Source organism: Scyliorhinus torazame, chromosome 16 (assembly GCF_047496885.1).
Source record: "Scyliorhinus torazame isolate Kashiwa2021f chromosome 16, sScyTor2.1, whole genome shotgun sequence".
NCBI classification, from domain to species: domain Eukaryota; kingdom Metazoa; phylum Chordata; class Chondrichthyes; order Carcharhiniformes; family Scyliorhinidae; genus Scyliorhinus; species Scyliorhinus torazame.
In genome coordinates this window covers 125236448-125308536 of record NC_092722.1, presented here as the reverse complement: position 1 = coordinate 125308536, position 72089 = coordinate 125236448, and the positions used below count along the sequence as shown (strand labels likewise).

The 72089-nt window shown below is 50.8% G+C and overlaps 1 protein-coding gene across 1 annotated transcript; it reads right to left on the bottom strand.

Annotated features, from left to right (window-relative positions):
• Positions 1–17195: 17195 nt before the first annotated feature.
• On the bottom strand, positions 17196–44888 carry LOC140392417 (interferon-induced protein with tetratricopeptide repeats 5-like). The gene is made up of 2 exons (XM_072477692.1): positions 44735–44888; positions 17196–18704 (listed from the first exon to the last, which is right to left on the bottom strand). The coding sequence occupies exons 1-2, from the start codon at positions 44737–44739 to the stop codon at positions 17228–17230; spliced, it is 1482 nt and encodes a 493-aa protein (XP_072333793.1). The 5' UTR covers positions 44740–44888; the 3' UTR covers positions 17196–17227.
• Positions 44889–72089: the final 27201 nt, after the last annotated feature.

Below are 72089 nucleotides of genomic sequence, written 5' to 3'. Positions count from 1 at the left end.
ACATCTCTCCCTGTGGGTGAAGCCATACAATGGCCCACAGATAAAATTCACAGGGTTAATAACATAGAACATAACTGGTGAATTAACTGTATTTACAAACATAGAACGTAAGTGGTGAATTAACTGTATTTACATTCACCACATGCAGAATGCCAGCAGTTCATGTCGTTTAATGGAATAGAACATATTTGGATCATATCATATCATCCCTTATCAATTTGGTTGGCTGAGCGAGCAGTTCAGATGTTCAAGGCTAGTCTGAAGAACCAATCACCGACACAAATCCCCAGAACATCTCGACAACAAGGACTCCTACATCAGACTCCTATTTATTGACTACAGCCTCGCCTTCAATATCATAATCCCAGCCAAGCTCATATCAAAACTCCAAAACCTAGGACTTGGCTCCTCACTCTGAAACTGGATCCTCGCCTTTCACTAAGGATAGACCATAATCACGAAGGATAAACAACAACACCTCCTCCACAATAGTCCTCAATACCGGGGCCCCACAAGGCTATCTACATAGCCCCCTTCTAAACTCCCTGTACACACATGACTGCGTGGCAAAATTTGGTTCCAACTCCATCTACAAATTTGCTGACAATTCGACCATAGTGGGCCGAATCTCGAATAACAACGAGTCAGAATACAGGACGGAGATTGAAAACCTGGTGGAGTGGTGCAGCAATAACAATCTATCTCTCAATGCCAGCAAAACAAAAGAGCTGGTCATTGACTTCAGGAAGCAAAGTACTGTACACACCCCTGTCAGCATCAACGGGGCCGAGGTGGAGATGGTTAGAAGCTTCAAATTCCTCGGGGTGCACATCTCCAAAAATCTGTCCTGGTCCACCCACGTCGACGCTACCACCAAGAAAGCACAACAGTGCCTATACTTCCTCAGGAAAGTAAGGAAATTCGGCATGTACACATTGATTCTTACCAACCTTTACACGTGCACCATAAAAATCATCCTATCTGGCTGCATCACAGCCTGGTATGGCGTCTACTCGGCCCAGGACCAGAAGAAACTTCAAAGAGTCAGGAACACAGCCCAGTCCATCACACGAACCTGCCTGCCATCCATTGACTCCACCTACATCTCCCGCTGCCTGGGGAAAGCGGGCAGTATAATCAAAGACCCCTCCTACCTGGCTTACTCACTCTTCCAACTTCTTCCATCGGGCAGGAGATACAAAAGTCTAAGAACACGCACGAACAGACTCAAAAACAGCTTCTGCCCCGCTGTTACTAGACTGCTAAACCACCCTCTTATGGACTGACCTCATTAACACTACACCCTGTATGCTTCACCCAATGCCGGTGTCTATGTATTTACATTGTGTACCTTGTGTTGCCCTATTGTGCATTGTCTTTTATTTTATTTTATTTTCATGCACTTAATGATCTGTTGAGCTGCTCTCAGAAAAATACTTTTTACTGTACCGATCCAGGTTTTGTAAAGAACTTTGGAAGTTGCCCAAGTTGGGTGCTGGAAGTCATGGTGGCCAAAATGGGGCCACTGCCCTATGAAGTGAGGATTCAGGACTAGTTTTTGAAGAAACACATAGATCATTTGCGAAGACAGGAGCCCTCCAAAGGGCCAGTGCTACTCCTTGATCCCATTGTGCCAGCAAGTAGTTTTGTTGTTTGTCCAAGGAGTGACGAGGCTAATCTGGCAGTGGCAGGCCAAAGCGTTCCTCCCAGTGGAAACGGTGGAAAGTGCGGTACAACTATCGTGAGAGAGTTCCACTGAAGCAGATCCAAACAAACCTGCCTCTACAGTGCAGTTGAGCTACATTGTTCCCAGAGAAAGAGAAGGCCCCCCGACAGACTGAGTTTCTGATAAACTGTTAACAATTGTTCAATATTGTTAATGTTTTGAAAGTTTCCATAGTCCTGGAACATATTTTTCAAAGATTCCTTGGCTTGGTCAATCAAGTCGGCAAGTTCCTACCAATCTTGGTGCAATCTTGGCAGCACGGTAGCATTGTGGATAGCACAATTCCTTCACAGCTCCAGGGTCCCAGGTTCGATTCCCGACTTGGGTCACTGTCTGTGAGGAGTCTGCACGTTCTCCCCGTTGTGTGCGTGGGTTTCCTCCGGGTGCTCCGGTTTCCTCTCACAGTCCAAAAGATGTGCAGGTTAGGTGGATTGGCCATGCTAAATTGCCCTTAGTGCCCAAAATTGCCCTTAGTGTTGGGTGGGGTTACAGGGTTATGGAGATAGGGTGGAGGTGTGGGCTTGGGTAGGGTGCTCTTTGCAAGAGCTGGTGCAGACTTGATGGGCCGAATGGCCTCCTTCTGCACTGTAAATTCTATGATCTATGATCTGTGAATTCACTGAGTGTTGAGATGGCTGTTGTGATTAGGTCAACAGTGGTATTGGAATCTGGACCAGTAAAATGCTTTTGACAGGATCAATGGTTGTCTTATTTCACCAGAAAGTCTAGCACACTATGATCCAGAATTGCCAACAATTGTAACCACGGACACATCCTATACAGGTTTGGACGCAGTTTTGATTCAAGTTCATAAAGATGGAAAAAGAAGACAAGTTTATTATGCTCATTATAAGATCATTCACAGACACAGAGAAAAGGTAGATGATCATTGAGAATGAGGAATGGCAGCCACACTAGCATGTGAGAAATTTTCCGATGATGTGATGGGGTTAAGGTTTAAAATTGAAATTGGCCACAGCCTTTAGTTGCACTTAACCTAAGGAGATTGCAAAAATGTCGCCTAGAATTGAACGCTTCAGGCAGAATCAAATGAGAAATGGTTCAGTGACGTAGTATGTTCAAGGGAAATATCCAGACGACAGCGGAATCACTATCACTACAAAGGCATCATTATAGATGTTCTCCACGTTGCTCTGAGACCTCCGGATAGGCATCACAGCCACGACCACAGCGGATAACCCTTGTCGCCCAAGAGCCAACACCTCAACCGGGGGAGTGCCTCGAAGTATCAGGCACTTTCGAGTGTGCAAAAACCAGGGCATCATACATGCATGCCTGGATAGCGGACACAGAGAAGCACACGGTGACCCCCCCCCCCAGAACTAGATGGCACTCTGTTGGCGGGGTAGCTTGTGGCCTACCTAAGGAGGGCACACACGGTAGACCCCACAGGAGGGCCCGGAACAGGAGCTGCAGACCGTAATTCTGTCAGGGACGGGTTGCGGAGCAGGTGGCCCCCAGGTGACAGGCAGCGGCACAAGGCAGAGGGAAGAGTACGGGGGAACTGCTGGGCGGGGGGGGGGGGGGGGAGGGGGGGGGGCAAAGATCGGGAGAGGGTAGGGGGACATGTGGGTGCAGGGGCTGCAGTGCAGGACATGGCCACCAATTATCCCGTTGGACCTGGTTGAGCATGTGGGTACTCAAAATGCTGAAATGTCTGCCCTCTACCCCCTGTAGAAAATGGAGTTCAAAGAAAAGCCGGGCGTGGTTGGCATCTGTCCGGCCGCCGCAGCCCTGGCAGATGCACTCAGCCTGCATTAGCAGGAGGATCCTGCTGGACAGGAGCTTGCTCCAGAGGAGCTAGCTGTTAACGATGGACAACCAGCCGCCCAGCAGGCTACGGAGGAGGTTTGAAAGAAGTATTGCATCAGTCCTCATGTAAACTGGACTGGGCGTGCTTCTGACGACTGCAGCTGAGCAGGGAAACCATGCAACATCTATGCCGGATCATCTGGAACCGTGGGGGAATGGGGAAGGACACCCGCTCCTGGTGGTCATCAAGGTGATGATCATCCTGATGTCTATGCCATGAGGTCCTTCCAGGTGCCAAGTGGGGGACCTGTCTGAATTCTCCCAGGCCTCACTGTACAGGTGCATCCGTACTGTAATGGATGCCCTGCATGCCCGGGTGTCTCAATGCATTGCCTTCAGTGTGGACCAAGCCCACCAGGTTGCCTGAGAAGTGGGATTCGCCACCATTGTTGGCATGCCCAGGTCCAGGGGATGATCAACAGGACACTGTCATGATATGTATATAGTCAGGTTAGTGAAGGGTTATTAATTACATCTCTGTGTAAATCAAACACTAGAGCACGTTACTACTTCTCTGTATTTAAGACAGACTCTCAGGAAATTCTGGGAGAAGTATGAAGAGAAGAATGGTGAGAAGTTAGAGCAGATTGAATGTTAATTAGAGATAGATAGCACGAGGTTAGATCACAGTATAGTTAGTGACTAGATAGAATATTGATTACTGTAAGACAGATTCAATATAATTTATTATCTATAGCTCAGTGGAGTGTGCAAACTCCATTTAATTAGTAGTGTAATAATAAATTAGTTTTGTTTCAATCTTTTGATTGGTATATTCTTTGTCAACACTACATCGGGTCATTCTGGAAGAAAAGACAAAGAATACAACATATTACCAATCATGGTAATATAACATGGTACCAGGTTTACTACTGAAGCTACTTCAATAGATTAGTGAGAATCTATCTATCAGAAATAAACAAACTTTGAAGAACAGACTGATTCCAGACCTGTTACTGAGAGACTCACTCTCCATGACAACTCAGGATAACTGGGAAACTAGATGTTAACTGGTGAGTGTTCAAACAACAGTCTCAGCTCTATCTGTCGGCATCTAATTTACATAATGCAAGTAATGATCGGAAATTAGCATTATTTCTAACGGTGGCTGGTCCACAAGCCATAGAACTGTATAACTCATTTCAATTTGCAACTGATGAAGATGAGAGTAAATATGATGTGGTCATAGCAAAATTTGATCTGCACTGCAAGGTATAGATTAATGAGACATATGAGCGTTTTGTCTTTAAAAAAAAGGATGCAAAATAATGGGGAGTCAATTGATTGCTTCGTGAGTGACCTTAAGCTCAAAGCTCAAACCAAGCAGAATGAAATGTTCATCAAAGTGTTCACAAGTGGCCGTAAACATTGAGGACTCTCAGGAATTAACTTGCAGATTTTATCCCCATCTTATCCTGCACCACACAAAGCGTTCTCATTCATTGAGATCAGAAATACAGATAATAGGCGAGATTGAACTACTGTGTCGTGCTTGAGTGGGAGCCTGACCCGGCGGTTAGTTCGCAGGAGAGGCCAAAATCGGGAAAGGCGGAGGGCTGCGATCGATTTGCGATTTAACCGGCCCGTCCCCATTGGTGAGAACTGAATCCCGCTGTGTCGAGAAACCAATGATCACCAATTACAACCAACCCCCATACAATTAACGGGAATGAGCCCCTATCTAAAGGCCTCCAGTGATCTATCCACCTCTCCAGAAAGTGGTCATTCGGGCGCCGATTAATACAACTTTTTGAAAACTGGTGGAATGGCAGATCCGAGGAGTTGAGTAGTCATATTCACTCCCAGGCAGTTAACCCGGGGGGCACTGGGGTTGCTGCCCCCAGGGCGATGGCAGGTGGTGTGATTGAGGTTGGGGGGGATGGGGGAGGGGAGCAATGGGGGACTGGAAGGTGCCGGGGTGGAAGACAGCGCTGATTTTCTGTCTCTCACCCTCTCCGATTCCTTACAAATATTACACAAGGTGGATGATATCCTGGACTCCACGGAAGTTGCCCTTGTGGTGCTGCTGGCAGCTCAGGCGGCCAGACGCCAGAGAAGGCAGCGGCAGCGGCCCATGTGCAGGGCCCCACACCACATTCTGAGGACAGGGCCACCCATCAGGCCAGGGAGGGACCCAGAGGGGAGGCTGGCGACTGCCCAAAGTGTACAGGCATCGCCGATTCTTCGAATAGATGACAGGCAGCATGTGCTGCAGGAGGCTCCACCTCAACAGGGGCACAGTGGGGCACCTGCGCCATGTCCTCGTGGAGAAGGAGGATACCTGCTCCCGGTGGCCGTCAAGATCACCACAGCCCTGAACTTTTATGCCTCAGGATAATTCCAAGGTTGCTTCCCATGGAGTGGCCTGCTTTGTGGTGATCTGCTGTGCCCCCCACAACCTGGCACAGCAGTGGAGCAACGTGCTGGAGGAGGAGGGGTAGGAACATGCGGCTGCTTCTGAGGAGGAGGTCGAGAAGGCACCAGATCAGGAGGCACTGGAGGACGAGAGCAGGGTGGACCAACAGGACCAGCCGGAGGATGGAGGACAGGCAGCAGTGGTGAGGGTCCGGCAAGCCCAGAGAGCCACGGAGGCCACCAACCTCGCCAGCTTCTCATAGGATGCGGCTTTGTCTGTAATCTCCCCACCCATTCTGCCCCTCCCCTTCCGCAACCACCCTGTTCCACCCTCTCAAGGTCTGAGCAACAACACTCCAGGGTGATGGGACTGTGTCACCGCTGTCAGCAGGTCACTGTCGAAGGTAGGGTGGGATGATGTTGACCTGCTGAAAGCTGAGAGCGCTTGTTCCTCAATCTATGCCATAGTCTGACTCCTGCATGTCTGCTGAGTGCTCGCTCACACCCATCATCTGCATGTGGTGTGCCTGGGGTTGGGGGGAGACATCCAGGATGACCATGTTCAGGGTTGGGGCAGGGGATTGGAGTTCGGCCCGCATTGCAAAATAACTTGCCAGTGGCATAATACTTCTCGGGTGCAAGTGTTTTAATGCTGTACATATATGTCCCCGACAGCCCCAAGCCCCGAATCCCCCTGTTTGTTCAACTGGGACCAGACTTTATTCCTTTTGGTTTTTGGCCCCACGATATCCTGTTACCATTTTGAGGGCAATGCTCGTGCTGGTAGTTCAATGATCTGTTTTGTTCTTGGCTCTGGGGCTGAGGGCTGGGCTTATGGAAGCTCAGTTTCTTGTTCTTGGCTCTTGCTCTTGTTCTCATTTTCTTCTTCTATGGGAGACCTTCTGCTGATAACATGGATTTGGTTGTGCCCAGTCTTCTCTATGGCTTTGTCCTTGTCTTTTTGCCATCTCTAAGGTATAGGATGGCTGCCTGTTCTGGTCTGGACCTGGAGAAGAGTTTAAATTGCATTGTAAGAGTTAGTCAATTTTCACTTAGCACTGGGGTTCTCAGGGTATTATTTTCTTTTACTGTCATTTTGTTTTGTCACTTTGGCAGTGATGTTGGGCTGTAATGTTGTCTGTGTCCTGTTTGGAGGGAACACGTTGGGAACTTTGTCCCTGATTCATCCTAACTCTATATTGACTGTTGTTCAGTGCTGTACATTGACACTTGTAGCTATCTTTTTGCTTTTACGTTTCATGCGAATGTCTGTAAAAAACTGAGAATCCCAATAAATAGATATTTATATTAAAGGTTGAAAAGTACCTGATCTAAAGATGAGGTGATTGTTCCTTGAGCTCACGTTGAGCTTCATTGGAACCATGAAGGTAACCGAGGACAGAAAGGTCACAGTGTGAGTGGGATAAACAATTAAAATGACAGTGACCGGCAGCTAGTGAGCTGAATGAAATGTTTTGCAAAGCTATGTAGCGCACAAAGACTCCATGAGACGAATATAGTGAAGTCGATGAGGCTTTATTAAGCGTGTCTGTTCCCCAGCAGCTCGATAGTAAACTGGCCTGCGGGGGAAGACACCGGCTTCTTATACTCCGCCTTCAGTGCGGAGCTTGAGGTCAACGGCCAACCAGGACCCGGGATCTGTCAGCCAATGACATTAGGGCTTCCAGTCCCACATGACCCCCAATATATACTACCACAAGCTATCACTCAGTTTGCTTTTGGTTTGTGCAAGTTAGTGGAGGCCGAAAGATGAACAGTGAATAGAGTCAGCAAAATTGTAAAAGGTGCTGGTGAATCACTCTTTCACCTGGAAGAAATAGAATATACAGTGCAGAAGGAGACCATTCGGCTCATCGAGTCTGCACCGACCCACTTAAACCCTCACATCCACCTTATCCCCGTAACCCAATAACCCCTCCTAACCTTTTTGGTCACTAAGGGCAATTTAGCATGGCCACTGCACCGAACCTGCACGTCTTTGGACTGTGGGAGGAAACCGGAGCACCCGGGGGAAACCCACGCAGACACGGGGAGAACGTGCAGACTGCGCACAGACAGTGACCCAGCGGGGAATCGAACCTGGGACCCTGGCGCTGTGAAGCCACAGTGCTATCCACTTGTGTTACCGTGCTGCCCTGACAAATATTTGTAGCCCTGATTGATGCATCCTCTATCACTCAATACATCACTGCAGGAGTCCCTCAGCGTAGTGTCCTTGGCCCAACCATCTTCAGTTGCTTCATCGATGACTTTCCTTCTATCATAAAGTCAGATGTGGGGATGTTTGCTGATATCAGCACAATATTCAGCATTCAGCACCATTCATAACTCCTCAGAGACTGAAGCAGTCCTATCGAAAAGCAACAAGACCTGGACAATATTTAGGCTTGGGGCTGACAATTCACAAGTAAAATTCGTGCCACACAAGTGCCAAGCAATGAACATCTCCAACAAATGAGGATTTTATCCTTGTCCTTTGACATTCAATGGTAGTACCATTTCTGAATCTCCCACTATTAACATTCTGGGGGTTAACATTGAACAGGAACTGAACCGGACGAGCCTTATAAATACTATGGCTGCAATACCAGGGCAGAGGCTAGAAATACAGTAGTGATTAACTCACCTGATGGCTCCCCATAGCCCAGTGTTCTTCAAACTTTTTTTCCGGGGACCCATTTTTACCAACCGGCCAACCTTCGGGACCCAACCCGGCCGACCTTCGCGACCCACGCCGGCCTACCTTCGCGGCCCATGCCGGCTGACCTGCGCGACCCACCATTTTCTCTTATCTTGTTTGCTGCTGACAAAAATGGAGGAAATGGTTTTGGTTCCCTTTGGCCCTCGTACACGCTCCTCCAATGGAACCTGTTGGATGAAGGTGAACCCTTCCAGTGTCGGAAAGTATGGAGTCTCTATCTGTCCAAAGTTCTGCATTTTTTTCCAGTAAAAATTTATCAAATAAAACCCTCCCCAAACATTAAAAAAAATAAAAATTGAGTAAAATAAGTGAAAAAAATGAATAAAACCCCTCCGAACTTGTAAAAAAGAAAACGAATAAAATAAATGCAAACAATAAAAATTGAATGAATAAAATAAATGAATAAAAACCACTACAGAACTTGTAAAACAAAAAGCTGCAACCGTTTAAAAAAAATAGCGGCCCCACTGCGCATGCATGCCCGATCATCGTGCGCGCATGCGCAATGCGGCCGAATTTCTTTTTTATTATGTTCGCGGCCACATGCAGCCGGCGTTATGAAAAGCTGACTGCTGCGCAGCGATTGCCGCGCTGCGACCCTCCCGACACCCACCCACGACCCACCCGCGGGTCACGCCCTCGACTTTGAAGAACACTGCCATAGCCTGTCCACCATCCAAAAGTCATAAGTCAGCAGTGTGAAGGAATACTCTCCACTTGCCTGGATGAGTGCAGCTCCAGCAACACTTAAGAAGCTCAGGTCGGTGCTGGGTCCTCGCCAATTCTTTAATCATAGAACTAGACACTTCCTCTGGCCAAAGCCTCAAAATCGGAGAATCCGGCCCCAGATTTATGGTGCAACATGCTGTCAGGATTCTTGTTTTTCCGGATGGTCAATGGAGCTTTCCATTGTGGGCAGCCCCACGCTGTTGGGAAACCCCCTGGACTGCCGGCAAAATGGTGAATCCCAAAGGCGGAGAATTCAGCCGCATGTTTCTGGGTTTTTTTCAGAAATGCCACGTGTTGAAGGATGCATCATAGTCTATGCTACAGGATGTTTTTCTTGAGAATACAGCTAGGGATTAATTTTTAATCCCTACTTCAGAGTAGAATCACTCTTTTTAATCTTATAACTCATTATTTATAGTGGGATTTTCTTATAACTGTGTATTTATAATTGCATTCCTTCACAGCTATAACCACACTGAAGAGGATATTTTCCCACACAAGGCATTTTGGATACTGTCATCTCTGACAATGGAAATGTGTGTTTCCAATCCTTTGCAACATATTGATTTGTCCACATCACAAGTTCACCCTGTCTAATGGTGAAGCTGAGAGGGGGGTTCTTTGGTAGGTATCCTTTTGGCTTCTCTTTTGTAGGGTCTTGGAGCTGAGTCAGTTCCTGATTAGCTGCCCGAGTTATCACAATAACCGTGACAGGCCCGCCCAAAGAATTGGCACACTTGTCCCCTGGCTGTCTGTGAGACTGTTGTCCTTCGAGTGGACTGAAACAGTGGTATGCCCTGGTACATAAATTACCTGACAATTATCTTTCACTGCCGCAGACAGGGAATGTCTTCCCAAAGTGACTTACGTTCAATAGGTTTCACCTTGTGATTAATAAAACCGCTTTGTTCCCAGAACACCAAGTCCTGGTTGTAGTCTTGGTGCAATAGTCACTCACAATGCAAATTAACATGGAATTAATATGTTCTCCCTGACCTAAAGCATATCATACTGCTGCTGCTTCAGTGTACTGTACTGTCCCCTGACCAAGAGCTATGGCCAATAATCCCTCCAAAGGTCCTGCAGGGTACCTATGTAAGTTTTCTATGGATATGATCTCAGATTTATGGGCTTCACTTGTTTGCAATCGCCACTCAAATCATAATTCACATAAAGTTCGAGAGACTTAACCATACAGTAAGAAAAAACACTTTAAGTGATGAATTCAGAAGCTTTATTAATTGTTAAAATGGTAACACGCCAGAAAGTAAAAAAGTAATTAACTGCAACTACCATTGGAGAAAGCTTAACTTTCACGATTGAAGAGACTTCTCATCACCGTTCTCAGACCAAGACGTAAAGTGACAACGTCGAAACAGCTCTCAGCGCATCATTCTCTTCCCACCTCTCTCCTTCTCTGCCTCTGCCTCTTTCCCACCCTCCCCCTCGCTACCCACATCTTTCTGTTTACATCTGACTCTTTGCCTTTCTCTGTCTGTCTGTCTGTTTGTTTGTTTGCCTTTGCCTCTGTCCTCTCATTCTCTCTGTCTCTCCTGACCCAAAATGGCTTCTCGAGACCTCGATGATGTGCCTTACAAATTGAAAGCCCACCTTAGCCAATTGTTAGAAAGTAGCCAATTGGCCTTTAATTTGTCAATAATGAAATGAGAATTAGCTCACTGTTTTTTGCCTAATTACACCCATTATCTCAGCTTTAACAAAATGTTTCTTCTCAAACTACCTTGACATAGGCTTGAGTATTGACTAATAATTGGTCCACATAGCTGTGTCATTTGGAGTTAATATCCCTCAGACAAGCTCCTATTCAGTTCTCCTGGTCAACATTCATGTTATCTCTTTATTCTGTGGTCTGAGAAGCACACAATAATCTTATTCTCACAGCACTTTCAAAGTCTGTATTAACAATCAACTGTTAAGTGCTTATAATTACAAAAGTCATAAACATTTGTGTTCCAAATAACATTTCCTGTCTTTCGAACATATCAATTAATTACTTACTTATTCTTTAATTGTCTCACAAGAGTTGTCTGCTTAACGAATAAGGTTGGTTTCCAGTAACAATGGGTTTAGTTTTTAATAACATGGCTTCCATCAATTAGAACAGAAAATGCTTAAGAACATATTAATTCAAGCTACACAGTGCCAGTAAAACTAAAACTGATGATTTTCAAACTAACAACAGTCCCCGGTTTGAGCGTGAAATTTATATTGCCAATATATACTAATCCCTCACTATCTCATGGAATTATCTTGGGCATCAGAATTGACTTTCAGCCCAAACCAACTGTATGAATTTGTAGCCTCCTGGTGAGGACTTTCAAGGAAGAAAGGGTGAACAGAACAACAGCTGTGGCGATCATTTGTATGAACACAAAGATGGTGGAAATAATTCTGAACCAGGGATGTTTGTTTGCATTCACAATGGTTTTTACAATATACAGTCATGTCACATTAGATTTTCAAACTACCAACATGATGCACTATCAATTATGACGAGACGAGAGTAGAGAGTAATCGAGGCTTTATTAAGCAAAGATATGTTTTCTACTGCAGCTGCTGCCAAAATGGCTGCAGCTCGGTGAGCTCACGCATTTATACTCTGCCTACTGGGCGGAGCCAGCAGGCAGGGATCTACCCCCGTACCTGTAGTACAGGAGCCTTACCGTATTACCTCGCATATACGTATTATACAAACAGTGGTGACTACCACACAACACCAATCTCTATCCCCATCTTAGCTGAGACCTGTTGGGATATCCCTTGCTGCGTCATCATTGATGATCCAGTGCAGCAAATAATCTGTTGGTATTCTGTAAGTGGTCTCAAAGGCATTTGTTAAATTTCCTCCACCGTATCATCATCTTCCATAACAGGTAGATGTTCTGACTCCATGTCTGAGCATAAAAATGTAAAAAATGAATGTTGGGCCTTTCAGGAATGAGTCCCGCCCAACATGTCTGATATGAGTGGCTCTTTTTTCATCAGATGCAAAACTGGTCACAAATCTGCAATTTCAGTAGAAAGGGTATTGGACTGTTTTCCTTGAAGGGGACAGGCTTGACAAGGCACCGTAACATCACAGTCATGACTTTTACTGTATCGCCTTTCAAGATTCGAGAAATTATAAGAATAAAACTGAACTGGAACTATGTTCATTGTAAAAACGGCAACAGCTACCTGAGGTGAAGTCTGGACATGGATATTGAGTGGAACCTGAAAATCTCTCTGTTCCAAGTCGATGGATGTCTATTAATCACCACACAATTTCTGCAATCTGGAAAAATCATCTGGGGAAGAAATAAATGGGCTTTTTGTCGCCTTGCACACCCTAGCATATAGAGGAGCTGAGAGCTGGCCCACGGTTGGTGTAAAAGGCCTAGCAAAGTTTAGAAGTCCTAAGCTGGCTTGCAAATTCTTCACTGTCTGAGGATACTGAATCATATCTATCTTTTACCTATGGGCACGGCTTAACCTGTGGCCATTTCCATTAATATGAAAGCCTAAAAAAATCAACATCCTCTCTGACAAACTGATTCCTTTTACTGTTGATTAAATACCCAGCAGCAGTGTGCCGGGACAGAAACAACATCAACAGCAGTGAAATAATCATAGAGCCCTTACAGTGCAGAAGGAGGCCATTCGACCCATCGAGTCTGCACCGACCCTTCGAATGAGCACTCTACCCATTTACACTCCCCCGTCCACCCCGCCCTATACCTGTCACCCCACCTAACCTGCACATCCCGAGACACTAAGGGGCAATTTAGCATGGTCAATCCACCGAACCGTTTCATCTTTGGACTGTGGGAGGAAACCGGAGGAAACCCACACAGACACGGGGAGAATGTGCAGACTCCACACAGTCAGCAAGGCCGGAATTGAACCTGGATCCCTGCCGCTGTGGGGTAGCAGTGCTAACCGCTGTGCCCCACATGCCACCCCTGTAGATCACTGTGAGAAAGGTAGAAATCATCGATGTAAGAGTTCACATGAGGCAGATATTTTAAAAGGTTAACAACACGAGCAGCGAAAAGTACTGAGCTGCATGAAAACCTGCGGTGGAGAGTCCAGGCAGATAGCAATCCATCAGGGGCTGTCATAGCCGTTTTCGGCCAATCAGCTTCAACCAGTCAGTGGGAACAAAAGGCATTTGCAAGAGCAATACATGACTCATACTTCCTTCTGATACCAGAAAAAGGTGCAGCAGAATTCTGCTATTGAGTTATATGAGGCTCTATATTTACTTTCCACATTGATAAGATGTCCTCATAAATAAGGACAGTATTTGCTAACAAGTTGTTGAAGGAGACTTTGTCTCCCCTACGCAGCCCCCCCCCCCCCCCCCCCCCCCCCACCGCTCTACACAAGTGCGATCCAATTGTTCCTAAAGATACACCATCCTGGTCCATGGAAGCTTCCACAGGTCTGAGGAAATTCTTAGGAAATGTTTAAAATCAGGTTGGCCCATAATAAGAGGACAAACTAAAACCAAGTACCAGCCTCACCTCAAGGCTGGCTGTAATTCCAGTCAACAGGTTGTAGTTTAGACCCTGTAAATCCTCCCAAAGATAACTGATCAATTGGGCTCTTCAAATGTTGCCACCTAGGCTCTAAAAATGTCTGACCTAAAACAATGTAATCAGCTCTGCTATCAAACAGAACTGTAACATGTACAGCAGTGGGTAGAGTGGCCAAGGCATTGGGGATTGCAAAGAACCCTGGTTGGGTCTCAGGGGCGAGATTCTCCGACCCCCCGCCGGGCCGGAGAATCGCCAGGGGCTGGCGTGAATTCTGCCCCCGCCAGTTGCCGAATTCTCCGGCACCGGATATTCGGCGGGGGCAGGAATCGTGCCGCGCCGGTTGGCGGGCCCCCTCCCCCGCGATTCTCCGGCCCGGATGGGCCGAAGTCCCGCCGCTAAAATGCCTGTCCCGCCGGTGTAGATTAAACCACCTACCTTACCGGCGGGACAAGGCGGCGCGGGCGGGCTCCGGGGTCCTGGGGGGTGCGCGGGGCGATCTGGCCCCAGGGGGTGCCCCCACGATGGCCTGGCCCGCGATCGGGGCCCACCGATCCGCGGGCGGGCCTGTGCCGTGGGGGCACTCTTTCCCTTCTGCCTTGGCCACGGTCTCCACCGTGGCAGAGGCGGAAGCGACTCCCTCCACTGCGCATGCGCGGGAATGCCGTCAGCGGCCGCTAACGCTCCCGCGCATGCGCCACCTGGAGATGTCATTTCCACGCCAGTTGGCGGGGCACCAAAGGCCTTTTCCGACTGCTGGCGGGGTGGAAATTCGTCCGGCGCGGGCCTAGTCCCTTAAGGTTGGGGCTTGGCCCCCCAAGATGCGGAGCATTCCGCACCTTTGGGGCAGCGTGATGCCCGACTGATTTGGGCCATTTGGGCGCCTGTCGGCGGACATCGCGCCGATACCAGAGAATTTTGCCTCAGATCTTCAATCCTCTTTTCTCATAATTTTATTATTGTCACAAAGTAGGCTTACATTAACACTGCAATGAAGTTACTGTGCAAATCCCCAAGTTGCCACACTCCGGCGCCTTTTCAGGTGTACTGAGGGAGAATTCAGAATATCCAATTCACCTGACAAGCACATCTTTCGGGACTTGTGGGAGGAAACCGGAGCACCTGGAGGAAACTCACGCAGACACGGAGAGAACGTGCAGACTCCGTACAGATAGTGACCCAAGCCGGCAATCGAACCTGGGACCCTGGCGCTCTGAAGCAACAATGCTAACCACTGTGCTACAGTGCCGCCCCTGAGAGCTGTACGCATCAGAAAGCTGACTGTCAGTCTTTCCCTGAGCTGTAATCACTCTAACAGAGGGACTCGGTTCTTCCGTAGGGACATCTACTTTCCCTGAGCTTTTAACACTCACCATCTATATTCAGACATTAGTTTTCTGTGCATCCAGTAATTTATTTAACAAATACAAAGTCCCTAAGCCAAGCAGTTTTTTCCACTCCTGCAATGTTGAGGCCACTGTTGAATCTGTGAATTGGATATTCTTCTACGATGTGGTGCATAGTTTGCTCTCTCCCACAAGCACATAGGGGGCTGGCGCTAATGCACCATCTGTGGAGGGTTGCCAAGCATGCGCCGTGGTCGGTGCTGAACCTGCTGAGGGTTAACCACTCTTGGATTGGGTTTGAGACCAGGTACTTGTTTGCCATGTCCAATGATTCTCATTCATTTGTGCAGGTGGCATTTGAATTGAAGTCCCGTGTGGGATGGTTTTTCCAGATCGGCCTTCTTGATGGGAGTCAGACCTTGGGTGGGCTGAGTAGATCAGCATTAAGTTGCAGATAGGGAGCATTGCAAACTTTTTCTATCATTTTGTGGGTTGTTGCAAGTCAGCGGATATGTGGAGGAGTGATGTTTGTCAGAACAGGGAGCCAAGTGAGTGGTATTGAGCAGTCTTCCAGTAATGATATGCATTGTAGCTTTCAGCCGGGTGACAAATCTGTGTGTGAATGATGCTCTTGACCAAACAGGGGCATGGTATTCAGTTACTGAGTATGAGAGAGTGAGTGCTGAGGTTCGGAGGGTGGTGGTAACAGCACCCCATGTTGAGCCGGTTAGTTTGCCAATCGAGCTGTTTCTGGACTTGACCTTGGCTGTAGTTGTTTTTAGATGTTTCTGAAAGATCAATGCCCTATCCACTCCTAGATATGTTGGAATTGGGGAGTGCTTTAACTTGTAGCCATTCATTTGGATGTTGAGCTCTTTATTGGTTTTGGCATTGTAAAGATCAATATGCTGGATATGGTTTTTGCAGGGATTGGCTTGAGTCACCATTTGTTGCAGTACTGTTCAAGTCGGCTGCTTGAGTTGCAAGGCAGATGTCGTTGGCATATACAAATTTTTGGCAGGTAGCTTTTGGAACATCATTTGTGTACACAATAAAGAGGCTTGGAGCCAGGATTGAGCCTTGGGGGAGTCCATTGTTTTGTCTTTTCCAGGTACTTTTTGCCTCTCTGAGGTGAACTCTGAACCTTTGTTTGTTCAACAGTGTTCCGGTGCTTTCAACCGGGGGAGGACCCATGACAGCTTCAAGTGGAGGCCACTGTGTCAAATGGTGTCGTAGGCGGCATGAGGTCGAGCAACACAGCACCTGTCTTCAAAATGTTCTGAAAGCCGTTTACATCTATCCAGTTATTTAGGTTATATTAGAATTTGATGGAGGACCCGGGTTTGAATCCCGGCCCTGGGTCACTGTCTGTGTGGAGTTTGCACATTCTCCCCGTATCTGCGCGGGTTTCACCCCCACAACCCAAAGATGTGCTGGTTCGGTGGATTGGCCACGCTAAATTTCCTCTTAATTGGAAAAAAAATAATAATTGGGTACTCTAAATTTAAAAACAAAAATCATTGGGCAATGACTGTGCTGCCAACTCTGTCCTGAACACAGAGCCAGAATCTGCAGAAACCAGTGAGTTTCCAAATCCCCCCAGCACTCACACAAACCCCATCTGGAGTTACAATCAGACCCATGTTAAGTTTATAATTCTTTTAAACAAATTTGTATGATTCACAAATATTTATTGTGGCTCTGTCCAAATCTGTCGTAATTTTGTTCTTTTTCACACTCAGTAAACACTCTAAGGATATGGAAATAAATGCTATTTATTTAGTTTACCAGTATGGTTAATATACCTGAATGAAGCACGGGGATTTAGAATTACAATAAGATTATTATTTTAAAATTAAACACACATGAATAAAATACTCATTTGAAAAAAAGTGAAAATAGTCTAACTAAAATGTAGCCGACTAAGCCTATTTTTCGGCCAGGGAGCATCAATACACTTTTCAAAATGTGTTTAGCTTTAGTTGGGAATGTCATTGTCGGTCTTGATGGAAAGGCGTAATTCACAAAGAGCACTTAGATATTCTTCATTGCCAGGATCGAACTCCAAGGCCTTTTCAAAGTATTGAATAGCTTCACATCTCTCACCATCCAGCTGGTGCAGGAATCCAAAAACACCAAGGGCTTTGCTTTCTCTAGGATTCCTGCGAAGTCGTCGTGCTGCTATCATCTCCAAGTTTTCGCGACATCTTTTCTGTTCTATTGAATCATAATTGACTTTGATTCCTTCCAGGAAATGGTTGATGGCATTTGATTCTGAGTTCTTGTGATTCAGTTCAAATAGCCCAGCCTGTAAACAGATTGCCTGTTTATTTTCTGGGCGTATACCTTCCAATGTCAGGAGATGGTTGTAGATCTCCTTCGCTTTGCGGTATTCTTCATTTAACACGCAGATTCCTGCAAAATCCAGATGTGGCTTAATAGATGTCAGCGGTCGCTTTTCAAAAGCCTTTTGAAAATGATACTTGCAGAGTTTGAACAATTGAGCTTTTTGTTGGAGAGCAGCATTGCGAGGACCTTTGCTGTCTGGAAAATTAATCAGGTTATACAATTTGGTTCTGTAACACTGACCTATTTGATGGTGTAAGAAGGTAGAGTGTGGGGTAATTTCTAATCCTTTCTTCAACAGCTCCACAGCTTTTTCCACATCTCCTTCTGTTCTGTAAAATTTTGCTGCATAACGAAGCACATATGGAAGATCAGGGGACTTCTGCAACGCTTCCTTAATTAATTCAAGCGCTTCCTCACTTTGATTGAATTGCTGTAATTTAAGAGCCAACAGCACCATGGCTACAGTGTGATCTGGATCAAGCTCCAGCACACGTCTAAACTGCTTCATTGATTCACTGGGCCCTTGACTCTCGGGGGTCCCAGAAAACCATTCCAAACGAAACAGAACAGTTGCATATCCATTATTCCAGTCTGTGTTATCCGGATCTTCCTCCAGAGCTTTCTTAAAACATTCCATTGCATCTTCATAATATTGAGCAGTACAACTCAGCAATGACCAACCCTTCTCCCCGTATACTTCAGGTATCATTGCTGTGTACCGAGAGGCTTCAGGAAATTGTTTACAGATCCTCTCCAGCTTGTCGAGGTAGGACTGAGCCTCTGTCAGTTGTCCCATGTGATAATATACCCAGGCATAGTTTCCATAGGTGACGATGATTCTTTTATCAAATTCATCTTCATGATTCTCCCTCAGAATCTTTTCAGCTTCCTTTAAGTTTTGAATCGCCTCCTCACAGTTTCCTTGCAAACAGTTCACAAAAGCGAGTTGGTTGTAAGACCTGGCTTGATATTTCACACCAAGATCTATTGAATCTTGTAATCTTTGTTTCATATCATCCAGGTCAATGTTTTCTCTCTGTGGAGCCCACGTGAATTGACATTGAAGCCAATCAAGCTTCACTTTCAACAAATCATCCTGTGCGTTACTGTAAGAGAAAAAACATCATCAACATCCATCTCAGATCCACTAAAACACATTCCCCCCATTTGGTTTCTCAGGAGTGCTCCTGAGAGACTGTCTCAGTGAAAACTCTGATAACAAAGAGATGGGGCGGGATCCTCTGTCGGCCAACCGCAGAATCGGGAAAGGCGATTGGGTGGAGAATCGTTCGTTAGGCCATGCTCCGGTGCCTTGACTGCAGCGACAATGACTTCTATTCCGCATGTACAGGGCCTGACCCGTTATTATCTGGGGACTATGCAATGCCCCGCCTCCTCCGAGAGGAATTATAGATGGCGTGTTTCACCTATGGTCTGAAAAATCAGGAAACAGGAGCCGGAGCCGATAAAAGAAAGAGAGAATGTAGGACATGCAGAGGCACGACCACGGGCTGCCAGTCCTGCCACTGGCCGAGGAGGAGGTGGAAGGAGGCACTGCATCAGGCCACCTGTCTGCCGGCAGCACCTGTCATTGGAGGACCTGCCGGAACGGGATGCTGCCGAAGACTTCAGTGGAGCAGGGGGACAATGCGACATATCTACATATCTGCCAGATCATGACGCACCTGGAACCTCAGGGGTATGGGGGAGGAATCCACTCTCAGTGGCCCTCAAAGAGACGGTCACCCTGAACCCTTACACAATGGGTCCTTCCAGGCGCTGAGTGGGGAATATCAGAGCTCGGTGCACAGGTGCATCTGCGCCGTCACGGAGGTCCTATTTGTGCAGTCAGCACAATACATCAAATTCAGTGTGGGGTGGGACGGGGTGTTCATTACTCTGGCAAGGCCCTTCAGTCGGTGAGCCTGGAGGCAATTACAGAGTCTCTTGCGCGGCGGCCCAAGTGCACACATTGTGTGGCGTCCTGTGCCTGCCCGGGCCCCATGATGGCCAGGCAGTGGGGTTCGCTGCCATTGCCAAGATCTCCAGGTCTAGAGGGTGATTGACTGGATGCGTGTTGCCCTACAAACACCGGCCCATAACAAACCAAAAAGGGTTCCACTCGATGAACGTGCATCTGGTGTGTGACCATCAGCTGCATATTATGCACGTCTGCACGCGATACCCGGGCAGTTTGCACAATGCCTTCACCCTGCCACACTCAACGGTTCCTTTTCTTAAATAAATTTAGAGTACCCAATTCATTTATTCCAATTAAGGGGCAATTTAGTGTGACCAATCCACCTACCCTGCACACCTTTGGGTTGTGGGACGAAACCCATACAAACACGGGGAGAATGTGCAAACTCCACACGGACAGTGATCCAGAGCTGGGATTGAACCTGGGACATACATATCAAGGACACGTAGCACCTGTTCCTTGAACAAGTTCCACATTTCACTTGTGTCCTTCCCTGACAGCCTATGTTCCCAACGTATGCACTTCAATTCTTGTCTGACAACATGGTATTTACGCTTCCCCCAATTGTAAACATTGCCCTGTTGCACGTACCTATCCCTCTCCATTACTCTCCTATTTCCTATTTCCTATTTCCTATTGTGGGGCGAAACCCATACAAACATGGGGAGAATGTGCAAACTCCACACGGACAGTGATCCAGAGCTGGGATTGAACCTGGGACCTCAGTGCCATGAGGCAGCAGTGCTAACCACTGTGCCACCGTGCTGCCCTGACTCGATGGTTCCTGACCCCTTCGAGGTGCACCCCTGGCTGAGGGATTGGCTCCTGGGCGACAGGGGTCACCCGCTACGGTCATGGCTGATGACGCCTAACCCAAGGTTTCAGATCAATGCGGAGACCTGCTACAACAACGCCCATGCAGCGACCAGGAGCATAATCGAGCAGTGCTTCGGCATCTTGAAGATGCGGTTCAGGTGCCTGGACCATTTTGGAGGGGCCCTCCAGTATAGAGCTCGGAGGGTATCCCAAATCGTAGTGGCCTGCTGCTCCACAACATCGCGCAACAGAGTGAAAGCGTGCTGGAGGACGAGGATAAACATCAGGCCTTGCCTGATGTGGAGGATGCTGAGGAGGGCCAGGATGGGCAGAGCCTGGGGCCCAGGCAGGCACAGGAGGCCGCACAAAGTGTGCACCTGGGCCGCCGCGCAAGGGACGCTCTAATTGCCTCCAGGTTCACTGACTAGCGGGTCTGTCCAGGGGCATGGACACCCCATACCACCCACCACCCCCCTCCCCCCCCCCCAGCTTACCACCCTCTCCCATGAACCCTCTTCCTGCAACCCCGCTTCCCCCCTCCATTACCCTTGCTACGCCCTCCGTGGTTCCTATCTGCCTCACTGGGTGGCTGTAACAGCGGGTCTGGTCCATGGGATGGAAGATGATGACAACCCGCTCTGCGATGAGCTCTGGTACTCCGCACCATTTGCCAACGTCTGACTCCTGCCCAAGGTCGCACTTTCCACCGTCCACCAGGGTGGTCCCTGCATGTGAGCTGACCATTCCATTACACAGTCCCACCGAACCCTTATGGTGCTGGAGGTGGTGACGGTGGGGGGATGGTGTGGGCTGGAGAGGAATGGGAGTGGGGCACCAGAGCGGTGAACACTGGTTGAACTAGGATCCCTGGGCCAAGCCCACCCCCACCGTCTGCCCATCTCCTCACCGCCCACAGCATCCCCTCTGCAGCTAGAACAGCGTGTCCCTCACATTCTTATGACCGAGCAGCGAGGCAGGTTGACGCATCGTGAACAGATGTTTATTGTGAAACAGTGAACATATATGTCCAGGTTTGTGCCCGAGTCCCTAACGCTGTACTCCCATGCCAACCTAAGTGGTGTCCACCTTTCTGGCCTTACAAGCCCTAACGAGTGGATCACCTCCCTCTGGGACTGTGCCACATCAGCCAGTGACTGCCCCACCTCACTCTGGGTCAGTGCCACATCAGCCAGTGACTGCCCCACCTCCCTCTGGGTCAGTGCCACATCAGCCAGTGACTGCGCCACCTCCCTCTGGGTCAGTGCCACATCAGCCAGTGACTACGCCACCTCCCTCTGGGTCAGTGCCACATCAGCCAGTGACTATGCCACCTCCCTCTGTGCCTGGCGCAGGTGAGCCAGCGCCCGGGCAATGCCGCCAATGCCCTCAGCCATGACCTGCTGTGACTGGGCCACGCTCTGGTGCGGCACTGCAATGTCCAGGTGATCTGGTACATGGCAGCCCTGTCCTGGGCCTGGGCCAACGCCTGCATAGAGTGCCCCAGGCTTTGGACATCTTGACCCATGTCCGATGCCTTCGCCCCCAAAGCATTCATTGTGTATACCACCTGTGTTGTGTTGGCCTGGGTGCCATGCATGGTCAGCCCCACCTCCTGCCCCTGCGGGCGCTTGGACTCCTCCAGCTGCACCTGCAGACGGTGGATGTTTGCTGACACCCCCTCATGCTTTACTTGGCTCGGTGACTCCATTTCCATGATCAATGAGACCTGCCCTTTACGGAATGTTGAAACATGTTTGGACGGCTGCTGGACCTGGGGTCACGCCGTTCTCCAACCGTCCACCCTCTTGGGGCTCCTACCGCCACATGATGTACTGCAGCACGTGTTTAGTCCGCAACAGATAGTGCCCCAGGAGCCTCTTCACTAACATGCTCAAACAAGGTGAGTATCTCTGGGATAGTGGTGGGTGTTGAATATAGCTGTATTGAGAAGGCATGATTGGATCGCAGGTTGGGGTGCTGGTGGTGGTGGAGAGAGGGAGAGTGTGGGGGTGGTGTGTGGGTAGGGGTGTTGTATTCTTTGTTTTTGTTCTTTCAGGATGGTGAAGGTTGTAGTGTTAACAAAGAATGGCAAGCAGTGTTTAACAAACAAAGCTAATTTATTCTACTAAACTGAATTAGATACACACATATTACTAAGGAATTAGATAAGTGAAGATTACACTGCTCTTCCACAATACTAAATTGTTCCATCAGTTAAATGTTCTATCACATCTATTCTGTTTGGCTCCCTTCCACTCAATCCCAGAAATCAAGGAGGCACGTGGGCCAGGATTCTCCGAGCCCGCGCCGGCTCAGAGAATTCGAGTTGACACCGAGATGGCCTGCGATGCCGGTCCAACGGCGGGACGCGATTCTCCGGCGATCGGAAAATCGGCGGTAATCGCGCACGCTGGTCGAGGCCGTTGAAAGAGGCCCCCGCGGTGATTCTCCGTGGTCGACCGGCCGAGTTCCCACTGGGGTCGTTCACGTATGGTTCCACCCGAAAGGAGCTCGGCGTCGCGGCTGCGGTGGCCGTCCTGGTGGGGGACAGGGGGATCAGTCTCTGGGGCGGAGCCTCCACGACGGCCAGGCCTGAGATCGGAGGCCACCAATCGGCGGGCGCGTGCGATCTGGGGGGGGGGGGGGGGGCCTTCCTTCTTCCACGCCGACCCGCTGTGTGGCTCTGCCATGTTGTGCGGCGCCAGCGCGCAACTGCCGCCGATCCTCCGGTCGCCGGAGAATCGCGTCCCGGCATCGGAATGGCGTTGCAGGCCGTCTCTGCGTCAACTCCGATTCTCCAAGCCAGCGCGGGCTCGGAAAATCTCGGCCTACATGCTTCCTTGACTTCAGGGATTGAGTGGAAGGGAGCATGCGCGGACCCATGGCGAGCAGTGCTGGGCCGCCTACGACAGCTGGAGCAGCGCGGAGCACTCCAGCGCCATGCTAGTCCCCTGTGGGCAACAGAATCATTGGTCCAAGAGGCCTGTTGACGCCAATGTGAAACACTCCGGTGTTTGCGCCGGTGTCACCACTTAGCCGGGTTTTCAGAGAATCCCGACCGTGTTATTTATAAGGTTACTCTACAGCACGATCTAGTTACTAAAGTAGTAACATTATATTGACCCTTTGTGTGCTTTACAATGTCCACATATTGTGACATGTGGTTGTGGGGTGTGTGGTGGGGTTGGAGGGGTGGGGTTATTGGAGTATTGGGGTTATGGGGTGTGTGGGGGGGTTGGGGGTGTGTGGGTATCAGGGTTATGGGGTGTGGGGGCGGGGGTTGGGGGTGTGTGGGTATTGGGGTTATGGGGTGTGTAGTGGGTTGGGGGGGTATTAGGGTATCGGGGTTATGGGGTGTGTTGGAGGGTTGGGGGTTGGGGTTTGGGTATGGGGGTTATGGTGTGTGTGGGGGGTTGGAGGGGTGTGGGTATCGGGGTTATGGGGTGTGGGGGGGGTTGGGGGTGTGTGGGTATTGGGGTTATGGGGTGTGTAGGGGGTTGGGGGGTATTAGGGTATCGGGGTTATGGGGTGTGTTGGAGGGTTGGGGGTTGGGGGGTGGGTATGGGGGTTATGGTGTGTGTGGGGGGTTGGAGGGGTGTGGGTATCGGGGTATCGGGGTGGAGTGGATATGTGGGGGGTTTGGGGGGTATCGGGGTGGAGTGGGTGTGTGGGGGGGTTGGGGGGGTATAAGGGTATCGGGGTGGAGTGGGTGTGTGGGGGGGGTTGAGGGTGTGGGTATTGGGGAGGAGTTGGTGTGTGGGGTGTATCGGGGTGGAGTGGGTGTGTGGGGTGGTTGGGGGGTATCGGGGTGAAGTGGATGTGTGGGGGGATTGGGGGTTATCGGGGTATCGGGGTGGTGTGGCTGTGTGGGGGGGTTGGTGGCATATCGGGGTGGAGTGGGTGTGTGTGGGGTATAGGGGTGGAGTGGGTGTGTGGGGGGGTTGGGGGGTGGTGTGGGTATCGGGGTGGAGTGCATGTGTGGGGGGGTTGAGGGCGTGTGTGGGGGGGTTGAGGGCGTGTGTGGGTGGGTTGAGGGTGTGTGTGGGGGGGGTTGAGGGGGTGTGTGGGAGGTTGGGTGTGTGTGTAGGGGGTTGGGGAGTGTGTGGGGGGGTTGGGGGGTACCGGGGTGCAGTGGGTGGTTAGTTTTGGGGAGGGTGGTGGAGTTGGCTTAGTTTTGGGGAGGGTGGTGGAGGACTGCCATGGAGAACCACAACTCAATGTCGTCCCACTTGCCCGATGCCAATCTCCGCCTCAATTGCACAAAGACTAAAGTTGGGTACAACTGTGGCTTTATTACAGTCAGATGCGTGGCCTCCTGTTGCAGCTGGCGAAATGGTAGGGCACTGGAGGTCATGCATATTTATACAGTTCTCCGTGGGCGGAGCCAGCCGGCAGGAACTACCGGCGAACCTGTAGTGCAGGTCCTACCTTACATCCCCTAATACAGTGGTTCACCACATTCACCCCCTGTTAAAAATGAGTCCGGCGGGGGTGACGTGAAACTATATACAATTAGTGCAATTATGTACAGCGGTAGAGAAAGAAAAGTCCATGTTAACGGTGCGGAGACCGTCAGAGGTTCAGCCGGTCCGGTGCTTTGGTACTTCGTTGGGAGCGGCGTAATGGTGGCGGCGAAGTCGGTGGTGGAGGTGGCAGTAATGGCGGTGGTGGCGGTGCTGATGCTGGCCAGTCATCGGGGAACTCTGGGAGAATGACGAAGTCCTCTTCGTCCTCTTGTGCGGGAAAGGGGGGAGAGGTGTTCTGGTGGGGTCAATATTGGCGGCGTGATGGGAGGGGGGGGGCGCATGGGTGGGGGTGTGTGTTGGCGTGGAACCTGATGGTGCCAGGTCCCTGAGTGAGACAGTATTTTGGCGGCCGTCTGGGAACTCAACGTAGGCACATTGAGGGTTGGCATGGAGCAGGTGAACCCTGTCCACCAAGGGGTCCGTCTTGTGGAGTCGGACGTGCCTACGGAAAAGGACTGGTCCTGGAGCAGCGAGCCAAGTCGGGAACGACACCCCGGATGTGGACTTCCTGGGGAAGGTAAAATCATGTTCATGGGGTGTGTTATTAGTGGCGGTGCACAATAGTGACCGGATGGAGTGTAGAGCGTCAGGGAGGACCTCCTGCCAGCGAGAGGCTGGGAGGTTCCTGGACTGTAGGGCCGGCTGGACGGCCCTCCAAACCGTCCCATTCTCACGTTCTACTTGCCCGTTTCCCCAAGTTTGTAGCTGGTTGTCCTGCTGGAGGCTGTACCCCTGCTGAGCAGGAACTGACGCAGCTCATCGCTCATGAATGAGGATCCCCTGTCACTGTGGATGTAGGCGGGGAAACCGAACAGAGCGAGGATGGTGCTGAGGGTCTTGATGACGGTGGCAGACGTCATATTGGGGTATGGGATGGCGAAGGGGAATCTGGAGTACTCATCAACCACACTGAGAATATATGTGTTATGGTCGGTGGAGGGGAGGGGCCCTTTGAAATCCACGCTGAGGCATTCAAAGGGGCGGGAAGCCTTCACCAGACGCGCACGGTCTGGCCGGTAGAAGTGCGGCTTGCACTCCGCACAGACCTGGCAGTCCTGATGACTGTCCTTACTTCCTCGACGGAGTAGGGCAGATTGCGAGCTTTGACCAGATGGTACAATCAAGTGACCCCCCGGGTGACAAAGGCTGACGTGTGGAGTTGGTCCACTTGTGCGCTGGCACATGTACCTCGGGAGAGGGCGTCTGGGGTCTTGTTAAGTTTACCGGGGCGATACAAGATCTCGTAATTATAGGTAGCGAGCTCGATTCTCCACCGCAAGATTTTATCATTTTTAATCTTGCCCCGCTGTGTATTATTGAACATGAAGGCTATCGACCGTTGGTCCGTAAGGAGAGTGAACCTCTTACCGGCCAGGTAATGCCTCCAATGCCGCACAGCTTCAACGATAGCTTGGGCCTCCTTTTCGACGGATGAGTGTCGAATTTCAGAGGCATGAAGGGTGCGGGAAAAGAATGCCACGGGTCTGCCTGCCTGGTTTAGAGTGGCGGCAAGGGCGACGTCTGAAGTGTCGCTTTCTACTTGGAAAGGCAGTGACTCGTCCACTGCGCGCATCCCGGCCTTGGCGATGTCTGCTCTGATGCGGGCGAAAGCGTGTTGTGCCTCGGCCGCGAGGGGGAATTGAGTGGACTGGATGAGTGGGCGGGCCTAGTCCGCATAGTTTGGGATCCAGGGAGCGTAGTAGGAAAAGAATCCCAAGCAACGTTTGAGGGCCTTGGGGCAGTGGGGGAGGGGAAGTTCCATGAGGGGGCACATGCAGTCGGGGTCGGGCCTGAGAATTCCGTTTTGGACTATATTACCGAGAATGGCTAACCGGGTCGTGCTGAACACACACTTCTCTTTGTTGTAGGTCAGGTTGAGAAGAGTGGCAGTGCGGAGGAATTTATCGATGTTGGCATCGTGGTCCTGCTGGTCATGGCCGCAGATGGTGACATTATCTAAGTACGGAAAGGTGGCCTGCAAACCGTACTGGTTGACCATTCGGCCCATCTCTCTTTGGAAGTCCGAGACCCCATTTGTGACACCGAAAGGGACCCGAAGGAAGTGGTAGAGGCGACCGTCTGTCTCAAAGGCAGTGCATGTCCGGACCGACTTCCGGATGGGGAGCTGATGGTAGGTCGATTTCAGGTCAATTGTTGAGAAGATCCGATACTGCACAATCTGATTGACCATATCAGATATGCGTGGGAGGGGGTACGCGTCGAGCTGCGTGTACCGATTGATGGTCTGGCTGTAGTACATGACCATCCTGTGTTTCTCCCCAGTTTTAACCATTACAACTTGGGCTCTCCAGGCGCTGTTGCTGGCCTCCTTAAGCAGCCGCTGGACTTCAGACCTGATGAAGGTCTTGTCCTGGGTGTTGTACCGACTGCTCCTAGTGGCAACGGGCTTGCAATCTGCAGTTCGATTGGCAAAAAGGGAGGGGGGATCGACCTTGAGGGTCGCGAGGCCGCAAACGGTAAGGGGGGTAAGGGCCCGCCGAATTTGAGGGTGAGGCTCTGGAGGTTGCACTAGAAGTCCAGGCCCAACAGGAGTGCAGCGCAGAGATTAGGAAGGACATAGAGGTGGAAGTTACTAAATTCTACGCCCTGGGCCGTGAGGGTGTCTGTACAAAAGCCTCGGATCGGGACGGAGTGGGATCCGGAGGCTAGGGAGATCCTTTGGTTGGCAGGGAGGACCGCGAGGGAGCAGCGCCTTACCGTATCGAGGTGAACAAAGCTTTTGGTGCTCCCGGAGTCCAGCGGCACGAGGTCGCGTGGCCGTTGATTTTAACCGTCGTCGATGCGGTGGCCAGGTTGTGCGGGCGAGATTGGTCCAGCGTCATCGAAGCGAGCTGCGGGTAGCCATCGGATACTTCGGGTGGCGAGCGTGTACGGTTCCCATGTTGGGATGTCCGAAGACCCTGTGGGGGACAAGATGGTGGCACCATGGTGCGCACATTGCGGGGTCGGGACAAGATGGCGGCACCCATGGGGCGCACATTGCGGGGTCGGGACAAGATGGCGGCACCCATGGGGCGCACGTGGCCAAACGGGGACAAGATGGTGGCGCCCATTGGTCGCACATTGACCCGGGAGGATAAGATGGCGGCTCCCATTGTGCGTCTGGCGTGGGGGAGCGGGCGATAGCGGGCGCAATCGCAGCGACTGCGCGGGCCTGGCACACAGCCGCGAAGTGGGCCTTTTTACTGCAGGCTTTACTGACTTCAGAGCGGGCCGGGCAGTGTTGGCGGGGGTGTTTCTGCTGACCACAGAAGTAGCAACGGGGACCCACGTGGTGCGCGGATAGGCGTGCGGCGCAGGCGTATTGGGAAGGCAGGGCCCTGGCTGAGGAGGTCGTTGGCGGGGTCCAGGAGGGGTAGGAAGGAGAAGAAGGGTGGGCAGCGCGGCGGGAGAGGTCTGATTGTACGTTACGGGATTTGACCGTCATGGAGTGCGCCAAGGTTTTCGTCTCCACCAGTTCGAGCATGGCCCCTTCCAGTAATTGTTCTCGGATCCGGTCCGACACAATCCCCATCACGAAGGCATCGCGCATGAGGAGATTCGCGTGTTCGGCGGCCGTAACGGCCTGGCAGTCACAGTCCCGGACGAGTGGAATTAGGGCCCGCCAGAAGCCTTCGATGGACTCACCAGATAGTTGCGAGCGGGTGGCGAGTAAATGCCTGGCGAAGAGCGTGTTCGCCTTCAGTGCGTAGTGTTCCTTAAGGACTTTCATTGCTTTTGTGTAATTCGTGGCGTCTTGGATCAACGGGAACACTCTGGAGCTCAGTCTGGCGTACAGGACATTTATCTTTTGAGCCTCCATTGGCGCAGGGTCCGCCGCGTTGATGTTGGCCTCAAAACATGCTAGCCAGTGAGTAAAGTCTTTCCTGGCGTCGGGCGAGTGCAGATCCAGCTGCAGGCAATCGGGCTTAAAATTCGGATATCCATTCTGTGGAAAATCTGACTGTAATAAATTGATGCACGATCAATTGCACAAAGACTAAGGTTGGGTACAACTGTGGCTTTATTACAGTCAGATGTGTGGCCTCCTGGTGCAGCTGGCGGAATGGCAGGGCACTGGAGGTCATGCATATTTATACAGTTCTCCGTGGGCGGAGCCAGCCGGCAGGAGATACCGGCGAATCTGTAGTGCAGGTCCTACCTTACATCTCCTATTACAGTGGTTCACCGCAGGTTAGTTTTGTGGAGGGTTGGGGGATATCGGGGTATGGGGGTGGAATGGGTGTGTGGGGGCGTTGGAGGTGTGTGGGGGGGGGGTTTGGGGGTGTGTGGGGGGGTGTTGGGTGTGTGTGGGGGGGTTGGGGGATATGGGGGTGGAGTGGGTGTGTGGTGGGTTTGGGGGGCGTGTGTGGGGGTTTGGGGCTCTGTGTGGGGAGTTGGGGGGTATCGGGGTGCAATGGATGGAGTGGGTGTGTGGGGGAGTTGGAGGTGTGTGTGGGGGAGTTGGAGGTGTGTGTGGAGGCTTGGGGGGTTGTGTGAAGTGGGTGTGTGGGGGGGGTTGGAGGGGAGGGGTGGTGTGGGTATTGGGGTGCAGTGGGTCATGTTGGGTTAGTTTTGGGGAGGGTTGGGCGGTATCGGGGTATGGGGGCGGAGTGGGTGTTGTGGGGGGTTGCGGTGTGTATGTCGGGTTGGGAGGGTGTGAGGGGTTGGGTGTGTGTGTGGGGGGGTTGGGGGGTATCGGGGTGCAGTGGGTGGTGTTGGGTTAGTTTTGGGGAGCGTTGGGGGGTATTGGGGTATGGGGTGGAGTGGGTGTGTGGGGGAGTTGGAGGTGTGTGTGGGGGGGTTGGGGGTTTGAGGGTGTGTGTGGGGGGTTGGGGGTTGGGGGTGTGTGTGGAGGGTGGGGGTGTGTGTGGGGGGTTGGGGTGTGTATGGGGGGTTGGGGGGTGTGTGGAGGGTTGGGTGGGTTTGGAATGAGTTGGGGGATGTGTGGGGGGTGGGGGGGGTGGGGGGTGTGTGGGGGGTTTGGGGGTGTGTGGGGGTTTGGGGGGGGGTGGAGGGTTGGGGTGTGTGTGGGGGGTTGGGGTGTGTATGGAGGGTTGGGGGGGTGTGGGGGGTTGGGGGGGTTTGGTATGGGTTGGGGAATGTGTGGGGGGTTGGGGGTGTGTGTGGAGGGTTGGGGTGTGTGTGGGGGGTTGGGGTGTGTATGTGGGGTTGGGGGGTGTGTGGGGGGTTGGGGGGGTTTGGTATGGGTTGGGGGATGTGTGGTGGGTTGGGGGTGTGTGGGGGGGGTTGGGGGTGTGTGAGGGGGTTGGGGGTGTGTGGGGGTTTTGGGGGGGGTGTGGAGGGTTGGGGTGTGTGTGGGGGGTTGGGGTGTGTATGGAGGGTTGGGGGTGTGTGGGGGGTTGGGGGGGGTTTGGTATGGGTTGGGGTGTGTGGGGGGGTTGGGGGTTTGTGGGGGCTGTGTGTGGAGGGTGGGGGTGTGTGTGGGGGGTTGGGGTGTGTATGGGGGGTTGAGGGGTGTGTGGGGGGTTGGGGGGGGTTTGGTATGGGTTGGGGGATGTGTGGGGGGTTGGGGGTGTGTGTGGTGGGTTGGGGTGTGTGTGGGGGGTTGGAGAGTATCGGGTGCAGTGGGTGGAGTGGGTGTGTGGGGGAGTTGGAGGTGTGTGGGGGGGTTGGGGGGTATCGGGTTATGGGGGTGGAGTGGGTGTGTGGGGGATTGTGGGTGTGTGTGGGTGTGTGGGGGTGTGTGGGGGTGGTTGGGGGATATCGGGGTGCAGGGGGTGGTGTTGGGTTAGTTTTGGGGAGGGTGGTGGAGGAGTGCCATGGAGAACCACAACTCAATGCCGTCCCACTTGCCTGATGCCAAACTCCGCCTCGACTCCTGCTTTCTCTCCGAGCCCAAAAACCAGGACCAGTGCCCACTGCTCCACTGCGGTGAGGGGCCGCATGTCCGGTTGTCCCCCTCCAGTATTTTCCCTCTCCCAGTGGTTTGGGCGGCCTACTCCGGGAGGGAACAACGTCCAGTATTAGACAGTCGGATGCATGCTGGACAAGTGGTGGGTGGTTGGTGGCCTTCGTCGCCTGAGCACCCAGCCATGACGGCTGGGATCCTGCTGGCATGCGGTGTAGGGTAGTGTTTGGTCGTGCTCCGGGTGGGGGGGGGAGAAGAGGGTTACAGGTGTGTGGGACAGGGGTTTATGCCAGGGTTTCAGTGCTGCCTACTCATGCTGGCTACCCTAAGGAGGTCATGCAGTTTTTTGCAGCAATGCTGTCTGGTCCTGGCGGTAGGGTCCACGGTGCTCACCCTGGTGTAAGACGGTGGGTGGCAACATCCTTCCCAGCCCAGGGTACTGGGTAGCCCACTACTCCTCCACTGTGTCTAGCAGGTGTCATGTGAGAGTACCTTTAAGAAATGGGTGTTTATTGAATAGTGGATGCACATTTAGGAAATGGGTGTTTATCAGTGATGTCAGAGAGTGGGTGGAGCTGGGCTGTCTGTCAGCTTTTAGTTTCGCTTGAGGAAAAGCTTGGGTGTGTCTGTGTTTTTGGTTTCGTTTTAGTGTTGGAGCTGAAGCCAGCCAAAGAAGGTGTAATTTTGATCTCTCTGCAATCTAAAGACATCTCTAGATTATTTGGTGAATTCAGAGTGATAACTTCTCTCAGTAGAGAATTAAAACCTGATGTGCTTCTGTTAAAAGGTTTTGTTGTCTTATGGATGTTGATGGAAAGTTTAAGTATTACTTAGAATGTTGTATTCTTTGGGGGTTGTATTTGAATTGATGGTTGCGAAGATGTTCACTGTATGTTATGAAAAGGTTAACTGAGTTCATAAAATAAACATTGTTTTGCTTTAACAAATACTGTTAGATTTCTGCTGCACCATACCTGTAGAGTGGGCCGTGTGCTCCCCATACAACAATCTATTTAAAATTGTGGGTGAGGTGAACTCCATGACACACTTTGGAGTTCTCTAAACACTGGCCCATAATACAGGGTCTCCAACTCTGCATCCACAAACTAGCGTACCGCTCTCCTTGCTGCCATCTTGTTGGCTGGAATGAGTGTGTATGGGAACCAGAGCGCTAATGTGCGGCTGCAGCTTGTTCGAGTCTTGATGTCAATCCTGACTCCGGCGTATCTGATATGGTTCCTCATTGGAATCAATCGCATTCCCTGTGGCGCTGGTGCTAGCCCATTTGTGGTCATTGAATTGCTCTGCGAGTGGCGCCAATTTTGCTGTCGTAGAAGTTGACCAATTCAGACCAGGCGTCGACACTTAGGGCTCGATTCTCCAATTTTGAGGCTATATCTGGAGCATTCGTCTAGTCTTTGGACCAAAAGGTGCACCTGCACATAAGTATGGAGAATTGCCGGGTCTGTGGCCATGCATGCGCACGACGGTGACCTGCGGCGGCTGTGCCGTACAACATGGCTGCATGTGGAACTGGCCTGCCAGATAGTGCCCCCTTGTAACACCTCTCGCCATCCCTGGACCATCCTCCCATCATTCCCCCCAGCCCCTGTCGAAGCCCCCCCACCCGGTCAGTAGAACGGCTCCACCCTACGACTGTGGCGGCACTGGGCACAGTCCGCAGCCGCCACGCGAGGTCCCCGAAAACTGTGAGCACACGCGCCCCACGCCGTCGGGAAGTTGGCCCATCAGGGGTGGAGCATCGGGGAAGGGCCTCAGGTGACAACCTGAGACCGTCTGAACGGCGTGCGGTGTACTTAGCGATGACGCTGTTTTTGAGGGGGCAGAACATCGGAAAACGCCGCAACCCCTGATTTCGGAATAAAAACGGATTCTCCGGCCAATCGCCAAATGTGATTTCAGTGTTAGCAATCTGCGAATCCCTCCCTTAGTCTCTGAAATGAAGCATTCTGCCCATGAACTCTGAACAGAACCCTGGAAAGGAAATGTTATGACTACGCTGCTTACTCATGTGTCCTTGATGCTGGCTGTTGTTAACCACTGCACCACAACACCACAACCACCTCCACTCACAATGATACGAACAGGAGCAACATTGGGCTCTGATTGGTTGACTCCCCTTTAGAGTGGGAAAGCAGTTTGTCAGACATTGAGTTGGTGGAGATTTTAGAGCTTCTGAATTGGGATGTGTGATGATAAGTAGATTGTCATCGGTATTATCATCTGTATGTAAATAATACATGGTAGCACAGTGATTCGCACAGTTGGTTCAGAGCTCCAGGGTCCCAGGTTTGATTCCCGACTTGGGTCACTGTCTGTGCGGAGTCTGCAAGTTCTCCCCGTGTCTGCGTGGGTTTCCTCCGGGTGCTCCAGTTTCCTCCCACAAGTCCCGAAAGACATGCTTTGGGTAAATTGGACATATCCCGGTCTTTTTCCGGGATTTCCCCTTTTTAAAAAAAATCACATTTCATCGGCCTTTGGGGCCTGAGGGTCGGGCGCCGGGTGGGCCGGTTTGGAGTCGGTGAGGAGCCCCGCGGGTGTGTCTGGTGGCCGAAGTGAGCGGTGGGGGCATCACGCCCGAAGTGAGCGGCGGGGGCAGAGCTCGACACGAGGTAAGGGCCGAATGTAGAGAGGGAGCAGAGCACATTGGGTGGCTCCCGCTGAAAATGGATGTTTGAGGAGTTTGAAGCCCAGTCCTGGAGGAAGAGATTTTTTTTGGATTTTTGATTTTTGAAAATAAAATGATATATTTTTTATTTATTTATTTATTTTAGGACTGAAGAAAGAAGAGAAAGAATAATAAGTCATGAAAAGATGGCAAAAACAGCTGTGAAGAAGGGAGGAAACACGGGTTTGCCATCAAATGAGAGGACCAGTAAAAGCGCTCACAAGATGGCGGATGCCGGACCGTACAGTGGGGCTGCACTTCTTACGGTGGAAAAGGTGACCGAGGTGATGGCTGTGAAGCTGGAGAAGCAGTTTGCGATGCACATGGAGGCGTTGAGGAAGGAGATGACGGTTGCACTGAGATCATTGGTGGAGGAGGCAACCGCCCCGGTGAGGGTGGATGTGGCAAAGGCACCGGCCGAGGTGAGAGAACAAGGTGAAAAAATGAAGGAAGTGGAGGAGGCCGTGTCGCAGCACAGCGACCGGCTCATCTCGATGAGGGATGAGCTGCGGAGGGTGGTGGAGGTCAACAGAGGGCTCCGAGTAAAGCTCGAGGACTTGGAGAGCCACTCGAGGCAGCACAATCTGAGGATTGTGGGCTTGCCCGAAGGGGCAGAGGGCTCGAGGCCAACAGAGTACTTCGCGAAGATGTTGCGGAGTTGATGGGGGAGGGTGAAGACACCTCCCGGTATAAACTGAACTGGACCTAGCTCATCGGTCTTTAAGGCTGAAACACAAAGTAAATGAGCCGCCAAGGACAGTAATTATCTGTTTCCATAAATGCCACGTGAAGGAGAAGGTGTTAAGCTGGGCGAAGCAGAAGTGGGATGTGCAGTGGGCTGCTGCTAGAATCGGACTTACCAGGACTTGACGGTGGAGGTGGCGAAGAGACAAGCGACGTTCGGCCGAGTGAAGGCGACACTGTACAACAAGGGACTGCGATTTGGTATGGTATACCCGGCAAAGCTGAGGGTGACGCACAACATCAAAGATTTTTATTTTGAAACGGTGGAGGCAGCTGAGGCGTTCATGAAGGCAGAAGGCTTGGGACAGAAGTGAGGAGTGGAGCTGGAAGAGAGATCATGGGCTCTGATTGGGGAGCTGGGAAATGTATAAATGTTATAACTTTTGTTTCATTGACCTGTATTGTAACTTACTTGACTTCACATTGTTTTAGAGTTTAAGTTTTTGTTTGGTTTGATTGGCACTTTTGTTCCTTTTTTTGTTGTTTCAACAGTTAAATGTTATTTTATTGAATTGTATGGGTTAGATTGTTTTTCTTTTTCTTCTGGTACTGGGTGGGAGGGGACGTTATGCCTTGGCGGTGGTGGGGTGGGGGGTGGGGGGGGGGGGGTGCAGGCACCCGCGCTAGCTAACTAAAATCAACTAGTGAATGGAGGTGAGGTGAAAGGGGCGCTGCGGACATTGGAGCCTGGTTAGCAGGTTTTGATGGGCCTACGGGGCGAGCAAGGGAGGGAGAGGATCGCTACTGGGTGAGATTTTTTCGAGGGGAAGTGCGGGGGTATTCTGTGAGTGGGGGAGGGGGTTCAATATTAATAATGGACAGGGGCGGGTCAGGCTCATGGGACAGGGCCCGGTGGTATGATGATGATGGATAAGGGGGGATGAGAGACCAGTTAGGATAGTCACGTGGAACGTGAGGGGGTTGGGAGGTCCAGTCAAGAGGGAGGATGTGTTGACTGACCACTGCACCGTGGTACAGGAAGCCATTCAAGAGGGGGGAGCAAAAAGACAAGTGGTAGTTGTAGGGGATTCTATAATTAGGGGGATTGATGGCATCCTTTGTAAGCCAGATCGTGAGTCCCGCATGGTATGTTGCCTGCCTGGTGCCAGGGTGAGGGACATCTCTGATCGGCTTGAAATGATTTTTGAGAGGGAGGGGGAGGATCCAGTTGTTGTGGTCCACGCTGGGACTAACAACATAGGTAAGACTAGGAAAGAGGACCTGTTTGGGGATTATCAAACACTAGGGACTAAATTAAAGAACAGGTCCTCCAGGGTTATAATCTCTGGATTACTACCCGAGCCACGTGCCAATTGGCATAGGGTTGAGAAAATTAGGGAAGTTAACACGTGGCTAAAGGAGTGGTGCGGGAAAGAGGGATTCCATTTCATGGGGCATTGGCATCAGTACTGGGGCAGGGGGGACCTGTACCGTTGGGACAGTCTTACCCTGAACCATTCTGGTACCAGTATTCTAGCGAATAGGATAAATAGGTTGGTCACAAGGACTTTAAACTAGCAAGTTGGGGGGAAGGGAAGTGTAAAGCTATGGACAGTATAATGGTTAATAGAGATCAAGGCAGCAGGTTACATGACAGGTTATTATGTAGAGATATGGGTTCAAAGACAAGGAAAATTAGGAGAAAGGGTAAGAGGAAAAATAATTTGCAAAAAGTTACTGATCGAGGTGTTAGGATTCATAACAAAGACATAAAAAACAGCAGAAGTGTACTTTACCTGAATGCTCGTAGTATACGGAATAAGGTAAATGAGTTGATGGCGCAATGACTATGATTTAGTGGCCATTACTGAAACATGGTTAAAAGATGGTCACAACTGGGAGTTAAATATCCAAGGGTATCAGACTATACGAAAGGATAGAATGGATGGTAAGGGCGGTGGTGTAGCTTTGTTGTTTAAGGATGGCATCCGGGCAATAGTAAGGGATGATATTGGTGCTATGGAGGACAAGGTTGAATCAATTTGGGTGGAAATCAGGAATAGTAAGGCATAAAAGTCACTGATAGGAGTAGTCTATAGGCCACCAAATAGTAACAGGATGGTAGAGCAGGCAATAAGCAAAGAAATAACGGATGCATGTAGAAATGGTACAGCGGTTATCATGGGAGATTTTAATCTGCATGTCGATTGGTTGAACCAGGTTGGTAAAGGCAGCCTTGAGGAGGAGTTTATAGAATGTGCCCGGGATAATTTCCTGGAACAGTATGTAATGGAACCTACAAGGGAACAAGCGGTCCTAGATCTGGTCCTGTGTAATGAGGCAGGATTGATTAATGGTCTCATAGTTCGGGATCCTCTTGGAAGGAGCGACCACAATATGGTGGAATTTAAAATACAGTTGGAGGATAACAAGGTAAAATCAAACACTAGTGTTTTGTGCTTAAACAAAGGCGATTACAATGGGATGAGAGAAGAACTAGCTAAGGTAGACTGGGAGGAAAGACTTCATGGTGAAGCAGTTGAGGAACAGTGGAGAACCTTCTGAGCGATCTTTCACAGTGTTCAGAAAAGGTTCATACCGACAAAAAAGAAAGACGGTAGAAAGGGGAAAAATCGACCGTGGATATCTAAGGAGGTGAGGAAGAGTATCAAATTGAAGGAAAAAACATACAAAGTGGCAAAAATTAGTGGGAGACTAGAGGACTGGGAAGTCTTTAGGGGACAACAGAAAGCTACTAAAAAAGCCATAAAGAAGAGTAAGGTAGACCATGAAAGTAAACTGGCTCAGAACATAAAAGCAGATAGTAAAAACTTCTACAAATATATAAGACAAAAAAGAGTGGCTCAGGTAAATATTGGTCCTTTGGAAGATGAGAAGGGAGATTTAATAACAGGAGACGGGGAAATGGCTGAGGAGCTGAACAGGTTTTTGGGGTCAGTCTTCACAGTGGAGGACACAAATAACATGCCAGTGACTGATGGAAATAAAGATATGATAGGTGAGGACCTTGAGATGATTGTAATCACTAAGGAGCAGTATTGGGCAAGCTAATGGGGCTAAAGGTAGACAAGTCTCCTGGCCCTGATGGGATGCATCCCAGAGTGTTAAATGAGATGACTAGGGAAATTGTAAACGCACTAGTGATAATTTATCAAATTTCTCTAGACTCTGGGGTGGTCCCAGAGGATTGGAAAGTAGCAAATGTGACACCACTGTTTAAAAAAGGAGGTCGGCAGAAAGCGGGTAATTATAGGCCGGTTGTAGGGAAAATGCTGGAATCTATCATTAAGGAGGAAATAGCGGGGCACCTGGAGGGGAATTGTCCCATTGGGCAGACGCAGCATGGGTTCACAAAGGGTAGGTCGTGTCTGACTAATTTGGTAGAATTGTTTGAGGACATTAGCAGTGCAGTAGATAACGGGGAGCCAATGGATGTGGTATATCTGGATTTCCAGAAAGCTTTTGACAAGGTGCCACACAAAAGGTTGCTGCATAAACTAAAGATGCATGGCATTGATGGTAAAGTGGTAGCATGGGTAGAGGATTGGTTAACTAACAGAAAGCAGAGAGTGGGGATAAATGGGTGTTTCTCTGGTTGGCAACCTGTAACTCGCGGGGTCCCTCAAGGATCAGTGTTGGGCCCGCAGTTGTTCACAATTTACATAGACTATTTGGAGTTGGGGACCAAGTGCAATGTGTCAAAGTTTGCAGACGACACTAAGATGAGTGGTAAAGCAAAAAGTGCAGAGGATACTGGAAGTCTGCAGAAGGAATTGGATAGGTTAGGTGAATGGGCTAGGGTCTGGCAGATGGAATTCAATGTTGCCAAGTGTGAGGCTATCCATTTTGGGAGGAATAACAGCAGAATGGATTATTATTTAAACGGTAAGATGTTAAAACATGCTGCTGTGCAGAGGGACCTGGGTGTGCTGGTGCACGAGTCGCAAAAGGTTGGTGTGCAGGTGCAACAGGTGATTAAGAAGGCTAATCGAGTTTTGTCTTTCATTGCTAGAGGGATGGAGTTCAAGACTAGGGAGGTTATGCTGCAATTGTATAGGGTGTTGGTGAGGCCGCATTTGGAGTATTGTGTTCAGTTTTGGTCTCCTTACCTGAGAAAGGACATATTGGCACTGGAGGGAGTGCAGAGGAGATTCACTAGGTTGATCCCAGAGTTGAGGGGATTAGATTATGACGAGAGGTTGAGTAGACTGGGACTGTACTCATTGGAGTTTAGAAGGATGCGGGGGGATCTTATTGAGACATATAAAATTATGAAGGGAATAGATAGGATAGATGCGGGCAGGTTGTTTCCACTGGTCGGGGAAAGCAGAACTAGGGGGCATAGCCTCAAAATAAGGGGAGGTAGATTTAGGACGGAGTGTAGGACTTCTTCACCCAAAGGGTTGTGAATCTCTGGAATTCCTTGCCCAGTGAAGCAGTTGAGGCTCCTTCTTTAAACGTTTTTAAGAAAAAGATAGATGCCTTTCTAAAGAATAAAGGGATCCGGGGCTATGGTGTATGGGCCGGAGAGTGGAGCTGAGTCCACAAAGATCAGCCATGATCTCATTAAATGGCGGAGCAGGCTCGAGGGGCCAGATGGCCTACTCCTGTTCCTAGTTCTTATGTTTCTTATGTTAAGCAGGGTTAACACATCCTCATCATGTGCCAGGCTCAGTCTGATACAGTTCAAGGTATTCCACCGGGCACACATGACGGTGGCCCGGATGAGTAAGGTTTTTTTGGGAGTGGACGGGTGTGCGAGGTGCGCAGGAAGCCCAGCAAATCACGTCCACATGTTTTGGGCATGCCCGAAGAGGGTTTTGGCAGGGTTTCGCCAAGGCAATGTCCATGGTACTCAAAACACAGGTGGTGCCGAGTCCGGAGGTGTCGATCTTTGGAGTGTTGGAAGAGCCGGGAGTTCAGGGGGCGAAAGAGGCCGACGTCTTGGCCTTTGCCTCCCGAGTAGCCCGGAGACGGATCTTATTAATGTGGAGGGACACGAAGCCCCCGAGTGGTGAGATCTGGGTTAGTGACATGGCTGGGTTTCTCAGTCTCGAGAAAATAAAGTTCGCCTTAAGAGGGTGAATGGTAGGGTTCCCCCGGAGGTGGCAGCCGTTCGACGACTTTCTCGGGGAAAATTAAAATGTCAACAGAAGCAGAATTCCAAAAGTGGGGGAGGGCTAGATTATTGTTTTATTGTTGGGGGGTGTGAAGATTGGGATGGGGGAGGGTGGAAATGCTTATTGTACCATGTTTTTGTCGCTGTTATTGTTATTATTATAAAAACCAAATACCCTAATAAAAATATTTTTTTAAGAAGACAGGTGTTGGGGAGGGGAGGGTCTCGGAGATATATAAGGAGATGTTGGAGTGGGAGGGCACCCCAATCAGGGCGGTGAAGAGGAATTGGGAAGAGGAGCTGGGAGGAGAGCTGGATATCAGAATGTGGGGAAAGTCTTTGAAGAGAGTTAATTCATCCTTGTCGTGTGCCAGGCTTAGTTTGACACAGTTTAAGATGGTCCATAGGGCCCACATGGCAGTAGCTTGGATGAGCAGATTTTTTGAGGAAGTGGAGGATAGGTGCGGACCCTGTGGGGGCAGTCCGGCGAACCATGTGCATATGTTCTGGGCATGTCCCGAGTTGAGGGGATTCTGGCAGGGATTCGCTGACGATACGCCAGAGGACCTGGAGGGGAGGGTAACTCCGAGTCCAGAGTAGGCAATATTCAGAGTTTCGGAGGATCCGGGGGCCAAGGTGGGGAGGGAGGCCGATGTTCTGGCCTTCGCCTCCCCGGTGGTCCGAAGACGGATCTTGCTGGGATGGAGAGATGTGGAGCCCCCAAAGTCAGGTGTGTGGGTCAGTGATATGGCAGCGTTTCTCAGGCTGGAAAAGATCAGGGGCGGGATTCTCCGACCCCCCCCCCCCCCGCCGGCTGCCGAATTCTCCGGCGCCCGGGGTGGGAATCGCGGCGCGCCGGTCGGCAGCTGCTGGCAGCGGCTGCCCCGGCGATTCTCCAGCCCGCGATGGGCCGAGTGGCCGCCCGTTTATGGCCGGTCTCGCCGGCGTAAATCACAACAGGTCCTTACCGGCGGGACCTGGCTCCATGGGTGGCCTGCAGAGTACTCGGAGGGGCGCGGGGGATCTGGCCCTGGGGGGTGCCCCCGCAGTGGCCTGGCCTGCAATCGGGGCCCACTGATCCCCGGGCGGGCCTGTGCCCGTGGGGGCACTCTTTCCCTCCGCACCGGCCGCTGTCAACCTCCACCATGGCTGGTGTGGAGAATAACCCCCTGCGCTTGCGCTGGGATGAGGCCAGCACACGCTGGTGCTCCCGCACATGCGCCAACTCGCGCCGGCCGGCGGAGGCCTTTCGGCGCCGGTTGGCGTGGTGCCAAGCCCTTCTGCGCCGACTGGCGCGGCGGCAAACACTCCGCTGCCGGCCTGTCCCCTGAAGGTGCGAAGGATTCCGCACCTTTGGGGCGGCCCGACGCTGGAGTTGTTCACGCCACTCCTGGTGCTGGAGTCGCCCGCCCCGCCGGTTCGCGGAGAATCCCGCCCCAAGTTCACCTTGAGCCGGTCAATTCAGGGATACGGCCAGAGGAGGCAGCCGTTCATCGATTTTTTTTCAAGGAATATTGAACGTCAGCAGTAAGGGGGGAGGGGAAAAGGGGGGGGAGAAAATGGGAGACATGGTAGTGTAAGACAAGGGCAGGGAATACAGTACATGGATAATTAGAAAATTTAGCGGGAGCAGTCGGGGAAGTTATTTTTTTGTATTATTTTGCGTGTGTCGGCCCACACGGGTATTTTAGGAATGTTAAACTATAAATTGTGAAAATTACAAATGCTTCAATAAAATATTTTCTCAACAAAATAGGTGTTGTTGGAGTGTGGGCAAGCGGAGGAGGGGAGGGGTTGGGTGAGGGGGAAGGAGTTTGGAGCAGGCTGGCCTTGCCAAATATAATGAATTTTTTCTGGGCAGCTAATCTGGTTAGGAAGTGGGTAGTGGGGGAGGGGCTGGCGGGGGGCGGATGGAGACGGCCTCTTATAGGGGAATGAGCTTAGGGGCACTGTTGATGGTGCCTCTGCCGGTCTCGCTGGCCAAGTACTCAACGAGCCCAGTGGTGGGGGCAGTGGCGGCAGTATCTGAGGTTGGAAGGTGCCTCGGTGTGGGCACCAGTTTGTGCCAATCACAGATTTACACCGGGAGGGCTGGGCTCAAGGTTTCAGGGGTGGCGGCAGGCAGGAATTGAGCAGTTCAGGACCTGTTTGTCGGGGGCAGCTTTGCGAGTTTAGAGGACCTGAAGGAGGAATATGAACTGCCCAGTGGGAATGGGCTTGCGTACTTACAGGTTCAGGACTTTGTGAGGAAACAGATGCCGTCCTTTCCGGTTTGCCATTCTTTGGATTACAGATTAGGGTGCTATCGAGGGAGGGAGTGGATGAGGGTAGGGTGTCTCAGATTTATAAGGAGCTAATGGACTGGGAGGGAGCCCTGATAGGAGAAGTCAAACAGAAATGGGAGGAGCAATTTGGGCGGCGGGTGGGAGGAGTCTGAGGTGTGGGAGGAAGCCCTGAGGAGGGTAAATGCTTCCTCGTCGTGTGCGAGACTCAGCCTTATCCAGTTCAAAGTACTTCACAGGGCACGCTTGACGGTGGCCAGAATGAATAGGCTTTTTGAGTGGGTAGAGGATAAGTGTGGGCGATGCACGGGAAGACCCGGAAACCATATTCACATGTTCTGGGCATGTCCGAAACTGAAGGCGTTCTGGCATGCGTTCCCCAACGCAAGGTCTGAGTGCTGAGGGTGAAGATGGTCCCGAGCCCAGAGGTCGTGATATCTGGGGGGCTCTGAAGATCCGGGAGTCTAGGGGGTGAGAGAGGCCAATGTCCTGGCCTTAGCCTCCCTGATAGCCCGGAGGCTGATTTTGCTTGGGTGGAGGGACCCGGAGTCACCAAAATTGAGGGCGTGGGAGAGCGACCTGGAGGAGTTCCTCAGGTTTGAAAAGATTAAGTTTGTCTTGAGAGGGTCTGTCGATGGGTTTGCCCAGAGGTGAAGCCGTTCTTCGACTTCAAGGGGGATTGAGGTGTCAGCAGAGGGGGCGGGGGATAAAAGGGTTAAATTGGGGATGGCAGGATGGGAGGGGGTAAAGGCAGGGGGGATTGGGTATTGATTAGTTATTTATTATGATGTTCATGTTTGTTCTTGCCCTTGTTTGTTGTTTATATAACTGCCTTAATAAAAATATTATTTAAATAAAACATCACTGCAGGGTGATGGGGCTCTGTCCGCACTGTCAGCGGGTTTACTGTCGAGGGCAGGGTGGGTGATGATAACCTGTTGAGTGCTGAGTGCTCCTCAATCTATGCCATAGTCTGACTCCTGCCTGTCTGCTGAGTGCTCGCTCACACCCATCACCTGCTTCGCCTTCCGTGCTCTACCGCTGCACCTCGGTGTGTCCCCAGGATGCACATCAGAGCTGGAGGTAGCCTGCTGCCGACCACATCCCATGGCTATCATGGCCGCAACCTATCAATGCATCAGCTCCTGGGAAAGCTGTTCCAGAGGTGCAGCATCTGACTGAGACCCAGCTGGGTCCTGAGATCCAGCAGACCTCTGACCGCTGTGTCGCCTGGGTTTTCTGGCCTCTATCTGAGGTACATCAGCAACTGTGAGGTGCTCACCAGAATGTGCCCCAGAAGCCTGTCCATTACTGTCCTCCACTGAGGTGTGCGTCTCTGCACTGGTGGACAGTGGGGATGACAGCTGTGCCGTAAATACGGTCGTCTCCTTGGAGTTCCCCTCCAAGGTATTCGCATGGGAGGCAGGAGGGTGGACCAACCCAGATAGGCCGGCACTGTCGGATGGAGATCCTGCGGGAGAAAGGTCAGCGGGAGGGATGGGTCATTCTGTATAGTCACGTGTGACTGGTCATCAAGGTGGGGCCCGGTGGAACGTCACCCCTGTGCCGTACGCCATCCTCTACGTCAGTGACAGGTCTGTCCTTGGCCACCCCTGAGACCTGCAAGGCCTGTTCCTCACAGAGTATGAGCACTCTGATGTCCAGCACCCTGCCGTCCGTCTGGGCCCTCTCCTGTCCATTGTGGGCAAACTTCTCCTGCGGGGACAGAGAGATGGCACGTCTCAATCATAACGGGAGTGGATGGTTTGGGGGGGGGGGGGATGGGGGGAATGGGGCAGTTAAGGATGGGGGGAATGGGAGTATGGGGAGTGGGGAGCAAGGGAGGGGTGTGACTGGCGTGGACGGCAGTGCTGGGCATATCTGGGCCAGGGCATGGTACAGTGCTGGGCGGGGGCAGGAGGGGATAGCGACAGGGGACCGGTGTCAACTCACCCGTGCGTCCCAATGGAGGTAGTTGATCTTCTGACAGCACTGGGTGCTGGTCCTCCTGATGACACCTCCCCCGAGCTGACGGCCGCTGCCACTTCCTCCCAGGCAGCACTGGCTGCCCTGTGGCTGACCCTCCAACTCTCGGGGGAACAGGGCATCCCATCTGATCTCGAATGCGTCCAACAATCTGGCCAGGTCAGCAGCCCCGAATCAGGGGGCTGGTTTCCTTGGTGGAGTGGCTGCGAGTTCAGTGGGATTTGCTCTGCCAGATTGGTTTAAGTGTTGCTCCCCTTTGTTAGCGGGGAGCTGGCAGGCACGTTTTTTGGCAAATCAGCTGGTGGGACCATCATTCGCAGTATGAAGCCTGTTAGGCCTCGTTAAGTGGTCCAATTAACGTTTGGCACCGGCGATGGCCTCGCCAGGCAGAGTATCGGGTAGCTCGTTCCCGCTCCCTACCATACTTTGAAACTCTTCCATTAAATCGTGCCCTCAATCTCAATTTCAGAAAGTACTTTTCCTTCTCTTATGCACTTTAATCTGGAACTCCTCTGCTACATTCCACATTACATTCACTCCTGTCTATCCCAGTTGAGGCTGTGTTCTCACTTTGCGTTGTAGTTCTGATTACTTTAGTTTACTCTTGTGCAAATGCTGAAAATCACCATTTTACATCAGTAAACCCCTTGTAGAACTTCCCTGCTTGAAAGTCTACATGTAACTTGAGAGGTTTGCTGGATGCGATTATTAAAATTTCTATGTTTAACCAAGCCCGATTGGAAGTTAGTTTTAAATATTACCCAATAAAAATTTGAAAACATCAACATATTACCTCATGTTTTGCGACATGGCTAGGGAAATTGTGAACGCACTAGTGATAATTTATCAAAATTCACTAGACTCTGGGGTGGTCCCCGATCGCGGGCCAGGCCACCGTGAGGGCACCCCCCGGGGTCAGATCGCCCCGCGCCCCCCCCCAGGACCCTGCCCACGCCGCCCGGTCCGGCCGGTAAATACCAGCTTTGATTTACGCCGGCGGGACAGGCAATTTCTGGGCGGGACTTCGGCCCATCCGGGCCGGAGACTTCGGCGGGGGCGGGGGCAGGATTCACGGCGGCCAACCGCCATTCTCCGACCCGGCGGGGGGTCGGAGAATGACGCCCCAGTTTCAATACCAAAGCAATTCCGATGAACTTTACCTCATAATGTTGATCGGGTGGAAAATGGGTTGAATTCCAGTTTCAGCTGCAACTCTGCTCGTTATGGTGAGTTTATCGAGAAGAATGTTTGGTGTGTTTTGTTTCTCAGCTCATTTTAAGGTCCTGTGATGAATGTATGAGATCATTCCCTGATCTCGAAACAGAACTAAACGAATGACTGAAATCGAAACCTAATTTTTTACCACAGAGGAAATGGAAACTGAAAAATCATTGTTTACTTTCATGAAAGTTTGATGCCAATTTTGTTCGACACAGCTCTCCACGGAGCCAGTTAAAAAGAAAAGGGCAGTTTATAGAAACACACCGCGGGGGCGGGAGACGGCCCGCCGTTGGCCTGTAGCGGAACCTTCGAGTCCCACCATTGTGATTTCCCACTGATTTGCGGTCGGCAAAACGGGGCATCGGTCGCCGTTTTGTGCCATTTGTTCCGGAGTAAAAAGCCACCGTTCCCACGCCTGCGTGGGGACATAGCCCCATAATCGGGGAATCCAGCCCAATGTGTCCCTTTCGGGATCAGGGTGTCCTGACTGAGACCCCCATTGCTGCATAAATTAATTTAAACCCACCGCCAGCTGCAAAGTACAGGCTCCTGGCTGTTGAGACTGTTGGCTGTTCACAGTTACTGCAAATGCTCTGAGAGCTTCACGTCATGTGGAAACCCACTCAGCCCATCCATCCCGACACCCTCACACCCCGGCAGTATCATCACCCTCAGTCCTTTCACCCCTCCGCTCTCCCTCAGTCCTTCCTCCCCTATCCTCCCCCTCAGTCCTTCCACCCCTTCCCTCCCCCTCAGTCCTTCCACCCCTTCCCACCCCTTCAGTCCTTTCACCCCTTCCCGCTCCTTCTGTCCTTTCACCCCTTCCCTCTCCTTCAGTCCTTCTACCCCTCTCCTCTCCCTCAGTCCTTCTATCCATTCCCTCTCCTCAGTACTTCCACCCCTTCCCTCATTATCAGCCCTTCATTCTATCTCCCCCATTTCCTTCTACTCCTTCCCATTACCACAGCAGCCCCCGTCCCCCCTCCGAGGTTCATACCAGCATCACCACAGAGTGTTGGTCCTGGGTTGGCAGTATCAGTGGGTCTTGTCCACGGGACAGAGGAGGATGATGACGACTCGCTGTGAGATGCTCTGCTGCTCCTCATTGTCTGAAAAATCTGACTCCTGTCTTTAAGATAACATACAACTGTCCGCCCGGGTGATCCCTGCATGTGTGCTGGAAAATCCTTCTCATGGGCCCAAATATGTTGGGGCCGGTGGTGTGTTGCGGGAGGTTCTGAATGGTTAGGGTTCACTCACTGGGGATGCTGTCACACAAGGCTGACACCTCTCCTATGTATTCTAGTTGTGTTTTTGCATCTCCAAAAGTGACCGCTGTTTCCTGGGATTGGGCAGCCCTCTGACTGTCCGTTCCCTCGCGGGTCCATGCCTTCACCTCATGTGCTGCAGCAGGTGTGTGCTGCTCACCAGAGCGTGACCCAAGAGCCTAATCATTAACATTGCTAACCGAGGTGATAGCCTCTGCAATGGTGGATGGTGCAGATGAAAGCAGTGGCGTGATGTCAGTGTCTTCCCCGGAGTGTTCTGAGGGTCTAGATGGGGGGCAGTGACCCCGGACAGCCCGGCCCCGGCTGATAGTGATCCTGTAAGACAAAAGACATGGGGTGAGATCCTGGGAAGGAATCCGTGGGAATGGGGTGATCCGCTTGATCTATGGACAACTGCGTTGCATTGGGCTCTCACTTGTTTGGTGCATGCCAAACGCATCGCAGGCACTACCTCTCCATGACCTCCTCTGCAAATTGCAGGGCCCTTTCTTCTGAGGGGCTGTGGACCCGAATATCGGGAATGCCCTTTCCATCTTCCAGTGCTCCCAGCAATTGCTGGGCTCCTTATCTTTGGGCACACAGAAAGGACATAGTGAGATGCGGAGAGGCAGGTTTTATAGGGAGGGTCTGGAGGGGGGGCTGTAGCTGGTGGCAGGTGTGTGCAAGGCTCCTGGCCAAAGAGGGGAATGCATGTGTTGGGATTTAGTGGAGGGTGAGCTGTAGGGAAGATTAAGACAGGGGTGGGTGGTGTTGGTCTCTTGGGATTGGGGGCTAGTGTGAGGGGTGAGGGACAGGCATGATGGTCCAAAGAGCTGCCCGAAGGAGGTTGTTCATCTTTCAGCATTGCGTGCCTGTCCTCCTGGTGAGTCTGGCAGCACTGACAGCCTCTGCCACCTCATCCCAGGCATTGTTGAGAATGGTGGGCTTGAGACTCCGCCCCAGGAGTTTTCCTCCTCTCCTCAATGGCATCCAGCATTTTGTCGATCTCTGCCTCCTGGAATCCTGGACCAGGTCACTGTGCAGCCATCATCCAGTTCCATTTCTCTCAAGCTTGAGGTAGTCTGCTCCATTCTCTCTGCAATCTGGCTCCGTGTGCTTGGAAAGGTTATATATCGCATTGCACACTCTCTGCTGCAACTCAGTGATTACTTTTCTCACCAATAGCTTCAGGGTCACTTGACAAATTGGCAATGGCTTCCTAATGTGCTGTAGTTTTGATGACTTTAATATCCCACCCACTCCCAAACCTGTAAAGTGTGAACATCAGTATCACCTAACACTGATGTGACTGCGAATGTACCTATGATGCAATGTCACATGATTAGGTAACTGTGATCTGGAGGGAAAGAGGACAACTTTGTGGAGAATTACTGAACTGCGCAGAGACCTGGAAAGAAACAAAAATGTAATTTAACAACCAGTCTTTCGTAACTTTCTCAGGGCAACAGCAAATCCTAAAAAATTTAGACCCTGAACAGAAGACAAAAAATGACGGCAGCAGACAATGAGCAAGGCCAAGAAAACCTCCAAGTAAAGTCTGAAGAGTTGCCAGACGACACATCCTTGGAAAAAGAAAATAAGAAAATTGAGTGAAGACTCACCTGAGAATTCGGAGCATCGTGGTGTGGCAGTTGCAAGTTCAGATGCAGCCTGGGCAGCAGTGAGCACAGATCACAGTCTACATAGCAAACTACTGGAGCAGAAACAGGTCCAGAGCTTAGGACAAGCAGAGTCGACACCAGCACGCCCAGAATTTTACAGAAGTGCTAAAGGCTCTCAACTGACTTGACACTGGGACAATTGGAGAAAGAGATACAGATACAGAACAGCTTCAGGGTTGCATAAGAAGGAACAAATGTGGTGTATCTTTAGACTAATAGTATAATTGAAATAGGTTTTCAGAAGTATGTGGAATTGATGCAAGATAAACAGAAGTTTATTGAATAGGTCCTTATTATAAAAGGTTTGGCACTGGGCTCCTTAAAAGCCTGCAAAGTCGCCAATGATGTCACAGAAGTCATGTGACTCAGATCTCAAAGAAACATTGCACTTAATTACAGTAACGCACATATATATCCCTCCCCCTTTAGTCCAACGTAACTAATTTAAATAAAACATTTTATTGAGCTATCAAATATAAACAATTATATACATACGGCCAAAAATATACACACAGCATAACTTTCACAAACAACCAAATACTAAACTATCCCTCTCTACCCAAGCCCTCCTCCCCCTCGCCTTCTAATGAGTCCAGGTCCTTGTAGAAAGAAATTAATGGCTGCCATCTCTGGGAGAACCTCCACACCGAGCCTCTGATGGGAGACTTGACTTTCTCCAGATGTAAGACTGATATCAAGTCTTCGATCCAGGCTGATGCCTTGGGTGAAGAGGGGGATCTCCAGTTGAGCAATGGCTATTAAGGAGGCGAAGGCAAGAACATCTACCTGACTCACCAGTAGAAAGACGGGGGTACTGGATTCTCCGCCGGCGGGATGTTCCCTTTTGCCGGCAGCCTGGGGGTTTCCCGACGGTGTGGGGCTGCCCAGCAATGGGAACCCCCATTGACCAGCCGGCGAAACGGAGCATCCTGCCGGCGTGCTGATACAGAAATGACTCCAGTCCCGGGAGTCCGGAACCCCAAATATTGTAACCAGCGGCCACGGTTTTAAGGATATCAACAAAATCTTGGATACTGTATCAAAAAATGAGGCCCAGAATCCAGTTAGCTTAGGACAAGACCAAAACGCATGCCGGTTAGCCGGTGTAAGTGAACAGCGGTCACACATGTTCTCCATGTCTTGAAAGAATACACTCATCCTTGCCTTTGCCCAATGCGTTCTATGTAGCGCTTTGAACTGAACTAAACTGAGTCTGGCACAGGATGAAGTGGAATTCACCCTGTGGAGGGTTTCTCTCCTCAGTAAGCACAGAGACTAGTTTCTCCACCCATTCTCATGTACTCTATTTAAATGGGCAGGATACAAAGGCTGTACAGATTTGAAATTGACCCTCTCCCCTGCTGTGCCAAGGCCACTACCTTTTCCAGCAGGGTAGAAGGGGGGGGGGGGGGCGGGGGAAGGATGAAAAAACGTACATGAGAAATCCTGGGTGGGATCCTCCGTCGGCTGGTGCTGGAATTGGGAAACAGGATTGGATGGAGATTTAGTTTTGACGCCAAAGTCTTGGCGGGCGCCGGTTTGACGCCAAATCGCAATTCTCCGGTGCTTGGCAGGCGTGTCAATGCGTTCCAGAACACACGTACAGTAAACGCCTTTGGCATATCATTAACAGTCCTGACCCGGTATTCTCCAGGACATCTGCGATTCTCAGGCTCCACTGGGGCGAATTCCCGATGGCGAGGTTCACTTGTGCTTTTACAAATCGTGAAAACGACGCCGTCGCTGCTGAGGGAGAGAGAGGGGGTACAGAAAGTGTCCAACATCGCCATAGCTTACTGACAGTTGTGCCGTTGGCCAGGGGAAGCTGCTGCCAGGGCCGAGGGGAGTAACGGGAGGTGGCTAGGAGGTGGGCTGTGGGGTTGCACGGAGCACCATTGCCGCGGCCTGCAAGGCAGCCGTGCAGCTGTGCACAACGCTGACTGTCCACTGTAAACTGAGGACCACAGCTCGTATGGTTATCCCCCCAGGGCACCCCCCCAGGTGCCCTCTGGCCCCAACTGACCCATCAGTGGGATGGGTGCGTACCAGTGCCATCTTGTTGGCTCGGATGAGTGTTTGTGAGGAGTGTAATGTCTAATGCGGCTGCATCTTGTCAGCCTCCCAAGCGTCAGTCACAAACCCAGCGAATCCCGCACTGTTTCTCATTCGAATCGATTGCGTTTCACGTGGCTCCAGTGCTAACCTGTCCACAGTTGCTGAATCAGTCCACGTGCATCACCAGTTTTGCTGTTGTGGAAGTCCACGAATCTTGCCCTGGTGCCAACACTTAATCTCAGGAACAGAGAATCTGGCTGCCCTGAATTTGAAAAAAACAGGAAAGGTTGTAACTGTCTGAAAGTTTTTCTAGTCTGGCAAAGCTACCATCCAGAAATAAATCCCCAAAGTGCACCAGACCTCCCGTTCTCCAGGACCTGAACAATGGATCCAAGCCCGAAGGCACGAAGAGGTCGTTGTCACATGCCGGGGAAAGTTAGGATACTTTGAGAAGATTGAAGTGCTGCTGAAACTGCTTCCGAATTCTGAGGGATAAAGTCAGCACAGGGTTCAAGGAAAGACCTACTGGAGAGAAGGGCAGCGGGGTGGTAATTATGGCATGTAGGGAGGAGGCTGTGGCACAAGACTGTGCCTCTAACCTACTACAGTTTGATTTGGGTCAGACAGCCATTGTAGGATTTTCTGCGTGTTGGCAGCCCAGTAATAAAACAGGAGGTTCAGGAGAGCCAAGCCTCCCGATTCTCTGTCTCTCTGAAGCTGAGCACTGCAGAATCTGGGACGTTTATCTGGCCAGACAAATGCTGATCCTAATTTGTTGACCGTAATAAAAAATGCTTTGGGGAAAGAAAAATGGGGATACTTTGAAATAAGAACAAAATCTAAGTCGCACATTCATCTTAACAGTTTGGATCCTGCCTACTAGTTCACTGGGAAACTCTTACTTTTACTGATGTTTAATTTATAGCCTGAGAATGTGACAGGTCTCATGAGGGCCTCTGGCCCTACCATTAAAGCCTGAGTCAAAAGCCTCGTCTGGTTCTTCACCCGTAAGTGAGTCTTCTGTCAGAACAAAACACACAGGTCCAGACCCTTCAAGTGTGCAAAAAATCCTTGCCCGCTTCACTGGTCCATTCAAAGCCCTCATATTCCAGGTTATAAGACAGAGAGGAGAACCTTTACCACCTCTCCCCCACCATGGTCAGCCATTATACCTGTAGTTCAGCAGGCAAGAAAATTTGTAACGCCATGGCGAGGGGATCCCACCAGGACAGCGGTCTGTACCAGTATTAAGGCTGGACAAGTACAAATTTGTGGACAATGTCAGACTACTAACTATGCCCTCCTCCCTCCCCCCACCCATCCTGAACCCCACAATCTCCAACAAACACATCCAATTTATATAAAATCTAAACTTTCTAACCCTTAAGTCTACGCTCCACCTCGTTGAGTAATTGTGAGTCGGAGCTGCAGCATACCCAAGCTTATGACTTCCCTTCTCTAGACCCATCTCTAGCTATAGCTGAGATGCCCCTTTATTCCCCCGCCCCGCCAGCCATTTAACGTTGTGGTGTCCCTTGGCCCATCACAGGATCTGAGTTTTTACTTTGAAGTTATGGAACCTCAAGATCATCGCTTGAGGGGATTCTTCCGCACTTCTGCAGCGTACGATGAGCCCGATCCAGCTCCCGGGGTGTGTGGAGCGGTGGAATTAAGGAACTTCCCGTCCACCATTTTAAAAAGCATGAATTCTGTGGGAGTGTTGCCCTTCGTTCCCTCCGGCAGGCCCGTACAGTGGATGTTTTGCCTTCGAGACCTGTTCTCAACGTCAATTAATTTATTCTTTAGAAATTGATTCACGTCCAGCACTGTGATCCGCTCACTGTGGTCGGTGAAGGCCAACTTCATATTCTGGACCGTGTCACCTCCATCCATCCCCTCCAAATTGCTCAAGATTTGAGTTAGGGACTCATCCACTGATCTTTTTATTTCTCCGGTCAGGTCCCTGTGATGACATGTGAACTATCATCTATGTATGTAATATAATAACCCAACCGTATGTAAACATTAGTGCCTTTATGTATAGATTAGTATTCCAACTGTCGTGATATTCAAACACACACATCATGATAGACAGACCAACAGACAAATCAGCACACATAACACGACAGCCAATCACAGACAAGGACAGAGACAGTATAAGAGAAGAAACACGACATCTGGTGGTCAGTAGATCTGGAGACCAGGACAAGGACAGGACCTGATTAACAACACACTCAGAGAGTCACCACGTGCTGAGTACCAGGACAGATCTGTAAATAACAAGTTGAAATAAAACAGCGTTGTACCAAATACAACCGGGTTGGTTCATCTGTACCTCAGAACACCCAACACCACACTAAAATCCGACCAGAGGCGGCGTGACAGCACGAGAACTTTACTGGAAGACTGCCACATGGTGAGGCAGGACGCATTCTAGCTTCCGACCACAGGTGGCGTGATGACAGGAGAACGTTACTGGAAGACGGCCAGATGGTGAGACAAGACGCATTCTAGCTTCCGACCACAGGTGGTGTGGCGACAGGAGTAGGTCACTGGAGCCACCCATCTGTGAGGGACAGATCCTGGACAGCAGGCACAGAGTGCAGTCGCATATCGAGCAGCTCCTGAGTCTATCGTGATTAATAATAGATAATCATAGTTTGTATTTAGCCGTCAATCCAACTGTAATCTTAGTAGACATCATAGAAACTCTTTAGTGTTTTAGTTAGTTAATAAACAGTTTTGTTCATTTACAAAGCAGTATGTTCTCTGATCACTTCAACAACAAAGACCTTGCCATCCATGCATACAGAGAACATTACAGTCCCGATGGTGTTTTTTCAATTCAGCCACCACAATGTGGCCGATGCCCTCAACTGATGGCCATGCAGTCACCTGGGGAGGGGGGGCGGAGGAGGAACATGCTGCCGCCATTTTGTCTCCTGCCGACTCCAAAGAAGCCTCCAAGTCTGAGGGGGCCATTTGGCTCCCCCCTCTCTTGTTCCTGCTGTTTTTTTGGCCATCCAACGTAACGAATAACTAGGATATTAACAAAGTCATTTACATCGATATACAAGTTCAGGTATCATAATTACATTGTAATAACAGTCAGTAAGTAGATGACCAGGTGGTCGTCTATTTCTTGCTGTTTGCCTGCGCACTTCCAGGACTTTGTCATTCTCAGCCTGAGATGTATTTTCAAATTATCTGGACTCAATGGGCTGAATGGCCTCCTTCTGCACTTTAAATTCTAAGATTCTATGACTCCTTACCTGAGATAGCGCAGCAAATTAAGTACTGGATTAATAGACACATTGTTATCAAAGGATAAACATCTTGTAAGGATTCTTGCTGTTGATTCCCTTTTAATTTATTTTACTTTGTGGTTATCATTTTGATCGATGGTTATTTAATGGACAGATACCTTTAAGTCGAACAGACGACGTGAGGAACTCAAATGTTTCAAAATAGTACAGTGTACTAGTGGAGGTTTAGCTTTTGACCAGCAGAACTCAGACCTGGCATCTGAGTGATCGGAGAGATTCAATTCGATTGGTTGGCTGGTGTCCAATGAATTGGCCAATGGCCATATTCTGCTTGGTGTCAGGCAGTGATTGGGTCCTACCCGTTGATGTGTTGGGTATGCCGGGTCTGCGAGGACTGCGTTTACTGCAGCAGGGAGAGAGACAGGCTTCCAACACTTGAAGAAATGCAACTCGCTTTTATTGAACTCTTAACTATCACACATACTTTAACTGTGGGTTGATACTATGCTGACTTGACTGGAGACCTGAGGCTAACCTGACCAGACTATCTTACTACCACATGGTGTATGTTCTAGTTGCTGCTCATGGGCTCTGACTGTCTCAGAGACTGGATCCCAAGAGAGCGGGAAAACTAGTGCCCTCTGGCTTTATAGTGGCCGTTTCCTGTCTGGTGATTGGCTGCTGTGTTCTGTGTGTTCACTGGTCATCCTGTGTCTCAATTACTGCCTGTCTGTGCACCATCATATACCTGTGTGTATATTATGACATCCCCCCCTTTTTTTTTACTTATTTAAATAAATGTGTGTAGGCCAATAAATAGAGTGTGTGTGTGTACAGGAGCCTGACTATATACAAAGTATGTTAACGTATTCACATGGGAAGGTGTCTAGTGCAGATAACAAATTAGGAAGAAACAATATGTACAGATGTGTAAACGGATCAGGTAATGCAACATTCAGTCTACAAATTCAGTCTCGTGGCGGGCGACGAATTCTGGTTGACCGCCTCAAGGGTGGGTCAGGGGCTCCCTGCACTTGAACAGGCGGAACTGCCTCCAATGTAGAGGTCGGTAAAAGAACTGGCAGATCGGTGGCCTCGTGGAAGGGCGCGTCCTGAGGAACCAGCATGCGAGGTGGGACATCGCGTTCAAGTGGCGGGCGTGGAAGTGGCCGCAGTGCCCGCCTATTACGCCAAAGAAAGGAGCCATCGTGCATGTGAACGAGGAATGATCTCAGGGCCACTTGCTTAACCACCACAGCCATGGCAGTCCAGCCACCGTCAGGTAGCTGAACACCAACTCGGTCAGCAGGAGCCAGAGCAGGGAGATCTGTGGCGTGGGCGTCATACGCTGACTTACATTGAGCCTGAGACTGTTGCATCCTCTGCAGGACCAGAAAATTGTCAAGGTCCAGGATGTGGATATCCGGCACTGTCATCCGCAGTGTGCGGTTCATGAGCAGCTGTGCTGGGGACAGGCCAGCGGACAGAGGAGTCGCCCTGTAGGCTAAAAGCGGCAGATTAAAATCCGAACCCGTGTCAGGAGTTTTGCACAACAGTCTTTTAACAATGTGGACCCCCTTTTCAGCCTTCCCATTCGACTGGGGGTAGTGGGGGCTTGAAGTGACGTGCGTAAAATTGTACCGCCGGGCAAAATCCGTCCACTCCTGGCTGAAGAAACAAGGGCCATTATCAGTCATCACTGTACGTGGAATGCCATGATGGGAAAAAGTCTCTTTGCATGCCTTGATGACAGTTGCTGATGTGAGGGCAGTCAGTCTGACCATCTCGGGGTAGTTGGAAAAGTAGTCCACGAGGAGGACATAGTCTCGGCCCTTTGCATGAAAGGGGTCAATACCAACTTTGGACCATGGGGAGCACACCAGTTCATGCGGCTGTAGAGTCTCTTTGGGCTGAGCCGGCTGGAATCTTTGACACGTTGCGCAATTGAGGACCATGTTGGCGATATCCTGACTGATGCCTGGCCAATATACTGCCTCTCGGGCTCGACGGCGACACTTTTCGACCCCCAGGTGACCCTCGTGGATTTTGCCGAGGACCAGCTCTCGAATGCTCTGTGGGATTACTATCCTGTCTAGCTTCATTAATATGCCGTCCACTACCGCTAGATCATCCTTAATATTATTAAACTGGGGACACTGCCCCTTTTGCCAACCATCCGTGAGATGTCAAAATACCCGCTGGAGTAAAGGATCTCTGGCTGTCTCCTGACGACCTTGCACGACCCTTTGATCAGTGGCCGGAAAGTTGAATGCACAAAACTTGACCTGAGCGTCTATCTGACAGACAAAGTCTGACTGCTCACATGGCGTGGTGATGGATCTAGAGAGTGCATCGGCCACAATGAGCTCTTTGCCTGGGGTGTAGACCAGGTCGAAATCGTAGCGGCGGATTTGAGGAGGATACGTTCTAGCCATGGCATCATATCATTGAGGTATTTTTGGTTGATGTGAACCAATGGCCTGTGGTCTGTCTCGACCGTGAATTTGGGGAGTCCGTACACGTAATCATGGAATTTGTCAATCCCTGTGAGGAGGCCCAGGCATTCTTTTTCAATCTGAGCGTATCGTTGCTCAATAGGTGTCATGGCTCTTGAGGCATATGCGACTGGGGTCCAGGAGGAGGATTCGTCTTGCTGGAGGAGTACTGCCCCAATGCCAGCCTGGCTCACGTCGGGGGAGATCTTCGCCTCCTTAGCGGAGACGAAAATCACCAGTACCGGGGCCTTGGTGAGTTTCGCCCTGAGCTCCTGCCACTCTTGCTCATGAGCGGGGAGCCACTGGAAGTCCGTAGTTTTTTTGACAAGATTGCGGAGAGCTGTGGTGTGTGATGCAAGGTTGGGGATTAACATCCCAAGGAAATTGATCATCCCTAGGAAGTGGAGGACCGCCTTCTTGTCCTCCGGGGTCTTCATGGCGTTGATCGCCGTCACCTTATCTGCGTCTGGCTGCACACCGAACTGCAAAATATGGTCGCCAAGGAACTTTATTTCGGCTTGACCGAACGAGCATTTGGCTCCATTGATTCGGAGGCCATGCTCGTGGATCCTGTGGAACACTCGCTTGAGGCGATCGATGTGCTCCTCAGGAGTTGTGGACCAGATAATAATATCATCGACGTACACTCGCACCCCCTCGATGCCCTCCATCATTTGCTCCATTATGCGGGTGGAACACCTCCGAGGCGGAAATGATGCCAAAGGGCATCCGGTTGTAACAGTAGCAACCGAACGGGGTGTTAAATGTACACAACTTTCGACTGGACACGTCCAGCTATATTTGCCAAAACCCCTTATCCAGCTTCGTGAAAAACTTGGCGTGAGCCATTTCCCTGGTGAGCTCTTCGCTTATGTATAGGGTAGTGTTCCCTCATGATGTTACGGTTCAAATCTTTGGGGCCGATACAAATGCGAAGTTCCCCTGACGGTTTTTTGAAACAGACCATAGAGCTAACCCAGTCCATGGGTTCAGTGACCTTAGAAATGACGCCTTGGTCTTGGAGGTCATGCAGTTGCTGCTTGAGGTGGTCCTTAAGGGGTGCCGGCACCCGACGCGGTGCATGAACCACAGGTGTGGCATCCGGCTTCAGCAGTACCTTGTATCGGTAAGGTAGTGTACCCATACCTTCGAAGACGCTGTGGTATTGTGCTATGATGTCATCTAATTGGGCTTGGAAGTTGACATCTGGCGAGGCCGTTGCCTCTGCGGACGACATGGTGTGAACCCCCCTGCACAAGATTCAGGATTTTGCAACCCGAGCACCGAGCAAGGAAGCTCTGTTGGTTCCTACAATTTCAAAACGCAGAACGATGGGATACCGCAAGCTGGCATGAGCCACTGGCAGCAATGGCATTGCCATCGTTGTCGAGGAGCTGGCAGGCCGGTGGAAGAAGGCTTGGCTTGACGTGGATGGTGTCAAGGTCAGACTTTGAAATGAGGTTCGCTGAAGCGCCGGTGTCCAGCCTGAAGCGTATGCGAGCCTTGTTGACCGTAAAGGTGGCACACCACTCGTCGTCCGGATCAATGCTCATCACTGGGAGTTGTTTCACCTTCTTTGCTGAAAGCATCGTATGCTTGGTGATGATGCCCACCCGGAATGGGGATGTGAGGCCCTCGGTGTCGGAATCTGGAACCATGTCGGAGTCGGAGTCTGCAACGGGTTGCTGCACTGACTGGACGTTCTTGCGCTGTGGCTGGGATCGTTGTGTGGTGGGCAGTTGAGCAGATCTGCACAGGGCTGCGTAGTGGCAAAGCTTGTCACACTGGAGACAGCGTCGAGATTTCGCGGGACATTGCCGCTTTAAATGGGCGGGGCCACGGTTGTTGCAAGTCATGGCGCCGACGTCAGGACGCTCCGTGCGCCCCCGTGCATGCACGGTGCGGTCGAACGATGTGCACACCTGCGCAGTTCAGTCGTCGGCCTCGCTGTCCCCTTGGTCGTGGCGCGCATGCGCAGGAGCCCGGGAAAAGTGCGCGAAATGGCCGCCCTGATCCAGACTCAGGCCCTGGAGCTGTTTTACGGCCTGCACCCGCTCCCCATCATGGGGGCCTTGCCACGCCATCTCTGCTGCCTTGATATGGGAGTACCGGTTGTTAGCGTGCTCGTGGAGGACGCAGGTTTTGATGGTAAGGATGAGCTGCTTAACTTTAAGGAGCTGCTGGCGAAGGGGATCGGAGTGGACCCCGAAAACGATCTGGTCGCGGATCATGGAGTCAGAAGCGGAGCCGTAGTTGCAGGACTGCGCGAGGAAATGGAGATGGGTTAAGAAGGACTGAAAAGGTTCATCCTTACCCTGAAGCCTCTGCTGGAACACATAACGTTCAAAGCTCTCGTTGACTTCGATGTCACAGTGGCTGTCAAACCTCAGCAAGACTGTTTTAAACTTTGTCTTGTCCTGGCCTTTAGCAAAGTTGAGGGAGTTGAAGATGTGGAAAGCGTGGTCCCCGGCTGTACAGAGGAAGAGAGCGATCTTCCTGGCGGTTTCCAGGTCGATGGCTTCAAGATACAGCTGGAACTTCTGCTTGAAAATCTTCCAGTTAGCACCAAGGTTGCCGGCGATGCGGAGCTGCGGAAATGACCAGGCAGACTATCTTGATCCGTTTATGGACATTATATACTTTTTGAGAGTGGATGTCCATTCGAAATGGGTGGAGGTATTTGAAATGAACTCAACAACTTCATATGCCGTATATGAGAAGTTACACCAATGTTTCTTCACCCACGGTGCACCAGACGTACTTGCCTCAGACAATGGAATGGAATTTACAAGTGCAGTGATGCGACCATCAATTCACTCAAGGATTCGCGTCGGAGTAAAACAGTGGCTTTAATTAACTCTCAACTTTGCCTGCCTGCGACTGGTACATACCGAGGACAGTCCCACAGGCCAGCTACTCTTATACTCCTTCAAAGGGGCGGAGCCATGGGCTGAGCCCGTACATGCTCCAACATCCTCCAACATCTCCCCCTGTCGGTGAAGCCATACAATGGCCCACAGATAAAACTCACAGGGTTAATAACATAGAACATAACTGGTGAATTAACTGTATTTACAAACAGAGAACATAACTGGTGAATTAACTGTATTTACATTCACCACATTCACCCCTTGTAAAAAAATAAAGTCCGGTGGGGTGATGGGTCACAAGTTCAGCCGGTCCGGCGCCCAGATCGTACGCTGCGACCGCTAAAGCACTGGTGTTGCAGCCGCTTCAGGGGGCTGGGGAAGTGGGTCTGGTGCAGCACCCGGGGTGGACTCCCGGAGCGGCTCTTCCTGAGCTTCATTCCTGCGGACTGGTGTGCAGGGTGGAAGGGAGCGCGGGAGCCAAATGGGCGCAGGGGTGCAGGGCATGGGAGAAAGAGCGGGGTACACCGCGGGAGGTACTGTGGACGTGGTGGTGGTGGAGCCTGCGGGCACAAGGTCTCAGGGGGAGACGGTATCCTGTCGACCATCGGGCTGCTCAACATATGAGTAATGCGGGTTTGAGTGCAGGAGCTGGACCCTCTCTACCAGGAGATCGGTCTTATGGGTCCGAACGTGTTTCTGGAGGAGAACTAGACCCGGTGTCATCAGCCAGGGTGGGAGCGAGGCCCCTGAGGTATTCCCCCAAGGGAAAATAAACAAGCGGTCATGAGGAGTCTGGTTTGTGGCCGTGCAAAGAGATTCCTGGACCGTAGGGTCAGTTGGACGGTCTTCCAGACCATCACGTTCTCCCTCTCCACCTGCCCGTTTCCCAGGTGGTTATAAATGGTAGTCCTGCTCAAGGCGATGCCTTTACTGAGCAGGTACTGACACAATTCGTCGCTCATGAACGACGAGCCCCTGTCGCTGTGGACGTAGTTGGGGAAACCAAACAGGGTCAAGACACTGTGCAGGGCTCTGATAACAGTGGGGGTGGTCATGTCGGGGCACGGGATGGGAAACGGGAAACGGGAGAACTCATCAATAATATTGAGAAAGTAGGTATTGCGATTATTCGAGGGGAGGGGCCCTTTCAAATCGACACTGAGGCGATCAAAGGGCCGGGACGCCTTCACCAGGTGGGCCTTATCTGGTCGATAGAAGTGCGGTTTACACTCCACACAGATTTGGCAGTCCCTGGTTACAGCTTTGACCTCCTCGGTGGAGTAGGGCAGGTTGCGGGCCTTGATATAATGGGCGAGCCGGGTAACCACCGGTTGGCAGAGGTTGTCGTGGATAGCCCGTAGTCGGTCCTCTTGCGCACTGGTGCATGTGCCATGGGACAGGGCATCTGGGGACTCGTTGAGCTTCCCAGGATGATATACTATATCGTAATTATACGTGGAGAGTTCGATTCTCCACCTCAAGATCTTATCGTTTTTGATTTTGCCCCGCTGCGTATTGTCGAACATGAAGGCTACCGATCGTTGGTCGGTGAAGAGGGTAAACCTTCTACCAGAGAGGTAGTGCCTCCAGTGCCGCACGGCTTCCACAATGGCTTGAGCCTCTTTTTCGACCGAGGAGCGTCGAAGTTCAGAGGCGGTGAGGTTGCGTGAAAAAAACGCAACCGGTCTGCCTGCTTGATTGAGAATGACGGCGAGAGCGACCTCTGATACGTAGCTCTCCACCGGAAAGGGGACGGACTCGTCCACCGCGCGCATTGCGGCTTTGGCGATGTTCGCCTTGATGCAGTTGAAGGCCTGGCTGCCAGAGGGAAAAGGGTGGCCTTAAATAGTGGGCGGGCTTTGTCCACATACTGGGGGACCCAGTGGGCGTAGTCAGGAAAAAATCCAAGGCACCTCTTGAGGGCCTTGGGACAGTGAGGGAGAGGGAGTTGCAGTAGGGGGCGCAGACGGTCAGGGTCGGGCCCTAGGACTCCGTTTTCCACGACGTAGCCGTGGATGGTTAGCCTGGTGGTGCGGAAAATGCATTTCTCCTTATTATCATAGAATTTACAGTGCAGAAGGAGGCCATTTGGCCCATCGAGTCTGCACCGGCTCTTGGAAAGAGCACCCTACCTAAGGTCAACACCGCCACCCTATCCCCATAACCCAGTAACTCCACCCAACACTAAGGGCAATTTTGGACACTAAGGGCAATTTATCATGGCCGATCCACCTAACCTGCACATCTTTGGACTGTGGGAGGATGTGCAGACTCCACACAGACAGTGACCCAAGCCGGAATCGAACCTGGGACCCTGGAGCTGTGAAGCAATTGTGCTATCCACAATGCTACCGTGCTGCCCCATTATAGGTGAGATTAAGATTTTGGGCGGTTTGGAGAAATCGGTGGAGGTTGGCGTCGTGGTCCTGCTGATCATGGCCGCAGATGATGACGTTTTCCAAGTACGGAAACGTGGCCCGCAGCCCGTACTGTTCCACCATTCGGTCCATTGCTCGTTGGAACACCAAAATCCCGTTCGTGACGCCAAAAGGGACCTGGAGGAAATTAAAAAGGCGGCCGTCTGCCGCAAACACCGTGTAGTGGCGATCCTCCGGATGGATTGGGAGCTGGTGGTATGCAGACTTCAGATCCACCGTGGAGAACACGCGGTAGTGAGCGATCTGATAGACCATGTCTGCAATCCGGGGAAGGGATAACGCATCACGTTGCGTAAACTGGTTAATGGTCTGACTGGAATCAACCACCGTCCGGAGCTTCTCCCCGGTCTTGACGACCACCACCTTAGCTCTCCAGGGGTTATTGCTGGCCTCCATGACTCCTTCCCGCAAGAGACGCAGGACCTCAGACCTAATAAATATTCTGTCCTGCATGCTATATCGCCTGCTGCAAGTGGCTACTAGCTTGCAATCAGCGGTGAGATTAACGAAGAGGGAAGGAGGATCGACTTTCAGAGTGGCTAGGCTGCACACAGTGAGTGGGGGCAGTGGTCCGCCAAAGCTAAGCATCAGGCTCTTGAGATTACATTGAAAATCGAGCCCTAAAAGGAGGGGGACGCAGAGGTCTGGGAGCACGTACAGCTGGAAATTAGTGCACTCAGCGCCCTGTACCGCTAAGGTTACTGTAGTGCACCCTCGAATTTGTACCGAGTGTGACCCGGAGGCGAGGGAAATTGTTTGTTGCGCCGGGAATATCGGGAGCGAGCAGCGGCTTACCAGGTCCGGGTGGATGAAACTCTCGGTGCTCCCGGAGTCGAACTGGCAGGGTGTCTCGTACCCGTTAACCCGGACGGCCATCATTGAGCTCTTGAGGTGCTTGGTCGCGACTGGTCCAAGGTGACTGCGCTGAGATTTGTGTAACCAGCGGCGTGGTCGGCTGTGCTGGGGCGGCCCCCCCGGTGACTGTCCAAGCGGGTCGTAAGCATCGAACGGCGTAGCAGATGGCGTCCAAGATGGCGGCCCCCATGGATCGCACGTGGCCGGCCGCTTGGGGGAAGATGGCCAAAATGGCGGCCCCCTGTGCGGAATCGGAGTCGGCAGGCACGCTGCCACATTGCGAGGTCTGCGGGCCTGAGAGTCGGTAGTCCGGGTCTGGGAGTTCACGTGCTTAGGCTTGGCGAGGCAGATCTCGGCGAAGTGCCTTTTTCGGCCGCAACTGTTGCAGTGCGCATTGTGGGCCGGGCAGTGCTGTCGAGGGTGTTGAGGCTGGCTGCAAAAATAACAAGACAACCCCCCATGATGAGCGGGTGGGCGCACAGCACAGGTCTGGGGTAGTCTCTGGTCGGGAACCCATGAGAGGGTCGAGTGTTCGGCCGGAAATGCAGTGAGGCTCTGGAAAGCGACCTCCAGTCGCCAGTTTCACCGTCTCATCCAGGTCCTGGGCCCCTTTCTCGAGCAGTCGCTGCCGCACGTAATTTGATCTGACCCCGCAACATAGACGTCTCGGACGGTGAGCTCCATGTACTGAGTGGCCGTAACGGCCTGATAGTTGCAGTTGTGCGCGAGGGCTTTGAGGTCGCGCAGATAGTCGTCGAGTGACTCCCCGGGGCGCTGGCATGGAGTAGTGAGAATATGTCATGCATAGACCTCGTTCACAGGCCGCACGTAGATGCGCTCGAGGATTGCGAGAGCGGCGGTATATGAGGTAGTCTCTTCGAGTTGCACAGAAATGCGGTGACTCACCTGTGCGTGGAGGAGACTCAATTTTTGTTTGTCCGTGATGGATGGCGTCGATGACGCGGCAAGGTAGGCCTTGAAACACCGCAGCTAGTGTGAAAAAATTTCCTTCGCTTCCGCGGCCTGTAGATCGAGATGACTCCATAATCGTTTTTGTTCAGGTAGTTAATTAAATTGATGTGAAAAAAAATGAAAATGAAATTTGAATGTGACCATCAATTCACTCAAGGACTCGTGTCGGAGTAAAACAGTGGTTTTAATTAACTATCAATTTGCCTGCCTGCGACTGGTACATACTGAGGACAGTCCCACAGGCCAGCTACTCTTATACTCCTTCAAAGGGGCGGAGCCATGGGCTGAGCCCGTACATGCTCCAACATCCTCCAACATCTCTCCCTGTGGGTGAAGCCATACAATGGCCCACAGATAAAATTCACAGGGTTAATAACATAGAACATAACTGGTGAATTAACTGTATTTACAAACATAGAACGTAAGTGGTGAATTAACTATATTTACATTCACCACATGCAGAATGCCAGCAGTTCATGTTGTTTAATGGAATAGAACACATTTGGATCACATCATATCATCCCTTATCAATTTGGTTGGCTGAGCGAGCAGTTCAGATGTTCAAGGCTAGTCTGAAGAACCAATCACCTACACAAATCCCCAGAACATCTCGACAACAAGGACTCCTACATCAGACTCCTATTTATTGACTACAGCCTCGCCTTCAATATCATAATCCCAGCCAAGCTCATATCAAAACTCCAAAACCTAGGACTTGGCTCCTCACTCTGAAACTGGATCCTCGCCTTTCACTAAGGATAGACCATAATCACGAAGGATAAACAACAACACCTCCTCCACAATAGTCCTCAATACCGGGGCCCCACAAGGCTATCTACATAGCCCCCTTCTAAACTCCCTGTACACACATGACTGCGTGGCAAAATTTGGTTCCAACTCCATCTACAAGTATGCTGACAATTCAACCATAGTGGGCCGAATCTCGAATAACAACGAGTCAGAATACAGGAGGGAGATTGAGAACCTGGTGGAGTGGTGCAGCAATAACAATCTATCTCTCAATGCCAGCAAAACAAAAGAGCTGGTCATTGACTTCAGGAAGCAAAGTACTGTACACACCCCTGTCAGCATCAACGGGGCCGAGGTGGAGATGGTTAGAAGCTTCAAATTCCTCGGGGTACACATCTCCACAAATCTGTCCAGCTCCACCAACGTCGACGCTACCACCAAGAAAGCACAACAGTGCCTATACTTCCTCAGGAAAGTAAGGAAATTCGGCATGTCCACAATGATTCTTACCAACCTTTACAGGTGCACCATAAAAATCATCCTATCTGGCTGCATCACAGCCTGGTATGGCGTCTACTCGGCCCAGGACCAGAAGAAACTTCAAAGAGTCAGGAACACAGCCCAGTCCATCACATGAACCTGCCTGCCATCCATTGACTCCACCTACATCTCCCGCTGCCTGGGGAAAGGGGGCAGCATAATCAAAGACCCCTCCCACCTGGCTTACTCACTCTTCCAACTTCTTCCATCGGGCAGGAGATACAAAAGTCTAAGAACACGCACGAACAGACTCAAAAACAGCTTCTTCCCCGCTGTTACTAGACTGCTAAACCACCCTCTTATGGACTGACCTCATTAACACTACACCCTGTATGCTTCACCCAATGCCGGTGTCTATGTATTTACATTGTGTACCTTGTGTTGCCCTATTGTGCATTGTCTTTTATTTTATTTTATTTTCATGCACTTAATGATCTGTTGAGCTGCTCTCAGAAAAATACTTTTTACTGTACCGATCCAGGTTTTGTAAAGAACTTTGGAAGTGGACCAAGTTGGGTGCTGGAAGTCATGGTGGCCAAAATGGGGCCACTGCCCTATGAAGTGAGGATTCAGGACTAGTTTTTGAAGAAACACATAGATCATTTGCGAAGACAGGAGCCCTCCAAAGGGCCAGTGCTACTCCTTGATCCCATTGTGCCAGCAAGTAGTTTTGTTGTTTGTCCAAGGAGTGACGAGGCTAATCTGGCAGTGGCAGGCCAAAGCGTTCCTCCCAGTGGAAACGGTGGAAAGTGCGGTACAACTACCGTGAGAGAGTTCCACTGAAGCAGATCCAAAAAAACCTGCCTCTACAGCGCAGTTGAGCTACATTGTTCCCAGAGAAAGAGAAGGCCCCCCGACAGACTGAGTTTCTGATAAACTGTTAACAATTGTTCAATATTGTTAATGTTTTGAAAGTTTCCATAGTCCTGGAACATATTTTTCAAAGATTCCTTGGCTTGGTCAATCAAGTCGGCAAGTTCCTACCAATCTTGGTGCAATCTTGGCAGCACGGTAGCATTGTGGATAGTACAATTCCTTCACAGCTCCAGGGTCCCAGGTTCGATTCCCGACTTGGGTCACTGTCTGTGAGGAGTCTGCACGTTCTCCCCGTTGTGTGCGTGGGTTTCCTCCGGGTGCTCCGGTTTCCTCTCACAGTCCAAAAGATGTGCAGGTTAGGTGGATTGGCCATGCTAAATTGCCCTTAGTGCCCAAAATTGCCCTTAGTGTTGGGTGGGGTTACAGGGTTATGGAGATAGGGTGGAGGTGTGGGCTTGGGTAGGGTGCTCTTTGCAAGAGCCGGTGCAGACTTGATGGGCCGAATGGCCTCCTTCTGCACTTTAAATTCTATGATCTATGATCTGTGATTTCACTGAGTGTTGAGATGGCTGTTGTGATTAGGTCAACAGTGGTATTGGAATCTGGACCAGTAAAATGCTTTTGACAGGATCAATGGTTGTCTTATTTCACCAGAAAGTCTAGCACACTATGATCCAGAATTGCCAACAATTGTAACCACGGACACATCCTATACAGGTTTGGACGCAGTTTTGATTCAAGTTCATAAAGATGGAAAAAGAAGACAAGTTTATTATGCTCATTATAAGATCATTCACAGACACAGAGAAAAGGTAGATGATCATTGAGAATGAGGAATGGCAGCCACACTTGCATGTGAGAAATTTTCCGATGATGTGATGGGGATGTGATGATGTTCAAGGGAAATATCCAGACGACAGCGGAATCACTATCACTACAAAGGCATCATTATAGATGTTCTCCACGTTGCTCTGAGACCTCCGGATAGGCATCACAGCCACGACCACAGCGGATAACCCTTGTCGCCCAAGAGCCAACACCTCAACCAGGGGAGTGCCTCGAAGTATCAGGCACTTTCGAGTGTGCAAAAACCAGGGCATCATACATGCATGCCTGGATAGCGGACACAGAGAAGCACACGGTGACCTCCCCCCCCCCAGAACTAGATGGCACTCTGTTGGCGGGGTAGCTTGTGGCCTACCTAAGGAGGGCACACACGGTAGACCCCACAGGAGGGCCCGGAACAGGAGCTGCAGACCGTAATTCTGTCAGGGACGGGTTGCGGAACAGGTGGCCCCCAGGTGACAGGCAGCGGCACAAGGCAGAGGGAAGAGTACGGGGGAACTGCTGGGCGGGGGGGGGGAGGGGGGGCAAAGATCGGGAGAGGGTAGGGGGACATGTGGGTGCAGGGGCTGCAGTGCAGGACATGGCCACCAATTATCCCGTTGGACCTGGTTGAGCATGTGGGTACTCAAAATGCTGAAATGTCTGCCCTCTACCCCCTGTAGAAAATGGAGTTCAAAGAACAGCCGGGCGTGGTTGGCATCTGTCCGGCCGCCGCAGCCCTGGCAGATGCACTCAGCCTGCATTAACAGGAGGATCCTGCTGGACAGGAGCTTGCTCCAGAGGAGCTAGCTGTTAACGATGGACAACCAGCCGCCCAGCAGGCTACGGAGGAGGTTTGAAAGAAGTATTGCATCTGTCCTCATGTAAACTGGACTGGGCATGCTTCTGACGACTGCAGCTGAGCAGGGAAACCATGCAACATCTATGCCGGATCATCTGGAACCGTGGGGGAATGGGGAAGGACACCCGCTCCTGGTGGTCATCAAGGTGATGATCATCCTGATGTCTATGCTATGAGGTACTTCCAGGTGCCAAGTGGGGGACCTGTCTGAATTCTCCCAGGCCTCACTGTACAGGTGCATCCGTACTGTAATGGATGCCCTGCATGCCCGGGTGTCTCAATGCATTGCCTTCAGTGTGGACCAAGCCCACCAGGTTGCCTGAGAAGTGGGATTCGCCACCATTGTTGGCATGCCCAGGTCCAGGGGATGATCAACAGGACACTGTAATGATATGTATATAGTCAGGTTAGTGAATGGTTATTAATTACATCTCTGTGTAAATCAAACACTAGAGCACGTTACTAATTCTCTGTATTTAAGACAGACTCTCAGGGAATTCTGGGAGAAGTATGAAGAGAAGAATGGTGAGAAGTTAGAGCAGATTGAATGTTAATTAGAGATAGATAGCACGAGGTTAGATCACAGTATAGTTAGTGACTAGATAGAATATTGATTACTGTAAGACAGATTCAATATAATTTATTATCTATAGCTCAGTGGAGTGTGCAAACTCCATTTAATTAGTAGTGTAATAATAAATTAGTTTTGTTTCAATCTTTTGATTGGTATATTCTTTGTCAACACTACATCGGGTCATTCTGGAAGAAAAGACAAAGAATACAACATATTACCAATCGTGGTAATATAACATGGTACCAGGTTTACTACTGAAGCTACTTCAATAGATTAGTGAGAATCTATCTATCAGAAATAAACAAACTTTGAAGAACAGACTGATTCCAGACCTGTTACTGAGAGACTCACTCTCCATGACAACTCAGGATAACTGGGAAACTAGATGTTAACTGGTGAGTGTTCAAACAACAGTCTCAGCTCTATCTGTCGGCATCTAATTTACATAATGCAAGTAATGATCGGAAATTAGCATTATTTCTAACGGTGGCTGGTCCACAAGCCATAGAACTGTATAACTCATTTCAATTTGCAACTGATGAAGATGAGAGTAAATATGATGTGGTCATAGCAAAATTTGATCTGCACTGCAAGGTATAGATTAATGAGACATATGAGCGTTTTGTCTTTAAAAAAAGGATGCAAAATAATGGGGAGTCAATTGATTGCTTCGTGAGTGACCTTAAGCTCAAAGCTCAAACCAAGCAGAATGAAATGTTCATCAAAATGTTCACAAGTGGCCGTAAACATTGAGGACTCTCAGGAATTAACTTGCAGATTTTATCCCCATCTTATCCTGCACCACACAAAGCGTTCTCATTCATTGAGATCAGAAATACAGATAATAGGCGAGATTGAACTACTGTGTCGTGCTTGAGTGGGAGCCTGACCCGGCGGTTAGTTCGCAGGAGAGGCCAAAATCGGGAAAGGCGGAGGGCTGCGATCGATTTGCGATTTAACCGGCCCGTCCCCATTGGTGAGAACTGAATCCCGCCGTGTCGAGAAACCAATGATCACCAATTACAACCAACCCCCATACAATTAACGGGAATGAGCCCCTATCTAAAGGCCTCCAGTGATCTATCCACCTCTCCAGAAAGTGGTCATTCGGGCGCCGATTAATACAACTTTTGGAAAACTGGTGGAATGGCAGATCCGAGGAGTTGAGTAGTCATATTCACTCCCAGGCAGTTAACCCGGGGGGCACTGGGGTTGCTGCCCCCAGGGGGATGGCAGGTGGTGTGATTGGGGTTGGGGGGGATGGGGGAGGGGAGCAATGGGGGACTGGAAGGTGCCGGGGTGGAAGACAGCGCTGATTGTCTGTCTCTCACCCTCTCCGATTCCTTACAGATATTACACAAGATGGATGATATCCTGGACTCCACGGAAGTTGGCCTTGTGGTGCTGCTGGCAGCTCAGGCGGCCAGACGCCAGAGAAGGCAGCGGCAGCGGCCCATGTGCAGGGCCCCACACCACATTCTGAGGACAGGGCCACCCATCAGGCCAGGGAGGGACCCAGAGGGGAGGCTGGCGACTGCCCAAAGTGTACAGGCATCGCCGATTCTTCGAATAGATGACAGGCAGCATGTGCTGCAGGAGGCTCCACCTCAACAGGGGCACAGTGGGGCACCTGCGCCATGTCCTCGTGGAGAAGGAGGATACCTGCTCCCGGTGGCCGTCAAGATCACCACAGCCCTGAACTTTTATGCCTCAGGATAATTCCAAGGTTGCTTCCCATGGAGTGGCCTGCTTTGTGGTGGTCTGCTGTGCCCTCCACAACCTGGCACAGTAGTGGAGCAACGTGCTGGAGGAGGAGGGGTAGGAACATGCGGCCGCTTCTGAGGAGGAGGTCGAGAAGGCACCAGATCAGGAGGCGCTGGAGGACGAGAGCAGGGTGGACCAACAGGACCAGCCGGAGGATGGAGGACAGGCAGCAGTGGCGAGGGTCCGGCAAGCCCAGAGAGCCACGGAGGCCACCAACCTCGCCAGCTTCTCATAGGATGCGGCTTTGTCTGTAATCTCCCCACCCATTCTGCCCCTCCCCTTCCGCAACCACCCTGTTCCATCCTCTCAAGGTCTGAGCAACAACACTCCAGGGTGATGGGACTGTGTCACCGCTGTCAGCAGGTCACTGTCGAAGGTAGGGTGGGATGATGTTGACCTGCTGAAAGCTGAGAGCGCTTGTTCCTCAATCTATGCCATAGTCTGACTCCTGCATGTCTGCTGAGTGCTCGCTCACACCCATCATCTGCATGTGGTGTGCCTGGGGTTGGGGGGAGACATCCAGGATGACCATGTTCAGGGTTGGGGCAGGGGATTGGAGTTCGGCCCGCATTGCAAAATAACTTGCCAGTGGCATAATACTTCTCGGGTGCAAGTGTTTTAATGCTGTACATATATGTCCCCGACAGCCCCAAGCCCCGAATCCCCCTGTTTGTTCAACTGGGACCAGACTTTATTCCTTTTGGTTTTTGGCCCCACGATATCCTGTTACCATTTTGAGGGCAATGCTCGTGCTGGTAGTTCAATGATCTGTTTTGTTCTTGGCTCTGGGGCTGAGGGCTGGGCTTATGGAAGCTCAGTTTCTTGTTCTTGGCTCTTGCTCTTGTTCTCATTTTCTTCTTCTATGGGAGACCTTCTGCTGATAACATGGATTTGGTTGTGCCCAGTCTTCTCTATGGCTTTGTCCTTGTCTTTTTGCCATCTCTAAGGTATAGGATGGCTGCCTGTTCTGGTCTGGACCTGGAGAAGAGTTTAAATTGCATTGTAAGAGTTAGTCAATTTTCACTTAGCACTGGGGTTCTCAGGGTATTATTTTCTTTTACTGTCATTTTGTTTTGTCACTTTGGCAGTGATGTTGGGCTGTAATGTTGTCTGTGTCCTGTTTGGAGGGAACACGTTGGGAACTTTGTCCCTGATTCATCCTAACTCTATATTGACTGTTGTTCAGTGCTGTACATTGACACTTGTAGCTATCTTTTTGCTTTTACGTTTCATGCGAATGTCTGTAAAAAACTGAGAATCCCAATAAATAGATATTTATATTAAAGGTTGAAAAGTACCTGATCTAAAGATGAGGTGATTGTTCCTTGAGCTCACGTTGAGCTTCATTGGAACCATGAAGGTAACCGAGGACAGAAAGGTCACAGTGTGAGTGGGATAAACAATTAAAATGACAGTGACCGGCAGCTAGTGAGCTGAATGAAATGTTTTGCAAAGCTATGTAGCGCACAAAGACTCCATGAGACGAATATAGTGAAGTCGATGAGGCTTTATTAAGCGTGTCTGTTCCCCAGCAGCTCGATAGTAAACTGGCCTGCGGGGGAAGACACCGGCTTCTTATACTCCGCCTTCAGTGCGGAGCTTGAGGTCAACGGCCAACCAGGACCCGGGATCTGTCAGCCAATGACATTAGGGCTTCCAGTCCCACATGACCCCCAATATATACTACCACAAGCTATCACTCAGTTTGCTTTTGGTTTGTGCAAGTTAGTGGAGGCCGAAAGATGAACAGTGAATAGAGTCAGCAAAATTGTAAAAGGTGCTGGTGAATCACTCTTTCACCTGGAAGAAATAGAATATACAGTGCAGAAGGAGACCATTCGGCTCATCGAGTCTGCACCGACCCACTTAAACCCTCACATCCACCTTATCCCCGTAACCCAATAACCCCTCCTAACCTTTTTGGTCACTAAGGGCAATTTAGCATGGCCACTGCACCGAACCTGCACGTCTTTGGACTGTGGGAGGAAACCGGAGCACCCGGGGGAAACCCACGCAGACACGGGGAGAACGTGCAGACTGCGCACAGACAGTGACCCAGCGGGGAATCGAACCTGGGACCCTGGCGCTGTGAAGCCACAGTGCTATCCACTTGTGTTACCGTGCTGCCCTGACAAATATTTGTAGCCCTTTTTGATGCATCCTCTATCACTCAATACATCACTGCAGGAGTCCCTCAGCGTAGTGTCCTTGGCCCAACCATCTTCAGTTGCTTCATCGATGACTTTCCTTCTATCATAAAGTCAGATGTGGGGATGTTTGCTGATATCAGCACAATATTCAGCATTCAGCACCATTCATAACTCCTCAGAGACTGAAGCAGTCCTATCGAAAAGCAACAAGACCTGGACAATATTTAGGCTTGGGGCTGACAATTCACAAGTAAAATTCGTGCCACACAAGTGCCAAGCAATGAACATCTCCAACAAATGAGGATTTTATCCTTGTCCTTTGACATTCAATGGTAGTACCATTTCTGAATCTCCCACTATTAACATTCTGGGGGTTAACATTGAACAGGAACTGAACCGGACGAGCCTTATAAATACTATGGCTGCAATACCAGGGCAGAGGCTAGAAATACAGTAGTGATTAACTCACCTGATGGCTCCCCATCGCCCAGTGTTCTTCAAACTTTTTTTCCGGGGACCCATTTTTACCAACCGGCCAACCTTTGGGACCCAACCCGGCCGACCTTCGCGACCCACGCCGGCCTACCTTCGCGGCCCATGCCGGCTGACCTGCGCGACCCACCATTTTCTCTTACCTTGTTTGCTGCTGACAAAAATGGAGGAAATGGTTTTGGTTCCCTTTGGCCCTCGTACACGCTCCTCCAATGGAACCTGTTGGATGAAGGTGAAGCCTTCCAGTGTCGGAAAGTATGGAGTCTCTATCTGTCCAAAGTTCTGCATTTTTTTCCAGTAAAAATTTATCAAATAAAACCCTCCCCAAACATAAAAAAAAATAAAAATTGAGTAAAATAAGTGAAAAAAATGAATAAAACCCCTCCGAACTTGTAAAAAAGAAAACGAATAAAATAAATGCAAACAATAAAAATTGAATGAATAAAATAAATGAATAAAAACCACTACAGAACTTGTAAAACAAAAAGCTGCAACCGTTTAAAAAAAATAGCGGCCCCACTGCGCATGCATGCCCGATCATCGTGCGCGCATGCGCAATGCGGCCGAATTTCTTTTTTATTATGTTCGCGGCCACATGCAGCCGGCGTTATGAAAAGCCG